Genomic DNA, 72,089 nt, shown 5'->3' with positions numbered 1-72,089 from the left:
CTGGAGAGAGGCACTCTCCCGATGTCTGGAGAGCTTCCTCCCATGGTACGCCAGGTCATCATCTGACCTCCACGCCCAGCTGGATTTTCACGTCCAGCCAGAGCTTCACGTCACCCACGTCAAGCCAGAGCTTCACGTCACCCACGTCCAGCCAGAGCCTCACGTCAGCCACGTCCAGCCAGAGCTTCACGTCAGCCACGTCCAGCCAGAGCTTCACGTCAGCCACGTCCGGCCAGAGCTTCACGTCAGCCACGTCCAGCCAGAGCTTCACGTCACCCACGTCCAGCCAGAGCTTCATGTCAGCCACGTCCGGCCAGAGCTTCACGTCAGCCACGTCCGGCCAGAGCTTCACGTCAGCCACGTCCGGCCAGAGCTTCACGTCAGCCAGGTTCGGCCAGAGCCTTCACCGCTGGTCCCGTCCAGCACAGAGCCTTCACCGCTGGTCTCGTCCAGCACAGAGCCTTCACCGCTGGTCCCGTCCAGCACAGAGCCTTCACCGCTGGTCCCGTCCAGCACAGAGCCTTCACCGCTGGTCCCGTCCAGGACAGCGCCCTCACCGCTGGTCCCGGCCAGCACAGCGCCCTCACCGCTGGTCCCGTCCAGCACAGCGCCCTCACCGCTGGTCCCGTCCAGCACAGCGCCTTCACCGCTGGTCCCGTCCAGCACAGCGCCCTCACCGCTGGTCCCGTCCAGCACAGCGCCCTCACCGCTGGTCCCGTCCAGCACAGCGCCCTCACCGCTGGTCCCGTCCAGCACAGCGCCCTCACCGCTGGTTCCGTCCAGCACAGCGCCCTCTCGCTCTCGGAGACGGAGGAGGAAGAGGACTTCCCGCGTCCCGCAATGCCTGGAAGTCCTCCCTGTACTTCCTGTCAGCCCAGAGTCCTCGCCGCTGGTCCCGTCCGATCCAGAGACTCTTCAAGTCAAGTCTGCCGATCCAGAGGCTGTTCAAGTCACGTCTGCCGATCCAGAGGCTGTTCAAGTCACGTCTGCCGATCCAGAGGCTGTTCAAGTCACGTCAAGCCCGAGGGGTCGTCTTCGCCCTGGCCGTCTGAAGGGTCGCTTCCGCCCAGGCCGCCTGAAGGGTTGTCTCTGCCGGGTCCCCTGCACGAACCTGGCCCTCCGTCCCTCCCCCAAGACCGCCTCCACTTCACCACCCTCCTGAACTTTAGTGTTTTTGTTTCAAGGGGCGTCGGGAGCCGCCCATAGGGGGGGGGCTATGTTACGTGTGGGTTTTGTTGTGTCTTGTATATCACGTGATTCCTTGTTTGTCATGTGACCCTGCCATGTGTCTTGTATTTTGTTGTTGTTGCTCAGTGTCCACAGGTGTTCCTCGTCCATGTTTATTAGTCTCCCCAGGTGTTTCTTATTAACCACGCCCCCTTGTTATCTTGTTTAGCTTGTTTGTTTGTGTATTTAAACCCCTGTGTTTCAGTTGTTGGCTGTCGGTTGTTGTTTGATGTGAGATGTTCCCAGTTCCTTGTTCCGTGTCTTGTGTGCCTTATTCTGAGTTTTCCCTGGATTTCTGTTTGTTGGATTATTAAAGTGCTTGCGATTGGATTCACTCTCTGCTTCATCCTTGCTGCATCGTAACACCAAATCGGTCGGGTTGCACTATTAGTGCCCTCCTAATTAAGGTTTACCAAAAACTGTTCTGGTTCCCCCTAATTAGCCTCAGTACCTAAAAACAATTTGCTCCGTGGCGGAACAACTCATTTTCAGGTTACCTATCTGTTTGAAATCTCTTGATCTGTTACAGACCTCAATTAATCTCAGATAATTTTCTCTCGTATTTGTTTGAAACCTCTTGATCTATATATAGATCTCAATTAATCTCAGATTACGTACCACAGAAACAGCCCTCAGCCAATATGGTTCACTCACATTTCATACCCGAAACAAAATACTTTTCCCCAAAAGAAAATATTTTAGACGTCTCTTACCAGAGATATGTTGGTTGCCACGGGTTCGCTTTCTTTTGATTCCAGTGGAGCCCCTCCCGGACCCGATAGCGGTCGGCCCCTCTCTCTCAAGCTTACGAGGTAGAGCTGGAACTGCTCAGTCCAGGTGGCCAAACACCGTCCGCTCTCATGCCAGAAGGCACTTCCAAGGAATCCCACTCTGACACCAAATTGTTGTGGCAAAAATTTTGTTAAACATCATCACTGCGTAAGAGACTCTCAGAGTCAAATTAATAAAAAGAAAAGTATTTATTCTTGCAAGAATAGGTTCAGTCTAGTACACAGAAGTTACGCTGTGCAAGAGAGTGACACACAACAGGAAGATATGAGACAGCCTTTATACTGTTTTCAAGGTTCCTCCTCACCCGCTGTACCTTTCACCCACTCAGATAAGGTCCTTACTGCTGTCCAGTTTCTACTTAAAGACACAAACTGGTACTGAAATAAACTGGCCAAAACTGACCGTCCTTAAGGTCAGAGGTCCTGTCCCATATGTTCCTGAAACGTCACGCACAAGCACGTACACACATATACTTTTATACATTGAATAGGTTCTTTCTCTTATGATACCTGTTTGGGATCAATGACTATTAAAATTTCCACAACAGGACCAACAACCCTGTTGGAATATTTTTCAGCAGTAAAGCCATGGGAAAGGGACTGGCATCCAGTGCAAGAAAAACTGGTAAAATTATTGTTGAAATTTAATGTGCATGCATTTGCAGTCGAGCACTATTGTATGACTATTTTTAAAAAAAATTATAGCTTGATTACGTGCTGGATGTCAAACGGCCTGGAGCTGAAATTATTGTCAAGGAGGGGAAATTGTGTCTCATTAGAGAGGAGTTTTGGAGCTTGGGTTTGCTGAGGGATATGGATTCCCACGTAAGCAGTCTGCATTTGGAAAGCTATATTTGTATATAAACATTCACTAATGAGTGACTAATTTAATTATTTATTGCAGATTGGAAACGCCTGCATGCAGCTTATTATTGAAATGGCTCGGAATATTGTATGTATATAAAATATTACAATGTAAACTGTCAAAGAGTATACATGTGTCCGAATCAACCTACATTTTTGCTTGCTTTCTTTTTCCATAGGGCAAAGATATATGCATAGAGAACTTTTATGTTGTTCCTACTTGGAAGGAAACCCCAAACATTGTTACAGCATTACCGGTGAGTGTATATAGAGAGTGGGAGTTAAAAACTATAAAAAGGCATAAATTCTTATTTCAAAAATTTCATAATTTCTGAAATCAATTTTAGGAGGATGCAGATATGAAAGACTTGATAGTCTTTCCAGCATGGACAAAAGTTAATGGCCCTGACCACTACATTGTCTGTGTAAGGAATTATTTCTTACTAGATATTGAATGTCTCATAGATATGCTGATTACAGCGTAATTGTTGTGTTTATAAAACTAAACTTAGATCATTGATGAAATGCTTCTTCCAAGAACTTTAGAATGAAATCGTTTTACACCTTAACACATTATAGATTATGAGGCCACTTCGAAGGGAGATAGTCTTTTTAGACTCTCAGTATGCAGCGCACGAATCCGGCTTTGGAGATGAGGACTACAGAGCAATTTTTAGGTCCAGCTATGAATTTAGACATGCAGTTTCAGGCTCTAATTTTGGCTATGTTCCTTTAGCCATTTCTAGCTTTTGTTCTACTATACAATTAGCTTTGTTCAAAGTTTAAAGGCCATGTTTTATTGCCTTAACTCTAATTTTTGGCTATGTTCTCCTAGCCATTTCTTGCATGTGTTGGCTACGTTCATTTAGCCTCTTTTGCATGGTGTGTCTGTTCTCAGGTTACAGATGAGCTGTCATTTAAATTTGATCAATCATATTCATGTTTTTTTTTCTACAGACAAATTGCCAACCAAATTGATCCAGGGATCTGGACAGAAATGACTGGAAAGGATTTTTCGGTGATAATTATACTGCAACATTTTTTATTTTGCATCCGTACCTTTTATCTATTAATTTCTAAACTGACTTTTTCCTATTTTCTCAATCATAGGCTTTGCCACGTCAGACAAGAGGGAATGACTGTCGTGTTTTTGTGCTGATGGTAGGGTCTTTAATGTGTTTATAAGTAAGGTCTAGTGAACAGTGTTAATAACAGCTTGTCTCCTGTATTTCAGTACACCCTCTCAATGGTCTGTGACATCGAGTTCGATTTCCAAGAGGTAAGTTAATAAAAGGAAATTTATGTTTATTTTATTTACTTTAAGTTTATTTTGGTAAAAGTACAAAACAGTATGACCTTTAACTGGGCATTTCTTTCAGTTTGACATGCCCATGATTAGAAAATGGTGGTGCCTTATGCTAATGGAACGATTTCAAATTGACGGGTATGTCAAAAAGTATTGTACATTATATGAGTTAAATTTGTCATATTACTTTTGAATATGTTTTCAATACAACAATTTTATTTAGCATGAGTAACAAAACACCCTTAATAACTCTCTTAAGCGACAATTTCTTTTTTCTTTCCTATAATTTTTTATTTATTATTGTTTGCAAGCTATGGGCGCAGGTTTGCCTTCTGGACGCAAAAACTCAACCTCTGTATAGGCTAAAAAGAAGCAGAAGCACCACACCAGATGTCCCACAGCACGTCCAAGCAGTCCAAGATTGGACAAGAACTGAAGAAGCACTGGTGGAATGCATTGTGTCTTCAAAGGGAACAGAGCAGCATTTAGTGGAACTGAAATGGTCATTTTTCACCATTTAAAGATTAGCATTCCTAAATGACTCACCCAGGGCTGTGATCATTGTCAACTTCAACATTGTCAATTAATTATCCAATGTGCTCTTTAGCTATATTTTTAATGGTTATGCCAATTATTCATTGATGGCTTGTGTATATAAAACAACACTTTTTGTTTGCCAACACGTTTTGTTCTCAATGGGAAACCATCAAAGTGGTTCCCCCTAAAGCCACGTGTGCCAGTTTACATGGACAGTGAGCAGCAGTGTGCCATTCTTTTTGAACACCTCAAAGCTCTGCTACACAATTGTAAAACTCAACTGAACTGAACTGAAGTGGAGTTCATATGTAGTTTACTTTTTCCTGAGGTAGGCCCGCACATGTTTGTCAATTTGATTGTTTCTATTATTGCCATATATGAAATGTTTTATACATTAATTAATTAATTAATGTATTTATTTATATGGACAGACCATCATTCATGGCCAATGTGAGCTGCAGGCATTGTCCTGGCAGGAGGCTGAGGAGGTGTTCCTTCGTGGCCCTACTTATCACCCTAGGTATGCTTGTAATTTGCATTTGCAAAAAAAAAAATATATATTACACTGTATTTTTGACAATGGCATTCATCTTTTATTTTAGTGAAGTTGAGGAATTTGACCGGGTGATTGCAAAAAGAATGAGAAAAGAAGCAACATTTGCCAACCAGAAAGTAATTATTTTACCTTATGCATTTACATTACATTTTACATTTATTCATTTAGCAGACGCTTTTATCCAAAGCGACTTATAAATGAGGAGGTTTTTTTAATGCAATTGAAGACGAAAATAAAGTCACTAGCACAATTCTTTCTTCCTTTTTTCTTTGCTTTGTCCTGTTTACAGCAAGATGACAGTGATTAAGGTGATCGTTAAATAAAGTACAGAATTGTTTATTATTGGTGTTTTGTCTATTATTTGAGTTTGGCTTACATTCAAAATATCAAAAAACAGGTTTTGTAATGTTTGCATGGTATAATGTTAATTAGACCATTATATGTTGAACTGAAAGAAAAAAATGGAATTTGAAACATTGTACAAAAACCATAGACTGTAAAGACAAAAACAAACTAAAACATTGTAGCAATATAATATCACATAATATTTTTCAGAAGATAGTTCAATCTGTATTTGTATCCATTACATCAGTAATTTCCTTTCAATTACACCCACGCTCAAAAAATAAATACTGGGTAATTAGTTAGTTTGAGAACACAATGATTTTTTTTTTGTTGCCACATGCATTAAGCAGGGAACGCAAATATTTATTTGGATAACTTTCAATAAAAAGAGACCTTCAATGGCATTTGGATAAGGGTGTTATACGATCTTCCGAACAGCAGGAGGCGCTGTCTCGAAAAATGAGGGGTCTGAGAATGCGGGACTCTGGGTGCGGGACTGTAGATGCAGCAGGCTCCGCCTCCGACTGCAAACCGCAATTCCCATCTCACGTGCAGAACACTCAAATGCGCGTGGCCAGTGCGGTTGAAACCTTCGTTCGTAAGAGTGCTTCTCAATCAAAATGAAAGTCCAAAACTTAACAAAAATGTGAAAAATCTCTTCAATCGTCGCCAGTCAAGCTAAACTTGTACTTTTAATGCACTCACAGTTCTCGTAGCCTTCACCAAACATTACTGCGTCACTCCAGCAGTCCAATGCAATGCAATTCACGGATCAAAATTCACACAAAAAAACTACGAAACGCGGGACACAGTTCGCAAAAATCACCTGATGTTGTCGTGTCGAATCAAGCCGTGATTTACTTGTTGGAAGTCTTGTCTAAGAGAAGTGTTTGTTCCTGTCTTAGTTGTTAGTTTATTGTCTGAGTCTTAGTCTAGTCTATCCTGTCTTGTTTTGCCCCATCGAGGGTTTGTTTTCTGTTTTTGTCATTAATAAACCCATGTTTGTATTATTTGCTGTCTGCGATTGGGTTCATCCTTCATCCACATAACAGTGATCTTCTCTTTTGACACTCAAACATATTAAATTACATAATAGCCTACTTTTCCCTCCATTTTCAAACCATTCACTGTCATGCAACCAGTAGGACCCTCTGCATTGACTTTTAGTAACTGTAAACGTACTATATTCGAAATGTTTGAGATAGCATTTAAACTTCAGAATTCATTTGAACATGGACATAAACATACAGCTTTAATAGTTTTAAAGTAGCGTCATGATGTAAAATGAAGAAATATTGAACATGCATTTCTAGGACACTGATAAAATGTGGGCAATTTTGTGTAATTGAGCATGTTAATGGCTGAAATTTTTTTTTCAAGATGTTATGGTCATGCAAGCTCAAGTGCTGGCATCAACATCAAGACCACGCAAGGCATGAACAGTGCAATAGCACAGTACAAAAAATGAATGCATTATCTGGCAATGCTGCTGTGTAGTGTGATGTCATTACTGCTCACTGGGCAGCCATGGGGTGAATCATGCAGTCAAACACGTGAGGAACAGAAAGCCGTTCTGTCTGATGGCACAAGGCAAGACAGATGAGATTGCTTTCTCAAATTATTCCTGAAGCCTCTAGGGAGGCTTTAGCAACGGTTTGAAAATCCATGTCTTGAGCAATTATTTAATTGTCCGGTGGAAGGAGCTTCAAAGTTGTTTATTATGTCAATTATGTATTACATTGTATCATACTGCACTATTTATTGCTTAACTTGCTTAAATCTATATTCAAATAAATCCATGAAGAAAAACAGGTCAGCTCACTTCATTTAGAGATCAAATCACTGTTGATTTCCTGGCAGCCAGCCTCTATCACATAAAACGTCTCGGTTACGTATGTAACCCTCGTTCCCTGAGTAGGGAACGGAGACGTTACGTCGGATGACGACGAATGGGGTTTCGCTTAGAAAGCCTATCAACTTCGAGTATTACAAAACGAGCCAATGGCAAAGAAATGCCATGGGTCTGCGGAATTTGCATGACGTAACTCCGCCCCACCTCTTGGGTATAAAAGGAGGACGCCAGCAACAGGCAGATATGTTTCTTCGCTGAGGAGCCAAGACTGAGCTCAGGCGATCCCCGCGGTACAGCGGAAAGTGGCAGGCAGACGTAACGTCTCCGTTCCCTACTCAGGGAACGAGGGTTACATACGTAACCGAGACGTTCCCTTTCGTTGTCACTCCGAGTTACGTCGGATGACGACGAATGGGGTTACCAGTCTAATCACGCCACCTTCTCAGCTGTCTTCCAGTGCCCTGCGTAAATCTGAGATCCCTGTCGTGAGACTGGCACGGACGAAGGACTCCTATTTAGCACAGGAATACCAAGGTACACTGGGGAGCATATCCCAAGCTCAGGGGAAATATGCAATTACTGCCAACCCAGAGGGGGGGACTTAGAGAATACACAAGTGACCCGAAGGAGACATGGAGAACACTGGGGTGTCCAGCCGCAGGTGGAATATTTCAACCCCAGGGGTGCCAAGGTGGCTTGCCAAGGGAAAGACACATGCTCAAGAGGCTTACAGTGGAAATACACATGTGGGGGTCGCTCAGGGGAGGGACCATGCACACGGGAGGCACCTAGCCGACGCACAGGCAATAGACACTGGCGCCAACGTCAGGAGTGCTGGAGGAGCTCAGGGCTTTCGGGGAAGCTCACCTGAGGAGAATATCGCACGTATCCAGTCCGTGGAGTGGGAATGTTACTTCTTTCTTTAACCACATTAGGGTGCTGCCCACCCGTGGGTGAGCAGCGGGGAGTGGAGAACAAAAGATTGGAGGGCCGGGGGAAGGAGTGGTCCTGCTACCATCTCCTGAGAAGTAATTTTCAGCATCCCTGAGCAGCCCGTCTCAGGAGCGCCGCTTGGCCCGGCGTTTAGCGGGGGGCGGGGCTGGACAGGACTGTTTTGGCGCCCGACGGCGGCCTCCAGAGCCGGCCCGGCTGAGCGGGCGGGGTGGGAGCCGCGGGGGGGCGCCCACGGCGGTGGGCAGACCGAGGGACCTGAGCGGACGGCGGGGCCGTCGGGACAGAGTCAACCTCAGTCTGCTCCATCCCCGAGGAGCCCGTCTCAGGAGCGCCGCTTAACCCGGCGTGTAGTGGGGGGCGGGGCTGGAGAGGGGCTGTGGCGGTGGGCAGACCGAGGGACCTGGGCGGACGGCGGGGCCGTCGGGACAGAATCAACGTCAGTCTGCTCATGAGCGGCCGAGAGCTGTTGGTCAGCCCTCAACCGCACCGCCGGAGAGGCCGACCTGGGATATGGGAATGTCGGACAGACGGGTCCGCGTGACATCCAGCACATCAGACAGGTTCAGCCACAGAATGGTGAGCATCACCTGACCCAGGGAGCGTACGGCCACTTTCGTCGCTCGGAGAGCAAGGTCAGTGACGGCGCGCAGCTCAGTGAAGAGCCCTGGGTCAGTCCCGCCCTCGTGCAGGTCCATGAGCATCTGGGTCAGGTGGACCAGCAGAATGACCATGGCATGCAGTGAGGCGGCTGCCAGTCCCGTGGCACTATAGGATCTCGCCACAAGCGTAGACGAAAAACTACAGGCCACGGGCGGGTGCTTAGGATTGCGCCGAGAAGAAGCACTCTGAGGACACATAGCATCGCAACAGAGCGTTCAGCCGGGGGAACCCCAGTGTACCCAAGGGCAGCGGCCCCATGGAGGGGAGGAAAGGCGGATGAGATCAGCGAGCGGTCCTGAGAAGACAAGGGGGTCTTCTAGGACTTCGAGATCTCATCATGCACGTCCGGGAAGAGAGGTATTGGGGTTTGCCACGGACGAGGGTCAGCGGCCTTACCCAAAACCAATCGTCCCAGGAAAGCATGGCCGTCATCTCCGGATCAGACTCAGGCACAGCCGTATGCACACCGGAAGGTGGCAGCTGTGACGAGCCCTCACTTCCAGAAGACTCAAGCCCACCTAGTGATGCTGCAACAGACATGGCATCTTCCTCTGTAGCGTCAACTGAAACACGCGGGCCACCAGAGGGTAGACTCGCGGGAATCAGCAGTTCACTAGCGGGCACCGTCATTGAAGAGGGGGGCTGGGGTCACGGACACATAGTCGGCGCCTTGTTCCAGACCGTAACCCTCAGGTCACCCTGGCCACCAGCCGAAGATCGGGGGGTGGATGAGGGGACTCTCACTCTTGCGAGTTCACCGAGTCTCGACCTATATATGACGCGATGATCACGTTCCCTTGCGAGAACATGAGTCACCCACGAGCGCTGTTCAAGCATGAGCAAACACACTAGACAGCGCTCGTGCCCATCAGAGTCCCATACCAGTCCGCTGCAACCAGAAATGCACGGGCGAGCCGTCTTTAAAAAGACGTGCCGCGTGCGAGCTCTTTTATGAGACGAGAGAAAAAACTCTGCGATGTTGAAGCGCACAGGGAGACACACACACACTGGCAGATTACTGCACAGATCAGCAGGCACTGTGAGCTCGCTGCAGATCGCCGTCACACCAACACCGGAGAGAGAAGCTCGTCTCGTAGAGCGAAGTCAGAGATAACTGTGGAGTGAAGAAATACTCTTGGCTCCGAAGCGAAAACATATCTGCCTGTTGCTGGCGTCCTCCTTTTATACCCACGAGGTGGGGCGGAGTTACGTCATGCAAATTCCGCAGACCCATGGCATTTCTTTGCCATTGGCTCGTTTTGTAATACTCGAAGTTGATAGGCTTTCTAAGCGAAACCCCATTCGTCGTCATCCGACGTAACTCGGAGTGACAACGAAAGGGAACAATGTATCTTTCACATCAAGGGCACAACCTGCTATTGGCTTACAGCCAGGATGTTTTTCTTTAAAAGCCTTTGTATTATATTTTCTGTGTAGCATGCAGTGGTGTTCAGAATTGCGGAAGCAAATTCCTCACTTTTTTTATTTTAAACCAATGTAAATTCATGTTCCAGTTTCGCTTATTGTTGCATAGTTGTAGTATATAATTTTAACTATGGACATGTTACATTTGAACATTTGGCAAATACAAAATACCAATACAAGTGTCACATTATCTTTTTGTTTTTGAACAGTAGCAGACATTTTTGTGCAATGTTGCTTGAAAAGTGTTTGAGCTTGAATTGTTATATACTGCAAAGACATACATTTTACTTCTGTCTTAAGTGTTCAAGTTAATTGTCTTTTTCTGTATGTCCTTGACTTCTATTCAGTGAGAATTTGACTTTGACCCATGATCTGGGCTGACACTGTATTACATAGACATATATAGACAATGTTCGAGGGTGGTAGACAAACAGACTTGCCACATCAGTCCGGAAATAACTTTGTCTAATATCTGGGGTCTCATTTATAAACGTGGCACGTTTCTTCCCACGCAAAGCTTGTGATCTATTAAAAACAAACTTGACGGGAGAATGTGCGTACCTGTAAATAAACTCTCAGCATGCGTACACACATTTTGGAGACAAAGCAGTTTGGCGACACCGACGTTGAGCTGAGGGACTGACGGCAGATGAAGGAAAACTTGAATTTTCAAGTTTGAAATCCTTATGATGAGTCCTAATCATAAATACAGTGCATGTTCACAATAACAGTTTAAATAAATGAAAGAATGATTTAAACTATACATTTGATATACACATTTAGATTAAATATGCCATTCTCATTAATGGAGTTAAGCACTTACAAAAATCATGAAATCAGCTGACTGGGTTTTATGAAGGGAATTTTGCGCAGGTTCTGGAGTACACAAGTGGTTTTCCTTCATCTGCCGTCAGTCCCTCAGCTCACCATCGGTGTAAACTGCTTTGTCTCCAAAATGAGCGTACACATGGCTCAGTTTACTTACATGTGCGCACATTCAAGTTTGATTTTAACAGATCACAACCTTTGCATGGGAAGTGGAATACGCACGTTTCCAGCCCCGTTTTGTGCCTATGCACATACATATAAATTGGTCCTTTGGTAAAACATTTCTATTGTGATGAAAGTTACTTTGACATGCTGTAAGCACCTCAGAGAAGGAACACTGAAGCATGGCAAAGGTCACACTTACATAAGCCACTGACTCAATCCAGTCTCCTTTTTTAGCATTTGCACAAAACAGTGCCTGGTGGCTCGAGAACGCAAACCATGCAATAGGTTACAAGGTACAAGCCTTGAAAAATTTATAACACAGAATTTTTTATTGCTTCCACATAGCCACATGAACCGGAACTATCCGGACAACGTTTTATCTGTATAGAGGTAAAGGGAAGGGAAGGAGGCCTTCACAGGGGAGAGACTAGTTGACACTTCAGGACTGCATTTTCGTTGTGTCCAGGCGCAGGTCCTTCATCAGATCCAGATACGGCGTGGATCCGGACTGCGGTAAACCTCGGGATAAACAGAGAGACTAATATTAGCGTATACGCAGAGCCGGATTATCCATAAGGGCACTTGGGCCAGTGCCCAGGGGCACCAACCATTCACAACCACTAGGGGGGCACCACATGACACAAGCTTTAAAAATATTTTTCGTAAATTGTTATATTATGAACTTGAAATTTTTGAAAGACCATACATAACTTGTTTATGAACACTAATTTAACAATAATAATAATAATAAATTATAAATAAATAAAGATTACATGATTATCACTCCCCCCTCCCCAATCTATCAGAGTTGAGTTGGTCCAATAAGTACGCGCAAATGTCAATTTTTTTAACGGCTACAGAAAATGAATCTAAATCCAAAATGGACAGACGTCAACAATTGAGTGGAAAAAGAAGATTAAAGAAAGAGAAAAACGCTAGACGTTTAGCTACTATAAACAATGTTCCAGGGATCGAACATTTTTTTGTTCGATCACTAGTTTTTTGTGAGAACACGGAATTTGCAATCACTAGCAGCAGCGCTGAGTCTGACACCGCCGGCGCTGCTAGCGGGGGAGATGCTGCAGCCCTTACTGCAAATGTTAGCCAGGTAGTCGGCGATGATGACCGCCAGGCGAATGAGGGTATTCTCCTTGGGGGAGACAGGAGCGAGGAAGACTCGGGTGAGGAAGAGGACATTAATCAAGGTAAATATTAGGGGTGGGACGGTACATGTAAGTTATTCGTATTGAACCGAAACGGTACAGGCGTCATCATGGTTCGGTGCACGAATTTACACAGAGAATACACGGTATAAAAATAACGTTAAATAAATCTCTAAATAGCAATACATTTCGCTCTATTTCGCATAATGAACAGTCTGATCAAGATTGCAATGCTGGAGTGTGTGCGTGCGCGCGCGCGAGAGAGAGAGGCGCGATCGAACTCTGTGTGTGTGAGAGAGAGAGAGAGGCGCGATCGAACTCTGTGTGTGTGTGTGTGTGTGTGTGTGTGTGAGAGAGAGAGAGAGAGGCGCGATCGAACTTCAACATACTCAAAAACATAAACATTCAAACTGCAAAGTGTTTACTTATCTGTTTATTTTTAAGTTACACATTCTACATTGATTAAAAAACAAATGTGTTTTTAATGGTAGTATTTTATACAGAAATCAATTATTTATAATACAGATGAAAATAAAGTTAAGGAAAACAAATATATTGATCTGAAATATAGCAAATTAATTTTAAATTCATTCAGGTACAATTACCAAACATATCGCAAGGTCTTTTTGTCTTTTTATTAATTTAATTAATAATCTAATTATATAAAACTATTGCCAGTGCACTACAAATAAACTGTTCTATGCCTTTATTAATAAAACATATTTAAAAAAAATACAAGGCTTAAGACATTTATAAAAATGCCTTCTGCAAATGTAAAGGACAGAGTCATTAAGAATAATAATAATAATAATAATAATAATTAAAAAAAAATGACTAACATAAAAAATAACTAAAAGCTTCTCATCTCATTTGACACTGGTGAGTACGCAGCATTAGTACGACTCTCGAGTTGCTTCGTTCGGTTATCAACACTTCCAGTGGACGCTTCTTCGTTGGTGTTCAGCGGTTTCTTCTTCCGGTCGGCGGACTTCGAAACTAGGGATCGAAATTTAAACTTTTGTACGATTCTGGGAAAATCGCAAAGCTAGTCCAGGTTCCAATCGATACTCAATACTCGATACCCAAGCCTATTTGACACAGCTTCTCAATCAGCCACTGGTATGTCATTTCCACCATGTTTAAGAAAGGATTCCAGATTTCCTCGAACCTCCTATATTTACCTTTCACAATATAAGTTACCTTTTCTGGGGTTTTTTTTCCGTTTTTTTGTTCTGAAAGTTCTCACATCGTATTCTACAAGCTCTCTCATTTTGCACCATATTTACCTTTATAGACATTGGAGATATGGTCGAAAGCACTTCTAGCCAGGTACATGAGAGTGCACTCCAAGGAGATGGCGACGAGGCAGACCTGGGGGAAGATGAGGACGTTAGGGATGTCGTCAATGAAGACACCTCCAGGCCAGATGTGCCGCCGAAGCCTGTGGATCATTTTACCCTCTCAACTGATCCTGCACTATGGGGAGATCTAACCGAGCTAATGATAGAACTGGCTATTTCTAAAGGTTCCGCCGCCTATCACAATCGGGCAGCTAAATACCCAGCCTCTGCAAAGGACACTGGTATGAAAAAGCGATTTCTTACAAATGATCTGTTGCAATGCCACCTCCCAAACAAACAGGTGGTGTCTAGAGATTGGTTAATTTACTCGCCTTCAACAGGCATGGTTTATTGCTTTGCATGCAAATTGCTGTCCTTGCAGCAAAATGCTTTTACATCTGGATATTCTGACTGGAAACATCCTGAGCGAGTTTCGGCTCATGAAAAGAGTGCAAGCCATCGTGAAAGTATGTTGGCCCTTTTAAGGAGATCAAGGAATGTGGGCACAGTGGATGCCTTACTCAGGCAACAGAGAGATGATGAGGCAAAGTATTGGAGAGAGGTTTTGCAGCGTGTTGTGGCTGTAATCAAATTCTTGAGTGTGAGAGGTTTAGCGTTCAGAGGGGAGGACGAACTTCTGGGCTCATCGAGGAATGGGAATTATCTCGGACTGTTGGAACTCATTGCAGAGTTTGATCCATTCTTAAAAGAGCACCTGGAATAATGCCCAAGAGGCACCACATCTTACCTGTCATCTACTGTGTGTGATGAGCTCATTTGTTTAATGGGTGAGAAAGTAAAGAGGAGGATCGCATCCGAACTACAGCATGCCAAATATTTTTCAATCATCACGGATTCAACGCCCGACATGTCACATACTGACCAGCTGACATTTATATTTAGATGTGTCAGTGATGAAGGTGAAGTAGTTGAGCGATTTGTTGGTTTCGAGCCTATTTATAGCCACATGGGAGAAAGCCTCGCTGCTTGTGTCGTGAAAATGATAAATGATCTTGAGTTAGACCTGTCAAATTGCAGAGGCCAAAGTTACGACAACGCCAGTAACATGTCCGGTAAATACAATGGCCTCCAGGCTCATCTTAAAAAAAGAAATCCCCTGATTCATTATGTGCCCTGTGCTGCACATTCACTCAATCTCGTGGGGGTGAACAGCATAGGACAGTTGTCCACATGCAAGAAATTTCTTCGACTTGCTCCAGTCTCTCTATGCGTCTTGTGCTAAGTCCACACACCGCTGGGATAAAATGTTCCACAACACAGATGTGATCAGGACTCTAAAACCCTTATCCAATACCAGGTGGACAAGCAGAGCGGACTCGACCAAGGCATTGAAGGAAAACTACAAGGCCATCAGAGAGGCTTTGGGCAGATTTTCCATCGATCCGGAGGAGAAGGGGGACGCCAGACGTGAGGCCAGATCACTCTGCACTCAACTTGATAAATTGGAGACCGCGATTATGACAAATGTTTGGGATAGCATACTAACCAGGTTCAAGGCCACTACTGAGACTTTGCAAAAGCATGACATAACTTTAAACAATGCAGAACGTCTTTTGGAGTCACTGCGTTCTTATGTGGCATTGCAGAGAGATCAGTTTGAGAAGTACGAAAACGCCGCTCTAGATATTGAGGGAGTTACTCACCTATATGAGGAGGAGACCAAAAGAGTCAAAAAACAAAAATATTTTCCAGATGAATCAGGATAAAGTGATGCTCTACTAGGCCTGCATGGAAGCCGACGATTCAAAGTGGAAACCTACAATGTCATCTTGGACAAGTTGCTGTCTTGTCTTGCCAAACGCATCGGCGCATACACAGAATTGAACAAACTATTTAGTGTTTTGTTTAAAACCGACACAGACTGTGATAGTGTGCATAAATGCGCTGCTGCACTCTCCTCCAAATATTCGGATGATCTGGACAAAGACTTTGGAGAAGAGCTCATCCAATTTAAGACGTTCGTCCAGGAAGAAAAAACACGATCTCCTAAATCAATGCTACAGCTTCTACACAGACATGGCCTCCAAACCACGTTTCCAAGCGTCTTTGTTGCGCTCAGGATATTCCTAACCCTGCCTGTAACAAATGCTGAAGGTGAAAGGTCGTTCTCCCGATTGAAACGAGTGAAGAATGGGCTCAGGACGACAATGACACAGAAGCGATTGACTGCACTCTCCCTGCTTACCATTGAATCGGACTTGGTCAAAGAAATGGACTTTGGGGAAGTAGTTGACACCTTTGCTTCCACAAAATCAAGGAAGAAGCAGTTCTGCTAAAGGTATCTGATAGATTTATTATTATTTTAGGGCAAACGTGAATTGAGGAATGAATTGATGTACATTTTGAATTGAGACATTTGAATATAGTGCACACTGCTCATATGCATGTAGTTGGACAAGTTAGGAAATTACATTTGAAAAATCACCTTGATTATGTCTTGTCTTTTTTTTGGGGTGGGGTGGGGGGGCCTTTTGAGGTATAGTGCCCAGGGGCACCACACTGTCTTAATACGACCCTGCGTATACGCCATCCTTCTTATGATCTAACAAATACATCAGGGTTTATGGGAAGTGTTCCTGGTTCCGGGTGACCTAATCTATGCAGCCTAACATTGAATTATTGAAGTCTATAATGTGCTATGTGTATGCTAGGTAAAAGAGATGCGTTTTTAGTCTAGATTTGAACTGACAGAGTGTGTCTGCTTCCTGGACAATGTTAGGAAGCCAATGTTACCAAAGTTTTGGTGCTAAATAGGAAAAGGATCTACCGCCAGCAGTCGATTTTGATATTCTAGGTAGTATTAACTGGCCGGAAGTTTGAGATCGCATTAGACGTGACGGACTATAATGCCTTAAGAGCTCGCTCAAGTACTGGGGAGCTAAACCTAGTGCTTTGTAAGTAATCAGCAATATTTTAAAATTTATACAATGTTTAATAGGGAGCCAATGCAGCGTTGACAGAACCGAGATAATATGGTCATACTTCCTGGTTCTGATAAGAACTCTAGCTGCTGCGTTTTATGACCAGCTTTAGTTTGTTTATTTAGTGCGCAGGGCAATCACCCATAATAGCATTACAATAATCTAGCCTTGATGTCATGAACGCATGAACTAACTGTTCCGTATTTGTCATTGAGAGCATATGACATAATTTAGACATATTTTTTAATGTAAAAATGCGGTTTTACAAATACTAGACACGTGACTTTCAAATGAAAGATTTGTATCAAAGAGCACACTCAGGTTCCTAACCGACGAAGACTTGACAGGGCAGCCATCAAGTGTTAGACAGTATTCTAGGTAGGTATGTGAGGAAGTTTTTTGTCCAATAATTAGAATCTCTGTTTTTTTTTTTTCAGAATTAAGTAGTAGGTAATTACTAGTCATCCAATTTTTTATATCAGCCATGCATGTCAGGGTTCTGTCACTTCTGTCTGGTTTTATCTTAGTGGGTGAAAGAGCTCTGACATTCCCGGTTTGTCATGTGCTTGTGTTCTAGTTCTGTTTATTGTGAGCACATGGCTTGTCATGTGTTTCCTTGTGCCATGTGCTCTCCTGTCTATTTTCTAGCCACTCCCATCTTGTTATCTGATTAGTGGTTAATTTTGTCCCACCTGTCTTTCTCATTACCCTCCTTTGTTTGTTCCCCTATTTAGTCTCCCTGTGTTTGCTTTTCTGTGCTGGTTCGTTGTCAATGTTTTCTGTTTCCTTGTGTTACCTGTTTTTGCCTGAAACCACTCTTGTTTTCCCCTTCGGGGTTGTTTTGTTTATAGCTTGTTTTATTTTGAGTTATTTAACAAACCTCATCTCATCCTGCTCTTGTATCCTCGACTCAGTAGGGATGGGGAAATGAAGCCTCATGAAGCAATGAGGCTTTCCCCTGACTGTTCCGGGAAAATATTCAAAGCTTTGAGAGTGTCGAGAACAGCGCCATCTAGTGCTTATTTAAAATAAAGCAGCCAGAAGCCTGTGTAAGAAGCTCTGACAGATGAAGCAACCACAACACACTCCATAGTTTCAATGTTATATGTACAAATAAAAGCCTTACATGTTTGTGTTTGATTTGTCCATTAAATAAATTCCTTTACCCATTAAAGTGTGACAAAATATAAAATGAGTTTATATTATTCAATAAGACCTAATGTAGGCTTCTCTCTCTCTATATATATACACACACACACACACACACACACACACACACACATAGTTAATAAGGAGATTGTGTGATAGGATCATATGTTATTAAATGTGCTTATGACACTTGGCAGTGATAGTGCTTATGTTACTGTAGGAATGACAGAAAGGTGATAAAGTTTTAAATTATTTTTATTAAGAAATAAAAGCTGTTTCACATTGTTGATTCTGTTTCTCCTCTTAGACAGTACTTCCCCGGGCTTAGAGAACACTCTTTCACTTGGTACAGAGGAGGCCGGGGTACAAAGAAACTTTAATGCCAATGTATATAGAAGGGGGTAGACATGTTTCTGCATTCTCCAGTATTCAGTGGATCTTCAGCTCTTTTTGCGCTGGTCTACAGCACTGTCCAACAGAAGACAAAGGTTTCCACCTCAGAAGTGTGATGAGAAAAAAAAATGATTGGGAGTGACTGTACATGTACATTGACTGAATATAAGACACATCAATGATCAACAATTATAAAATATGACAATAAAATAAGTACAATTTTAAATAATAAATAAATATTTATTTTTTCTTCTTCTTTTTTAAAAATGCATACATACTTTGGAAACTATAAGCTCAAAATATTCCCAGATAGGGGAAGTCTTCCTTTTTTTGGCTGTTGCCATTGCTCTAAATACAAACCCTTCACCAAACCCCCTATCCCCTCTCCTCTAAGCCCACCCTAACCCCAAATAACAATAACAATACCTAAAAAACACCAAAAGATTTTACAAAAACAAAAAGACACAACAACAATAAAAAAATAATTAGTTTTGGTTATTTAAATGTAACTTTCAAAGTACAGCACTCTCCTCACAAACCCATCAACCAGACTGAGCCAACAAGGACTCGTTAAGATAGATCTGTGGTTCGAGCCTTCTGACACCCAAAATGAAACGCGCACGTGATTGGACAGAAAGTGAGGCTTCATTATTCATCGATCACGTGACTCTGGGAAACCAATACACACCCCGATACGGGGCTTCAATAGAAATTGTGTCGCATGTGTGAAACGCACATCGAAGCTTCAGTGTCATACGTAACATAACTACGACTCAGCTCTGACCATTCCGTGACAGAACGAACCAGCCAAAGAATATGGATACAGCGTAATGAGATTTTTTTTGCGGGAGAGAAGGGATCTGCTATTTCCTTATTTGACTACTTCGCTATGTGCGCTCGTAGGACTGAGGATCCTACGACGATCCTACGACTTCGATGGTCCCTAACCGGAGGGTCCGGAAGGACCAGACGACGTCGGGGTTCTCAAGTCCGGTGGTCTGGGAGGACTCAATGTCGGTGATCTCAGATCGGTGGTCTCAAGCCTGGTGATCCAAGGGGATCCGACTTCAGGGGTCCCAAGCCCAGTGATCCAGGAGGACTCGACTTCAGTGGTCCCAAGCCCGGGGCTCCAGAAGAATCCGACTTCGGGGGTCCCAGGTCTGGTTGTCCCAGAGTGGTTCACTCTCCCTGCAGCGCCCCTAGTGGTGGCCGAGAAGCCTATAAAGCTTGCTCGCTCACGTAAGCGGAGGAGGAAGAGAGCTTCCGGTCAACCACGAGGCCCAGAGGTTGTGCCGAAGCCTGCAGCCGAGACCCCGAAGCATCCAGTTAGGCCTGCAGCCGGGCCACCCAAGCATCTCGGCCTGCCAGCGCCACCCAGGCGTCTCGGCCTGCCGGCACCACCCAGGCGTCTCAGCCTGCCGGCGCCACCCAAGCGTCTCGGCCTGCCGTCGCCACCCAAGCGTCTCGGCCTGCCGGCGCCACCCAAGCGTCTCGGCCTGCCGACGCCACCCAAGCGTCTCGCCCTGCCAGGAGCCACCCAAGCGTCCCGCCCTGCCGGCGCCACCCAAGCGTCTCGCCCTAACGGTGCCACCCAAGTATCTTGCCCTAACGGTGCCACCCAAGCGTCTCGCCCTGCCGGCGCCGCCCAAGCTCCTTGCCTTGCCTTCGCCGCCCAAGCGGCTGTTCACGTCACGTCTGCCGATCCAAAGACTATTCACGTCACGTCTGCCGATCCTGAGACTGTGTCTGTCCCTGAGCAGTCTGTCCCTGAGCAGGTGACTGCACCATGGCCTTCAAAAGGGTGGTCTCCACCATAGCCACCTGAATGGTCGTCTCCACCATGGCCGTCTGAAGTGTGGTACCCACCATGGTCGCTTGAATGGTCGTATCCACTGTGGCCACCCGAAGGGTCTGCACAGCCGGATCCACCCTGGCCACCTGAACTGCCTGCTCCACCTTGGTCACCTAGGTAAGGTTGCACCAGCCGTTCGTAAGTTCTTTCTTAAATTGGAAAGTAAAGTCCACACTAGAGGCTTAGTAACTACTAGCTAGTTTGTAACTAACACTGTACAATATTCCGTTGCACCATTTGTTCGTAAGGCAGAACGTAGCTAGTAAGTCGTAAGCCCTCCGTAAAGTAATGCGTAGTCGCATATTATGATGTTGAGCCTCGATGAACCAGTAGCAGCCTTCAAATACGAGAGCAAAAGTTGTGTTGAATTGCCGTGAATTTCAGTTTATCCTTCATTCTAACAACTTTTACCTCAGGTTACTAACGGTAAAAATAAGTTTCCATTAAATACGATACTTGATCATAACTTAAGTGTTTTTATATGTAAATAACATTCAGAAACTGTATTTGAAATGAAATAAGCATCAATAAATAAATATTGATACAAAAAAACATAAGATATTAGTACGTTTATGGATTATGACTGATATTTGACATGCACAACATGGACTGATGCACACAGCGGCGCTGTTTAGGACGGGTTGGTGTTAAAGAGCCGCTAACAAAGTTATCTTTTCACATAATGTTCTCTCTCTTAAAATGTAAGCTAGTGTAAATGTCAGCATTATCATATATGTCTAAAGAATTTAAGTCTGTCAGGTAAAAGAAGAGCTTATTGATGCAGTTTAGTCTGTCTGATATTTTATTCCAAACGTTACTCCTGATCGGAGGCTGCCGTAAATATTTAGTTGGAACGTAGAGTTAAGTTTAAACTAAGTTTAATGGTGCAACATAAAAATATTTAGTAGTTCGTAAGTTGTAACTTAGTTCCCATTTACGTCAAAACTAGGCTAAGTTGTAACTTACGCACAGCTGGTGCAACCGGCCCCTGCACAGCCTGATCCACCCTGGTCGTCTACACGTCCTGCTCCGCCCTGGACTCATGCTCCTCCCTGGATGCCTGCCAAGCCTGTTCCACCCTGGATGCTGGATCCGCCTGGGAGGCCTGTTAAGCCTGCACTTTCCTGGTCCTCAGCCAGGACTCCTGACAAGCCTGATGCTCTCTGGCTCAACCCTCCCGTCCCTCCCTGGTCAATGCTTTGGACTTTATTGACTCTCATTTTGGTTCTGTTTTGGCTCTGTTTTTGTTTTGTTTTTTGTTTATAGCTTGTTTTATTTTGTATTATTTAATAAACCTCATCTCATCCTGCTCTTGTATCCTCGACTCAGTTCTGACCATTCCGTGACAGTGCATTCCATTAATTTTGTCAATTGGTAAGTTTCGTCAGGGCGTGAAGAAACATAGAGCTGAGTATTATCAACATAACAGTGAAAACTAATTATATGCTTTCTAATGATATCACCTAAGGGTAGCATGTACATAGTTAACAGCAACGGTCCTAGTACTGAGCCTTGTGGTACGCAATACTGAACTTTTGATCGATAAGACATTTACTGCTACAAATTGATAACGGTCAGATAATTGATTTAAAACATGCTAATACAATTCCACTAATGCCAACATAATTTTCAAGTCCATTTAAAAGAATGTTGTGGTCAATGGGATTAAATGCATTACTAAGATCGAGTAACATTAATTGAGAGATACAACCACGATCGGATGTCAAGAGCAAATCATTTGTGCCTCTGATGAGAGCTGTCTCAGTACTATGGTACAGTCTAAATCCTGACTGGAAATCCTTGCAGATACCATTTCTTTCTAAAAAGGAACATAGTTGTGAGGATAGTGCCTTTTCTAGTATCTTTGACAGAAAAGGTAGAGTCGAGATCGGCCTGTAATTGACTAATTCTGTAGGATCAAGTTGCGGTTTAACAAGCAGTTTAATCATAGCCAGCTTAAAAGTTTTTGGTAGATGAATTAAGGATATTAAGAAAAGGATATATTTCCTCTGGAAGATCTTTTTCAATAGCTTAGTCGGTATAGGGTCTAACATACATGTTGTCGATTTAGATGATTTAACGAGTTTAGAAAATTCTTCCTCTCCTATAGCAATGAATAAATCAATTTTTTCAATTTGATTCATTCACTCAAGTTATTACTGCTGTGCTGATGTGCTGCTGTCATGGGTAAAGCTTTATTTTTTGTTAATTCAGCCAGTTTCAAATAAATACCTAGGGTTTTGTTTATTTTCTAAATAGAGTTGAAAGATAAGCAGATCTAGCAGCTTTTAAGGCCTCTCTGTACGCAATTGTGCTCTCTTTCCATGAAATGCGAAAAAAAACTCTAGTTCCCTTTCGTTGTCACTCCGAGTTACGTCGGATGACGACGAATGGGGTTTCGCTTAGAAAGCCTATCAACTTCGAGTATTACAAAACGAGCCAATGGCAAAGAAATGCCATGGGTCTGCGGAATTTGCATGGCGTAACTACGCCCCACCTCGTGGGTATAAAAGGAGGAAGCCGGCAGCAAGCAGATATGTTTTCGCTTCGGAGCCAAGTGTATTCTTCTCTCCACAAGCCATCTCTGAATTGTCAGCTTTACAAACGAGTACCTCGAGTGTTGGTGTGACGGCGATCTACGGCGAGAGCGTACTTCCTGCTGATCTGTTGCAGTGGTCTGCCAGTCGGTGCGTTTCTCCCCGGGTGCTTCAACACTTGAGTTTTCTCTCACTAAAAGAGCTTACACGTGGCACGTCTTTTTAAAGATGTCTCGCCCGTGTACTTCTGGTTGCGGCAGATTGGTATCGGACTCTGATGGGCACGAGCGTTGCATAGTATGTTTGGGCATTGATCATGCTAGAGCAGCGCTCGTGGATGACTCATGTTCTCTCTGTGGGAACATGACCATCGCGTCATTACGGTCGAGACTCCGTGAACTCGCAAGAGTGAGAGTCCCCTCATCCACCCCCCGTCCTGCGGCTGGTGGCCAGGGTGATCTGAGGGTTACGGTCTGGAACAAGGCGCCGACTATGTGTCCGCGACCCCAGCCCCCCTCTTCAATGACGGTGCCCGCTAGTGAACTGCTGATTCCCGCGGGTCTACCCTCTGGTGGCCCGCGTGCTTCAGTTGAAGCTACAGAGGAAGATGCCATGTCTGTTGCAGCATCACTAGGCGGGTTTGACTCTTCTGGAAGTGAGGGCTCGTCACAGCTGCCACCTTCCGGTGTGCATACGGCTGTGCTCGAGTCTGATCCGGAGATGACGGCCATGCTTTCCCGGGCAGCCGCGAGCATCGGACTTGAGTGGAGGCCTCCACCCTGTCCTGAGCGCTCGCGGCTGGACGATTGGTTTTTGGGTAAGGCCGCCGACCCTCGTTCTCGGCAAACCCCAATACCTTTCTTCCCGGATGTGCATGATGAGATCTCGAAGTCCTGGAAGACCCCCCTGTCTTCTCGGGACCGCTCACTGGTCTCATCCGCCTTTCCTCCCCTCGATGAGGCAGCTGCCCGTGGGTACACTGGGCTTCCCCCGGTTGAACGCTCTGTTGCCATGCAACTATGTCCTCAGAGTGCTTCTTCTCGGGGCGAGCCTAAGCACCCATCCAAAGCCTGTAGATTTTCGTCGACCCTGGTGACGAAGTCTTACAGAGCGGCGGGACAGGCGGCTGCTTCACTGCATGCTATGGCCACTCTGCAGGTCTACCAGGCCCAGATGCTCAGAGACATGCACGAGGGTAGGACAAACCCAGGGCTCTTTGATGAGCTGCGTGCCGCGACCGACCTTGCTCTCCGGGCGACGAAGGTTACCGCGCGCTCCCTGGGTTTGGTGATGTCTGCAGCTGTGGTCCAGGAGCGACATCTGTGGCTGAACCTGGCTGACATGCGGGACGCTGAGCGGACCCGTCTGCTTAACGCCCCCTTGTCCCAGGCCGGCCTTTTCGGCGGTGCAGTTGAAGACTTTGCCCAACAGTTTTCAACTGCCCAGAAACAGACCGAGGCCATCAGACACATTCTGCCCCGCCGGCCCGCTGCTGCCTCCACCTTGCCGGCCGGGCAGACGCCTCGACCTGTTTCCCGCCGAGGGTGCCCTCCTGCGGCTCCCGCCCCTCCCGCCCGGACCACTCAGCAGCCTCCACCCAGGGCCGGTCGCGGAGGAAGCCGTAAGAAGGCGCCACAGCCCTCTCCTGCCCCGCCCCCCGCTAAACGCCGGGCCAAGCGGCGCTCCTGAGACGGGCTGCTCAGGGATGATGATTGTTTCACAGGAGGTGGTAGCAGGACCACTCCTTCCCCCGGTGGAGGGCCGGGGGAGAATCTTTTGTTCTCCACTCCCCGCTGCTCACCCACGGGTGGGCAGCACCCTAATGTGGTTAAAGTCAGAAACAATCCCCTCTTCCCTGAGCTCACAGAGTTCTCGGGCGACACAGAGCGCCGCCCACAAGCCGTGCTCTCCTCGCCCCCCTCTGTCCCAGAGGCGGTTGACACGGCGTGCCGTCCACGGACCGCTTCGCCCCTGTCCCCCTTTGTCGCCAGACCCCTGGCAGAGCAGGCCCCCGCGGGACGACCAGCTTGGTCCTCCCCTGGCCCCCTCTGCCAGGGCGCGGTTGCTAACTGTGCCCCCTCTCCGGGCCGCTATGCCGTCCACATCTGGGCCAGTTACTCCGCTTCGCTGCCCCTCCGGGGGGACGCCTGTGGCTCGCATGATCCCGTTGGTTCAGTTCCTGGGAGCCTGGCTAGAGCTTCCCCGTCTGTCCCACTGGATCGCGCGTACCGTCAGGCTCGGCTATGCGATTCAGTTCGCACGGTCTCCTCCCCGCTTCAGGGGAGTCCGCTCCACTTTGGTCGGTGGCAATGCCCCTATCATGAGAGCAGAGATTGCCACCCTGCTGGCGATGGGTGCAATCGAGACTGTCCCTCCAGCCGAGATGAGGTCCGGCTTCTACAGCCCCTACTTCATTGTCCCCAAGAAAACCGGTGGGTTACGACCAATCCTGGACTTGCGCGTGCTGAACCGCTCCCTTCACCGGATGCCGTTCAAGATGCTCACCGCCAAACGCGTTTTCGAATGTATACGGCCCCAGGATTGGTTTGCAGCGATCGACCTGAAGGACGCCTACTTTCATGTCTCCATTCTTCCTCGACACAGACCGTTCCTCCGGTTTGCTTTCGAGGGGCAGGCATACCAGTACGCGGTTCTCCCTTTCGGGCTAGCCCTGTCTCCTCGCATCTTCACGAAGGTCGTCGAGGCGGCCCTTGTTCCCCTTCGAGAGCAAGGGGTTCGCATCCTGAGTTATATCGACGACTGGCTGATCCTAGCTCACTCTCGAGATCAGGTTTGCGAACACAGGGACCTAGTGCTTCGGCACCTAGCCCGTCTGGGCCTTCGGGTCAACTGGGAGAAGAGCAAACTTTGCCCCGTGCAGAGGATCTCTTTTCTCGGTATGGACATCGACTCGGTCGCCATGTCCGCGCAGCTTACGAGCGAGCGCGCGCAGTCACTGCTGACTTGCCTAAGACAATTCGAGGGCAAGAGTGCGGTTCCACTGAAACTTTTTCAGAGGCTCCTGGGGCATATGGCATCTGCAGCCACGGTCACGCCGCTCGGATTGCTTCATATGAGACCGCTTCAGCTTTGGCTTCGCGACCGAGTCCCGAGGTGGGCATGGCAACACGGCACGTTCCGAGTACCAGTTACTCCGACCTGCCGTCAGTTCTTCACCCCGTGGACGAACCTCGATTTTCTCAGGGCCGGTGTCCCCCTGGCTCGAGCTTCCCGGCATGTTGTTGTCTCAACAGATGCCTCCACCACGGGCTGGGGCGCCATGTGCAATGGACATGCTGCTGCGAGCTCCTGGACAGGACCCCAGCGGCTATGGCATGTCAATTGCCTCGAGTTGTTGGCAGTACGCCTTGCCCTGCATCGCTTCCGGGCGTTGCTCAGGGGTCAACACGTACTAGTCCGCTCAGACAATACCGCCACTGTAGCGTACATCAACCATCAAGGTGGTCTACGCTCCCGCCGTATGTCACAACTCGCTCGCCACCTCCTCCTATGGAGTCAGAAGCATCTGAGGTCGCTTCGAGCCATCTTCATTCCCGGAGCGCTGAACTGTGCAGCCGACGAGCTCTCACGGCTTCAGCCCCTCCCTGGAGAATGGCGACTCCATCCCCAGTCGGTTCAGCTGATTTGGGACCAGTTCGGGGACGCGCAGATAGATGTGTTTGCCTCTCACGACTCGACCCATTGCGCCCAGTTCTATTCCCTGACCGAGGGCACGCTCGGCACGGATGCTCTGGCGCACAGCTGGCCGCAGGGCCGCAAGTATGCGTTTCCCCCAGTGAGCCTTCTTGCGCACACTTTGCGCAAGGTCAGGGAGGACGAGGAGCAGGTCATTCTGGTTGCCCCTTACTGGCCCAACCGGACCTGGTTCCCCGAACTAGTACTCCTCGCGACAGCACCTCCCTGGCCGATCCCTCTGAGGAAGAACCTTCTTTCTCAGGGACGGGGCACCCTATGGCACCCTCGTCCCGATCTTTGGAACCTCCACGTGTGGCTCCTGGATGGGACGAGGCAGGTTTGAGTACCCTACCACCAGCAGTGGTGGCTACCATCACTTCCGCTAGAGCGTCGTCCACGAGACACGTCTATGCGTTGAAGTGGAACCTCTTCGTCAACTGGTGCTCTTCTCACCGAGAAGACCCCCGGAGATGCTCGATCAGTGTTTTGCTTTCCTTCCTTCAACAGGGGCTGGAGCGAAGGCTGTCTCCCTCCACCCTGAAGGTCTATGTTGCCGCCATTGCCGCACATCATGACCTCATCGAAGGTAAGTCGGTGGGGAAGCACGACCTGATCATCAGGTTCCTGAGAGGAGCGAGGAGACTAAATCCTCCTCGTCCTCCTCTCGTTCCCTCTTGGGACCTCTCAGTGGTTCTAACTGCCCTGAAGAGTGCTCCCTTTGAGCCCCTGCAATCAGTCGAGCTTAAGTTCCTGTCTATGAAGACAGCGCTCCTGGTTGCACTGGCCTCCATCAAGAGGGTTGGGGACCTGCACGCATTCTCCGTTGACGAAGCGTGCCTGGAATTTGGGCCGGCTTCCTCTCACGTGATCCTGAGACCCCGGCCTGGATATGTGCCCAAGGTTCCTACCACTCCCTTTCGGGACCAGGTGGTGAACCTGCAAGCGCTGCCCTCGGAGGAGGCAGACCCAGCCTTGGCACTGCTCTGTCCAGTACGCGCTCTCCGCGCCTATGTAGACAGAACGCAGTGTTTCAGGACCTCAGACCAGCTCTTTGTCTGTTATGGTTGGAAGCTGAAGGGAAAGGCTCTCTCCAGGCAAAGGTTGTCTCACTGGATAGTGGACACCATTGCTTTGGCTTACCAGCAGCAAGGTCGACCGTGCCCCCTTGGTGTGACTGCCCACTCCAACCGGAGTGTGGCGTCCTCTTGGGCTCTAGCGCATGGCGCCTCGCTAACAGACATCTGCAGAGCTGCAGGCTGGGCGACACCTAACACATTCGCCAGATTCTATAATATCCGAGTGGAGCCTGTGTCCTCTCGTGTACTCGCTTCAACCAGCTAGTACCGGACCCGCTCAGGTGTCTTCGCTTGCTCGCCATTCCACTCCACGGACTGGATACGTGCGATATTTTCCTCAGGTGAGCTTCTCCGAAAGCCCTGAGCTCCTCCAGCACTCCTGACGTCTCCGCCAGTGTCTATTGCCTGTGCGTCGGCTAGGTGCCTCCCGTGTGCATGGTCCCTCCTCTGAGCGACCCCCACATGTGTATTTCCACTGTAAGCCTCTCTGAGCGTGTGTCTTTCCCTTGGCAAGCCACCTTGCCACCCCTGGGGTTGAAATATTCCACCTGCGGCTGGACACCCCAGTGTTTTCCATATGCTTCCTTCGGGTCATATGTGTATTCTCTAAGTCCCCCCCCCTCCGGGCTGGCATTAATTGCATACTTCCCCTAAGCTTGGGATATGCTTCCCAGTGTACCTTGGTATTCCTGTGTTATATGGAGTCCTTTGTCCAGGCTGACAGGGATCTCGATTTACGCAGGGCACTGGAAGACAGCTGAGAAGGTGGCGTGATTAGACTGGTAACCCCATTCGTCGTCATCCGACGTAACTCGGAGTGACAACGAAAGGGAACGTCTACGGTTACGTATGTAACCCTCGTTCCCTGAGTAGGGAACGGAGACGTTACGTCTGCCTGCCACTTTCCGCTGTACCGCGGGGATCGCCTGAGCTCAGTCTTGGCTCCTCAGCGAAGAAACATATCTGCTTGCTGCCGGCTTCCTCCTTTTATACCCACGAGGTGGGGCGGAGTTACGCCATGCAAATTCCGCAGACCCATGGCATTTCTTTGCCATTGGCTCGTTTTGTAATACTCGAAGTTGATAGGCTTTCTAAGCGAAACCCCATTCGTCGTCATCCGACGTAACGTCTCCGTTCCCTACTCAGGGAACGAGGGTTACATACGTAACCGTAGACGTTTTGTTTTCTTCTAGTTGCCCTCCATTTTTCTGGCTGTTCTCTTAAGGGCCTGAGTGTGCTCATTGTACCACAGCGTTGGACTATTTTCTTTAATCTTCTTTAAGCGCAAAGGAGCAACTGTCTAAAGTGCTGGAAAAGAGAAAGTCAAAAGTTTATGTCGCAATATCGAGTTCTTCTAAGCTATCTGGGATGCTGAGGAGATGAAACTGATCAACAATATTATTAATAAAGCAATCTTTAGTGGCAGAAGTGACAGGTCTAACAAAGAGTCGACTTTGCAGCCTTGTTTAAATTAGGTATACACGAGACTAGATAATGATCTGAGATGTCATAGCTCTGCTGTAAAATTTTAACGGCATCAACATTGATTTCATGCGATAATATTAGATCTAGAGTTTGATTACGACAATGAGTAGGTCGTGACACATGTTGTCTAACTCCAATAGAGTTCAGAATGTCTTTAAATGCCAATCCCAATGCATCTTTTTTGTTATCTACATGTATATTAAAATCACCAACAATTAGGACCTTGTCGTAATCATACTCTAGATCTAATATTATTGCATGAAATAAATGTTGATGCCATTAAAATTCTGCAGCAGAGCGATGACATCTCAGATGTCTCTAGTTCTGAAATCTTCTCCGTTAGCCTGACTGTCTCCCTGCATCACATGTAAATCCTTCAGTGCTGACAGAGAATGCTATATTATACATGTGACACAAAGTGCAAGAGACAATAACTGGAGAAGACATTACTCACCGTGTTTGTTGACTGATTCTACTTACCTAGTTGCTTGATAGAACCCGTAAAAGGTGCGAGCGCAAAAATATTTCAGTCCTGATGTTCTCTTACACTTTCCTTTTCTTCTAGTGTTCTTCTAGGTCGCTAGCACCTTTATTTAACACTGACACGTACGCGGCAACTTTGCAGGTCATGCATTCTGCGTCACAAGGATCCCGACCGAGATGAAAACCAGTGGTGGTAAGTAACGAAGTAGAAATACTTTGTTACTTTACTTAAGTATTTTTTTCGGGGATCTGTACTTTACTTGAGTATGTTATATTTGCATCTACTTTTACTCTTACTCCACTACAATATTAAAGACAAAGTTTACTTTTTACTCCGTTACATTTCCCCATGCCTATTCCAAGTATTTGTTACACTGGCTTTCCAAACCAATGAAAAACTTGGTTTTATTTTGAAAAAAAGAATGCGCAAGCTCTTTGCCAGCATACGCTCACATAGCATTCAGTTTGCCATTGTGGAAGATGACCGCAGAAACAGGTGAAGGTGCAGCTCTGCCCTGCAATGATCCCGAGATTCCCGCTTACCTTGTATCTTGCACATCTTTTGTTTGATGCAGCTAATGATATGGAACATGTCTATTGCAGAGCTGCCAACTCTCACTCATTCAGTGTGAGACTCACGCAATTGACACTTTCCACACGCTCTCACGACACACATCCATTTTCTCACGCAGAGAAAAAACGCGAAGCAAAGAGGATATTGACACCGATAGACAAGACAGATTAGGTTACTTTTGATATTAAACAAATTCTCAGCTCTCAGATTCTGTCAATTTTATTATGAAATTTAAACAATAAATACTGTTTTGGAGCTTTTAAATGTGACGTGACAGATAGCTAGCGCCTGCTATGGGGTGCTGTTAATCTCTTTACTACTAGTTAATTGTAAATAAACACAAATGAACAATAATAGGTATTTGTTTGAGAATGAGAATTTGTTTAATATCAAAAGTAACCTAATACAGTACAGCTTACCGAAATGTATATACCTTATACATAATATCAATAAATCAGTGTTTTTCAACCGCGGAAAGAGGTCAATAAAACAGCTGGAGAACAATGTCACATTACGTTACATTTACCTCAGGAAAAAAAAAAAAACATTTAATGACCATAGCATGTTAGTTGGGTAGAAAAATTATTATTTTATAATATATTTAATATTAGTATAAATTTGTATTTTGTTAAATGTGCACTATATATTTATTATATTTTTACTTATATCATTAAAATATTATAAAGTTGTTATTATAATAAAAATCACATGTATTTTTAACATGTAATAATACCAGCTGACAGGGCTCTCTGTAGCCTATGTTTACAGAATTAGGTGAGATTTTCTTAATTTAATAATTAACATGCATCTACTGTACCAAATATTTATCAAAATGAATCTATATTGAATCAAGATCGGAATCAAACCACAATAATTTAATTGAAATTGTAAAATTTGTATCAAAGAATGGCCTACCAGTCATTGCACCATAATATGCTGTCACTAAACTTAATGAAATTGTTTAGAATTGATGCAAGGTGCTTCATTGTCTCTTATGATTGCAAATCTAACAAATTCTTAATTGCAGTATCTAATAATTTGTTAAACTAAAACATTGCATATCACTCCCAAAACAATTGATCTGTTTAATTATTGATATTTACAGTTTGAATATTTACTTTTGTACTTTTACTCAAGTGATGTTTGAATGGAGGACTTTCTACTTTTACTGGAGTCATTTTTTATTTAGGTATATATACTTTTACTCGAGTATAATTTCGAGTACTTTTACCACCCCTGATGAAAACACAGGAATTGCATCTGTAAATCGTCTGTGAATTTACATTTGGGCTTTTTTTTTTTACCCTGTTCAGGAGCAATGTGCCACTGTTGACAAGCAAGCCGTGGTGCTGAGGGTAATGATTGAGATGCAGTTTGCTACATGACTGACCGACCAATGGTGGCGTGCGAGAAGTCGGGACCTAAAGCAATGCTAAAACACACATCAACCCGATCACTTGTTTAACGTTCATGTAAACACTACATTCAGATTCATCAATCGGAATGAATTCAGTCCGATTGAAACAAAAGGTGTGCATGTAAACATAATGAATGGTAACTGTAGAAAGCAAAAGCCGAATCCCGGACATTTTTGGCCATCTAGAAATCCCACTTCCTGTAGTAACACCCCCAAACGCTCCTCCATCTGCTCTAGGTGAACCAGTAACAACTGATACCAGCTCTCAGTAATATGTGTCGTGTCCCCGCTATAATAACAATAACTTTCTGAAATGTTTACAGAACAAGCGGGAACCCGGTGTTCCTCTATCTTTCTCTATTTATGTTATATTACATGATAGAAAGTCTAAGGTCTTCTCAAGCCGTACTGCAAACCTATTTAATATGCTGCCTGTTACATCCCAGATAGCATGGTGACATTGATACAATGTTGATTTCTGATCCAAACCATCATTTTGGTTGAGATTGACATTTCAATGTTTAAAGTGCGTTGGATCAGCATTGAAATTTTGATGAAAGCCAACAGCACACATGGGTGGAGACAGTGACATTGAACTAACAGTGATTTGTAGTTGATGAGCAAGATCATTCAGGCATGTATCTCTGCAGAACACTAGTGGGTGTTTCTCAATCAGTGGGGCGTTTTCAAACCACAGTGGGCATTTTCAACCGCTTTACCCGATTTGCTCTAATCCACTGGGGGCTTGGTTTAAGGGTGGGCCTTCATGATTTTAGCAAGTCTATTGAAAAATGGTTGAAAAACATTTATTGTAGTTTGAAATTGGCCACTGATTGGTAAATACCCATTTAGGTTTTGCATGTGCACTTCTCAGTAGTCTAATGCTTCCTCATTAGAGAGAAAACATAGGTGTATCCTATACAGACCTCTTGTTTGTTGAAGCACCTGACATACTTACATGACTTATCTAGCACAGTTTCAAACAATGGTGCATCTATCTTATTTCTCTGTTCCTTTGTTTTGTGTACTTATTTGCTCACTGTAATTAGATACATTAAAAAGTTATTAAACTGTTTGAATAAAGCATCTATTTTTCTACATTCTTAAAAGATGCATCTTGCTTTAGTAAAGTATATTAGGAATTTCCTGAATAAAGTTCTAACATCATTTTACAGATTTCTTGAAGTGCAGGAGACATGAACATGAGCAAGAATGTTACACTGCAAACATAGCCCATGTCTTGCATCCGTCAGTGCTTGCATGCAGAGCTCCTTTAGTAGGAGTGAAGGCAGATAAATGAAAAATGAGAAGCACCCTCCTGATAATGCTGACATTGATTATAGACTGAGTTGTTGTCGACAGCATAATCACCTGACCTGGGACTTGATGATATCCTGAGCCTTATCACTGCTCAATCAGGTAACCATCCATATTCCTAAATCTGTATTCAATTTGAGAAATGTAACTGATTTCCATTCAGTTTAGCTTGTTTCCACTGAAACACAATAACAAAAAACATCTTGTGTTTGTTAAGAAAGTGACTGACAAGGCTATTTTGTGATATTTAAAGACATTAAGGTCTATATACGGTGAATCTGCAGCTTTAAAGGGATAGTTCAGCCTGAAATGAAAATTATGTCATCATTTATTTACCCTCAAGCTGTTCCAAACCTGTATAAATGTCTTTCTTTTGCTGCACACAAAAGATAGAGTGAAGGATGCTGGTAACCAGACGTGATGGTTGATGGTAGCCATTGACTTCCATGGTATTTTTGTCCTACTATGGAAATCAATGGCCACCGTCAGCTTTCTGGTGACCAACATTCTTTAAAATATCTTATTTTTGTTCAACAGAAGAAAGAAACTCATACAGGGTTGGAACAACTTGAGGGTGAGTAAATGATGACAGAATTTTCATTACGGGCTGAAATATCCCTTTAAAGAAATTTTCATTGAAAAAAACTAAGCTCTTTTATTCTACAAGATAAACTTGTTACTTGAATGCCAAGTATTTTCACGGAAAATTAACTGAGATGTAGTCAATGGCTATAACTCAGAGGTGTTTGTTCCTCTTCATGAAGAGTTTAGCTCCAGCACCTGCCTGGAAGTTTTCATTGATCCTAATGACCTTGATTAGCTGCCTCAGGTGTGTTTAATTAGGGCTGGAGATAAAATCGGACACCCTTCCCATAGTACTTTCTTTTGATATTGAAGCATTAATAGATTTTAGAAAAATAAATTAAATGAACTGAATTTAACGATACTATAATCGTAGTTCCCCTTCAGGGACTACCGCTGCGTGAAATAGCAGTGGGAACGCCCTCAGCGTGACGCGTCTGAAGCATGAATGAAATCAGTCAATGGAGAGAATGAGCGTACTGCGAGTGACATCATCGACCAGGAAGCTATAAATATCCCCTGAGTACACAACACGCCAGCTTTTAGTTACTTCAGCAGCTCTGTGTGTGTCTGAATCTGTCGATTGTGTTTGTCTGTTTTGTCAGGAGTTTTCACTATATATTTTTTATATAAAAAAACCAATATGAGCGAGCAGTATAAGAAGTGTGTTCCCCCCTGTACTCGAAAAAAAGAAAACACATCACGGGTGGGGATTCACACGAGCTAAGTGTGGCTTGTTTGGGAGTGCAGCAATGCCCAGTCGGCTCTCGAGGGAGTCGATTGTCAGCATTGCGAGCGTTTTCCCTTGAGAACTCTGCGCTCGCGGCGATCGCTCTTCGAGGAGAGTGATTTGCTGCGAGCTCCCCGAGGCTCGGGTCCCGCTTCTGTTGAGGCAGAGCGGCGGCGCTTGTCTTGGGGCTCGCAGATGGATCTCGCTGGCGACGTTGAGACGGGCTCCGCCCTATCTCAGCTATCTCCGACGAGATCTAGTGCCTCTCACCCGGCTCTGGAAGCACGCGCTGCGGCGGTTACTTCTGCCCGGGTGGAGGCACATGATGATGTTGAATTGAGATTTTCCAGTTCTGAGGAGCTGGATGTCGAAAGTTTATTATCAGAGAAAACTAGTTTATCACATTATACTGCAAATGAAGAAGGTTTGATGGATGTATTATCTCGGGCTGTTGAAAAGCTAAAAAATAAAATAAAAAAAATAACAGTATCGAGTGGCCAGCTGATAGACAGGTTTCTAGAATTAAAAGCAATCTAGATGATAGATTTCTGTCTGCACGACCTCAACCTTCTAGCCGGTGCTTACCGTTCTTCCCAGATCTTCATGCTGAGGTTTCAAAGACCTGGGTTAGACCGGTTTCAAGCAGAATTTACACAAATCAGTCCAATGCTTATGGTAACATTGTTGGTGCTAAATCTGCTGGTTATGTGACGATACTGTAGGCGGAGGAGACGCTTGCGAGCTATCTCTCTCCTGCTTCATCGTCTTCACTTAAAGCACCGGCTCTTCCACCAAAAAATAAATAAATAAATAAATATATATACCTCTGTGCTGGTGGGGAAGGCTTACTCGGTGGCTCGGCAGGCGGCTGCATGTTTGCATACGATGACTTTTATGCAGGCTTTTCAGGCCGACCTGCTCAAAGGAAATCTGAGGGGGGTCCCCGCCGAGAGAGACTTGCGTTCACCTCCCTTAAGGGTGCTCTGTCTCTCCCGGCGCCCTCAGGGGCCCGTCCTACTAACCCTGCCGAAACAGGGCGTAGAAGGGTCTGGCGAGTGCTTTCCCGAGGGACGCTCGCCGCCTCTAAGGAGGGTTCTAGTGTGTTCAGACCAGTCGTTCCCTGCCGGTGCGCCGTTACAGGGCACTGTGTCTGTCACGCAGAATGTTCAACCAGAGCAAAGTCTTTCGTCGAGTTCGTCTTCAAAAAGAGCACAGCAGAAGCGGAGTGTCACGTCTCGTGCCCCCCTGCAGAGAAACTGGAGGGACGAGGCGGGGTGCTCTCCGGCGCGGCCTTCTCGGGGCAGGACTGATCTGAGGACAGTCATTGTCGCCAGAAAGGCCGCGTCGAAAAAGTCCTGACGGGCTGAACGTCAGGACTCTGAGGGTGGTCCCCATCGGGAAAAACTTGAGTTCACCGCACAAAAACACGGTGCCCTGTCTTTCTCGATGCCCTCAGGGGTCTGTTCTACTAACCCTGCCTATACAGGGCGTAGAGAGACTCGGCGAGCGATTTCCCGAGGGACGCTCGCCCCCTCCAAGGAGGGTTGTGGAGTGCTCAGACCAGCTGTTTCCTGCCAGTATGTTACAGGGCGCTGTGTCTGTCACTCGGGATGTTCATCCGGAGGCCAGCCTCGAGAGGCTGGTTCCCTTAGTAGAGTTCCTGGCGGAATGGGTCCCCCACCCAGCAGGGAGTTAGGATACTACTTCATCGAAAAAAAAAAAAAAAAAATCCTGACGTGCTGAACGTCAGGGTTCTGAGGGTGGTCCCTATCGTGAAAGACCTGAGTTCACTGCACAAGAACACGGTGCCCTGTCTTTTCCGATGCCCTCAGTGGTCTGCTCTACTAACCCTGCCTTCACAGGGCGTAGAGAGACTCGGCGAGCGATTTCCCGAGGGACGCTCGCCCCCTCCGAGGAGGGTTGTGGAGTGCCCAGACCAGCTGTTCCCTGCCAGTACGTTACAGGGCGCTGTGTCTGTCACTGGGGATGTTCAAATCAGATCCGAGGACTGGTTTGTCATGATAGATCTAAAGGACGTTTACTTCCATGTATCTATCCTCCCTCAACACAGGAAGTTCCTGAGGTTCGCTTTCGGGGGCGAAGCGTACCAATATCGGGTTCTTCCGTTCGGCCTAGCACTGTCACCCCGAACATTCACGAAGTGTACGGATGCTGCTATAGCCCCGCTGAGGTTACAGGGCATCCGCTTTCTGTACTATATAGACAATTGCTTGATTCTAGCTCAATCGGAACAACAGGCGGTTTGGCACCGAGATGTCGTTCTTGCTAATATCAAGTGACTGGGGCTGAGGCTCAACGCCAAAAAGAGTGTTCTTTCTCCATTACAGAGAACCACTTTTCTAGGTGTAGTGTGGGATTCAACGACGATGCAGGCACGATTGTCACCTGCTCGTATTGCTTTGATTCTCGCTGCAGTAGATCAGGTCAAGCTAGGCCAGTCATCCACTGTAAAACAGTTCCAGAGACTGCTAGGTCTCATGGCAGCTGCGTCCAACGTGATACCTCTTGGCCTCTTGCACATGAGACTGTTACAGTGGTGGCTCAGGACCAAGGGATTCTCCCCGAGGGGAAATCCGCTTCGCATGATCGTGAGTTTGCGACGGTGTCATCACGCCCTGATCATGTGGAAAGATCCTTGGTTTCTGTCCCAAGGCCCTGTGTTAGGAGCTCCTTGTCGTCGCGTTATGCTAATGACAGATGCCTCTCTCACGTGTGGGCTCAGGGTCTGTGGGAGGACCATCATCGTCTGTGGCACTTAACCTGCCTAGAGATGTTGGCGGTGTTTCAGGCTCTGAAACACTTCCCCCCAGACCTAAGGGGCCACCATGTTCTTGTCCAGACAGACAACACATCGGTGGTTTCTTATATCAACCATCAGGGGGGTTTGCGTTCTTGCCCGCTTTACAAACTGGCACGTCAGATCCTTCTATGGTCCCAGGGGAAAATTCTTTCTCTGAGAGCTTTTATCTCCCGGGGTATTTAAATCAGGGGGCAGACATCCTGTTAAGACAGGGGCCGAGGCCCGGGGAATGGAGTCTTCACCCCGAGGTGGTGGAACTCCTATGGAAACATTTCGGTCTTGCCGAGGTAGACCTATTTGCTTCTCGAGAAACATCACACTGCCCGCTGTGGTTCTCTCTCAGCCATCCAGCCCCGCTGGGGTTGGATGCGATGGTACATCCGTGGCCGAGGTCACGCTTGTACGCTTTTCCCCCGATCGCTCTGCTCCCAGGAGTTCTGGAGAGGGTTCGCCGGGACGGGCTCAGTCTCCTGCTAATAGCCCCGTTCTGGTCGGCCCGGGTATGGTTTGCGGACCTAGTGTCTCTCCTCAACGGCTCTCCCCTAGAGATACCGATCAGGAGAGATAAGCTCTCTCAGGCGAGTGGGTCGATCCTTCACCCCCGTCTAGAGCTATGGAGGCTGTGGGCTTGGCCTCTGAGGGGGCCCAGCTCATAGATTCTGGTCTCTCGGCTGAGGTCGTTGAGACCATCCTCCGATCCAGAGCTCCCTCCACGAGGAAGTTATATGCCGCGAGGTGGAAACTTTTCACCTCTTGGTGTGGAGAGCGCCAGCAGGACCCAGTTAACTGCCCGGTTGGTACAGTCCTGGATTTCCTGCAGGACCGTCTCTCCACAGGGTTATCCCACTCCACACTGAAGGTGTATGTGGCGGCCTTAGCTGCTTACCACACCCCTTCAAGTGGAGGTTCCCTCGGGAAACACCCGCTTATGTCTCGCTTCCTTCGTGTCACCTTGAGGCTGAGGCCTGCAGTTCGCACAAGGGTACCAGCTTGGGATCTGGCCGTCATCTTAGAAGGTCTCTCCCTTGCTCCTTTCGAGCCCATCGAAGAAGTTTCGGAAAAGTTTCTTACTCTAAAGACTATACTTCTTCTCGCTATCTCATCTCTAAAAAGAATTGGAGATATTCAAGCACTTTCGGTGGCTCCCTCGTGCCTGGAATTTGCTCCTGGTTGGTTAAGGCCTTTCTCTTTCCGAGACCAGGTTATGTTCCTAAGGTTCCAACTGTTTCAGTTAGACCTATAGTTCTGCAGGTTTTCTGTCCTCCGCCTTTTCTGACGTCAGACCAGGAGAAAATTAATTTGCTGTGCCCAGTTTGGGTTTTGATGCTTACGTCCACAGAGCTGCCCTGTGGAGGAGATCGGAACAAATGTTCGTCTGTTTGGGTCACCTAAGAAAGGGTGTCCTGCATCTAGAAAAAGGATGAGCAAGTGGGTGGTCGAGGCCATCCCACTTGCTTATGGTTCGGCCCATCAGCCTTCACTTTGGCTGTTAGGGCTCATTCCACCCGGAGTATGGCTGCTTCTACAGCTCTTCTTTCAGGAGCTTCTCTTCAGGACGTTTGTGATGCGGCAGGCTGGTCCTCACCGCACACTTTCGTTAGATTTTATTCCCTCGATCTTAGCTCCACTCCCGGGGCTCAGGTTCTCTCGTCGGTTTGTGTCTCCTAATGACACACGACGGGGATTTGGTCGTATGGGGATGTGGGTATTGCGTTCCCACTGCGATTTCACGCAGCGGTAGTCCCTGAAGGGGAACGTCCCGGGTTACGTATGTAACCCTAGTTCCCCGAAGGGACGGACGCTGCGTGTCCTGCCATACTCTCGGCATCCCCTTGGGTCGCTGCTTCAGTAACTTTTAAGCTGGCGTGTTGTGTACTCAGGGGATATTTATAGCTTCCTGGTCGATGACGTCACTCGCCGTACGCTCATTCTCTCCATTGACTGATTTCATTCATGCTTCAGACGCGTCACGCTGAGGGCGTTCCCACTGCGATTTCACGCAGCGTCCGTCCCTTCGGGGAACTAGGGTTACATACGTAACCCGGGACGTTATAATATTTTGTGTTCAGCAACTTAAAAAAAAAAGTGGATCGTATTGTGTTTAGTATACTGTATTAACATTCTTGAATGTGACTGTATGTATGACAACTGAATTGACTCGTTCTTGAGTAACATCATGCTTTCTTTTTCAGATTTCAGAGAACCCAAAGGAAAAGAGGCAGTAGTCTGATGCAAGACAGATTTTTTAAAACCTGAACCGTTGACCACCTGTAGTTATGACATCAGACTTCTGATGCCAATTTTATTTTTAAAGGTTGAAATGCTTTTGTCCTATTTCTCCCCCTTTCTTTTGTAACGAATAATATTTTAATATATTTTTGTCATTGATTGAATAAAATAAATTGACTCAACTGCTGGAAAGGTGTAATTTATATTTTAAAAGGTTTTCGCCATATTTTGAAATGATCAGGAATTTGTTGACACACCATTGAAGTGTAGTTGAAATGTTGATGTTGTTTCAACATTAACTTGGTACATCGGATGGCAACATTGTTTGACATTCCTTTTCAGTTGTATTTTCTGTGTTTCAACTAAATGTATTTATAATCAACATCACATTGTAACATTGATCAAACCATATTACCAAAGATTATTTTTGTTAATTTCAGTGTTAATTCAACAGCAGTGATTTGGATTCAACATCATAGTGTAACGTTGATTCAACAATATTACCATCGATTATTTTTGTTAATTTCAAAGCTGATTCAACAGCAGTGATGTAGATTCAACATAATAGTATAACGTTGATTCAACAATATTACTATTGATTATGTTTGTTAATTTCAATATTGATTCAGCATCAGTGATGTAGAATCAATCATAGTGTAATGTTGATTCAATAGCATTACCATTGATTTTTTGTTCAACATAGTTTCTACATTAACTGACCGTGCAAAAGGGATGTTGAAACAACATCACTTTGTAATGTTGAAGCAATATTAACACCATTGATTTGTAATTGAAATCTGAACATTATTTCAATATTATACCATGGTCTGGGTGAATACTCGATTCTGATTGGCTGCAGGGTGTCCGTTAAAAAGTGATAGAGGACACCTAGTAAAGTAGTTCTGGTGAAACTGCCTGTTTACCATTCGAAATTAATAAATAAATGCGCTGCCTACAACAGCTGTGAGTAACCATAGCAACATGCAGTCAAAGTATCCGTTAACAATTTGCTCTATCAAAACAAACGTCTAACGTTAGTTAGATATTACATAGCCAGCCTACTAATACAACAATGAGCGACTTCGTTATTTCTTTTAACATTTATGGAGAATATGACAACTTTGACGACTGGGATGCTGCTGAAGAAAGAAAAAATGTAAATAAAACGGAGAAACGACACAAAGAGATAACACCGGGAGAATTGAATCAAATAGAAGACGAAAAAGATGAGATCAACACGAAAAAAAATACGAAATGTGCAGTAAATACACTCAGAAACTTTATTGTTCAAAAAGAAATGGACTCCAGCTTTGAAAATTACACCGCTGCTGCTCTGAATGAGACCCTGCGGGAGTTTTACGCAGCTGTCCAGACAACCAAGGCAGGAGTAGAGTACAGCGTTTCAAGCCTAAGGAGCCTGAGAGCCGGTATCAACCGCCATATAAGGGAATTCAATATTATAACTGACATCAGATTCATGACCTGTAATGCTGTGTTTAAAGCAATAATTAAGCGTTACAGAAAAAGCGGTAAAGATACCAGCGTTCACCATCCACGTATTTCTGAGTCTGATCTTGAAATCATAAAGAATTCACCTGTACTGTCTCCCGATACGGCCCTTGGCCTGGTCAGAAAAGTCTGGTTTGACATCCAGCTGTTTTTGGCTCGGCGTGGCAGGGAGGGAAACCGGGAGCTCTCCATGCAGTCTTTTAAAGTCCAGAGAGACGAGGATGGGGTTGAGTTTGTCACCCTGGCTTACAATCCGCACACCAAAAACCACAACGATCCGAATGACCCAGATAAGGAAAACTTCCGAGGTTTTATGTTTGCCAGACCCGGGGATCTGCTGTGTCCGGTAAAAAGTTTCACGTCCCATGTGTCCAAATGTCCATCTGACGCAAAAGCTTTCTACCACCATCCGAAGCGCACCGTGACATCCGCTTCCGAAGTGTGGTACAGCCGGGAGCCGATGGGTATCCACTACCTCGGGAACATAATGAAAAAGATCAGCGAAGATGTATTTACAATTTATGTCAATATAAATGTATTATTAGGCCTAGTAGACCTACTTTTATTATAATTATAACTATTATCATCATCGTATTATCATAGGTGGTGGGTCTTTCGAAGGTCTACACTAACCACAGCCTCCGAAGCACCGCTGTAGGTCGACTCTCCGATGCTGGACTGGAGAGCCGTCAAATAATGTCGGTGACAGGCCATCGATGCGAGAGCAGTCTGCGGGCTTACTGGGCTCCGTCAGTCCGTGAGAGACGAAGCTGGAGCAACGTACTGTCTGCATCAAGTGCCCATCATGGGCAGAACCCAGCTTTTGTGGATCCTCCTTCAAAGGCCCCTATGTCTGACTGGCCGACTTTTTCAAATTGCACTATAAATGGAAACGTTGAAATTAATTGTAAATAAAAAAGCTAGCATTTAGGCAAATGACCCTCTCTTTGATCTGATTAACTTATTGCCCTCTATAAGCGCAAATCGCTGGAGCGCAGAACTAATTGTTTTTTTTTGTTTGATTGTTGTTTGATTAATGGTTTTATGTGTAATAAAAAAATAACTATGCCTACCTTTGTGTTTCATGAGTTAAAAAATGCATTTTTGAACCTGAAGGGTTCTACAAGCTGAACGGACTATAAATATCTCCGGTTGCTAAATAAACCGTCAGGCAAGTTATTATTTGTAAAAATTAGATTTAGCCTAATTAAAATATAAACTAATGTTTTAAAAATGTTTTATTTGGCAAGTGACCATGGTATAAGCGGGTTAATGCCCTCCGAGGTGTCCATTGTCAGGTTTTAATGGACTTCGGCGGAGGCAACAGTCCTCCGCTGCGCGTCGGCCGGTTCACGCCTCGCCGTCGTCCATTAAAACCTGACAATGGACACCTCGGAGGGCATTAACCCTTACTTAACCGAGGGTGCAAAAGTGACGTTGAAACAACATCACTTTGTAATGTTGAATCAATACTATTACCGTTGATTTTTGGTTGAAAACTAAACATTATTTCAATATTAACTGAGGGTGCAAAAGTGATGTTGATAAAATATCACTTTGTAATGTTGAATCAATACTATTACCATTGATTTTTGGTTGAATTCTCAAAATTATTTCAATATTAACTGAGGGTGCAAGAGTGATGCTAAAGCAACATCACTTTCTAACGTCATTTCAATGTAATCAGCATTGACGCATCAACACTGACTCAACATTGTTTTAATGGTTACATGCTGTCTGGGATGTCAAACTAAGATTGCTCTAAGGGAAAAAAATTATACTGTCAAGTTAGCACTTTTAAACATCCGATCACTTAAAAATAAATCATTCCTAGTAAATGACTTAATAACCACAAACAACCTAGATTTTATGCTTCTAAATGAAACTTGTCTAGAAGACAGCTGCAGTGCAACAGTCCTCAATGAAACAGCCCCTCCTAACTTTACTTATATGAGTGTCTGCAGAGGGGGTAAGAGATGCTCTATTTAAAGATGTCTATCAATGTAAGCAAATATAATTTGGGAATTACCCGTCTTTCAAATATATATCTTCAAATATCTGTGCATTGTGTTAAAAGGTGCTCCACACATTTTACTTATTATTTACAGGCCTCCAAAATACTCTCCAGCCTTTGCTGAGGACTTTACAGAACTGTTATCAACAATGTCCTCAGAGTCAACCCGGTATCACGCTAAAGCGTATAATACACACGCTGGTCCACTAGCGGATGCGTGTCAGGGTCACGCTTTGCCTCCTCAAGGCGTGAACATGACACGCATGAATGAAGGTTGAGTACCAGCAGGGGGCAATAATTTCCTCTATGCCAACAACTCTCCACGGACCAAATAGAAGCGATATAATGCATTCTCCAAAATTCCCGCGTCGTTCAGGTCGGTCAAAGCCATATTTGTATTACGGTGCTGTCATTTAAGAAATCTACGTTGCTATAGCCTAACGTTATATTTGTGTGTATGAAGACTGTGGAGCTTTTTAATCTATGGTGCTGTTAACGTTACTGTGGTCAATAACGTCAATGGAAATTGATATTAATTGGCTAATTAATTAATCACAGAAAGCTGCGGTCGATCCTGACATATCGATACTGATGTTGTATCTATTCTAAAGGATAGATCCTCACATAAAACCAGTTATTTTATTCATTTAGAACGAATTAATTTTATTCAGAAATGATGCAATAAACCGATTATACGTGACCGTAAAGGCCTTTACATTGTTACACACACACACACACACACACATATATATAAGTTGTTCTAATAATTATAATGCTGAAAATTCAGCTTTAATCTCAGGAATAAATTACATTTTAACATATTCAAATAGAAAACAGATCGCCTATTTTAAATAATATTTCACAGTTTTAGTTTTTACAAAGATTTACTGTATTTTTGATCAAATAAATTAAGCATTTGTAAGCATATTAGACTTCTTTTAACATTAAACATCTTACCGACCCCACATGTAAAACTTACAATAATTATTCTAGTTTGTGCAATTACATTTAGTTTTTATTGAAAAAAAAGTTCATATACATAGTGTTATGTTCTGCAATTGATGTTAATAAATCTGTCAGAAGAAAATGTGCAAAATTGGGGGTACAACACTGTAACCCTTTAAAAACAATAACCATACACATAACTAATTACAGGCGCATCGAGAGGACAAATCACAAAATCTTTTAGTGGTCATGAAAATGTATTCAGATTAAGCATATTAATGATGCATTCACCTCATTTATCACGACACACTGCTTCTGTTCATGAATGCAGTTTACATGCTGAATATGCAATAACAGCAGCATCACAGTTATCTTCTTTATTTTGTTACAGTTATATGTATAATATGACAAATCTAGGAATCTTTGCTGCAAAATAATTAACTATGTTTTTGTTTTCCTTTGTCCAACAGCTCCTGTTTTTACCCACCATCCTTCCCTGTTACCTCACCTGTCTATCTTTATAATAAACCAACGGCTCTTTTAAGAGCCACTCTTCTATCCCTCTCTCTCTCTCACTCTCTCTCACTCTGTCTCTCACTCTTAGTCTCACTCTCACTCTCACTGTCAGTCTCAGTCTGTCTCTCTCTCTCTCTCTCTCTCTCTCTCTCTCTCTCTCTCACACACACACACACACACACACACTATCTCTCTTTATTCCTCTCTTCCAGAAGCCTGGTGTTTTCAAGTAGCCTAAGTATTGCATTTTTTAATTTAAATCTTGTTCTGTTTTGGTTGTGTGAAAGAAGTTCTTCACAAAATCTGTCACTCTCTTACTTTATCTATAATAGAAATGCCAGACCAGGGGTCAACCAGGTGAAACTGTATGGTCTGCCATACAGATCTAAATGTGGCCTGCAAAACTTGCAACACATGCAAGAAAGAACAGCCACATAAGCTGAGGCTAGAAAAGAAACTAAAAAAATTTGATCAGAAGAGGGAGGGCTGGGTTCAAATGCAAAAAAAAAAATCGGACTACCTCTCATATACAGGATGAAGCTGTGTTGTTGGTATGCAATTTCTTGTATTGTTTTTATGCAGGTTATTTTCCAAATGTTGCTAGATATATTTTTAAATAATATATGTTATTTTGTATGTGTGTTTTTGGTTTTTTAGCTAGAAAAATTGCAGGCCCTTGGGTTAAGGGGGGTTTTACTTCTCTCCAAGCCTGGAAAAAAGCCGAACGATTGTGTGTCTGAGGTTTTGGCACCCCGCTGCCAGCTGAGTGAGACATCACACACATGCCTTGAAAGAATTAAGGGCATGTATGATATTGTTATTCAAAATATTCTGTTATTTATTTAAAAAAATGTCCTGTATTTGATGCTGTCACAGCCTCACAGGTAAGCCTGTGGTTTCCTTCTCTTGACTAATAGATCATTCAAATTATCATTGATGGTTTTTGCTTACAACTAAAACTAAACTAATTGGGAGAGGTTAAAAGCTAAGCAGCTAGCTATTTAGCTGCTCACGTTTAAGTACCAATAAAATAACATTCATTTTATCTGCTTGGTTTTCATTTTAATCTTACATAAAATAGAATGCACACACCAGGCGATCCACTATATTTGGCTTTTATACTAAACCAAGCTTGAACTGTGATGGTGGATTAAAGCAGTGTTTCCCAAACTTTTTTCAGTCGAGGCACCCTTTGAAAATTTAAAAAAAATTGTGGCACCCTACACTAGTGTTGTCACGATACTACTTTGATACTATACCTTGAAATGTATTGATTTTCAATACCACAGGGAATAACTGCCGTATATAGGCCTACTGTCATATAGATATTTTTTAATATTATCAATTTTTTTGTCCATCCATTTAAAGTCTAGGAAATCATTAATTTCTTCTGCAGAGATGACTTTACATGATGACATATTTAATTAAGGCTTTTATTCATAATTCAGCAAAACATTGCTCAATTACCATTGCAAATCTCACCTAAATGTTTGCTCACTCAGTGTAGGCCTATTTGTGTTTTTATATTGGGATAATTTAGTTATAATTGCACAAGATAGCTTGTTTTTAATATATTTTATAATGTAATAATTTCACAGTTAATCTCCAAATTAATGTGTAAACAACATAAAGACAGTATATTTTAAATAATTGTTTAATGGCATCTTTTTTATGAATGAAGCCCAGTTTCACTGATACCAATACTGCTACTGATGTCAGGAAATACACAGAAATTGAATAAAGTTATCAAACACTTTACAGTCTTCACTGCATAAATAATAAATTAAATATAGATGAATCCTTATTAAAGCTACAAGCGTTCTTTAGTCAAGAGCAGTGAGTAATTTTCTCTGTTACTTGTTCTTTGATTCTGTTGTCACTGCTGCACTTGTTTATCTCACACGCGTCCCATCTTCTCACAACTCTAATTTAAGATTTTAACTAATTTAAGACTGCTCTCATGAGGATACTCAACAAAACGGACATTTTGTCATAACTGTGTGTTATTATTCGTTCAAGCACGAAAGAGAAGTCGATTCTGGCACGCGATGCGCGTCGTCCTGTGTCAGCAGGACATTCACAGACAGCGCGTTCCCTTTCAGTCGATAACGTCGGACGTAGTCGACGCGACTGAAATGGGATCACGCTAGGGAGCCTATCATCTTCGAGTACTATTGAACGAGCCAATGTAATTGGCGTGCGTGATTCGCATCACACACTCCGCCCCCGCGGCGCGGGTATAAATACGGAAGTGGATGCACGCACTAGTTGCCTTTCGCTTCGGAGCCGATCGTTTGATGTCTCTGAGAGTGCTGTTGTCTACAACGAGCGAGTGTGTCGGTGTTCTTCAGGAAGACTCTCCCAGTGCTGGTGTTCTACAGCGCGAGTGCAGCGGTGATCGCGAGCTTTGAGCTCTCAACTGCTGTTTTAACAGCAACAAATTTCTAAATGTTTGTGTGTGTTGATGGCTGGTTAGAGGGCGGAAAAGTGAGTGCTTCACTGTTTCAGTTCTCTGTTCAGTGTTGCCGCGGTCATTTCCCTGTGTGCTCCGGCACTGGTGACGGTCCTATTTTCTGAAAGAGCAACACGGGTGCGTTTGCGTCTTTTTCAAGATGTCATTCCGCCCGTGCGTTTCTGGGTGCGGTCGTTCCCTGTCTCTCTCTGATGGTCACAACTGTTGTGTCACGTGTTTGGCTTACAGCACGCTGAGACAGCTTTTGTGGACAGCTCATGTTTTCACTGTGGGAACATGACTGTCGCAGTGTTGAGTGCGAGACTCGCCTTCGTTCGCGGAGAGCGAGTCCCCATTACCATGCCCCACCCTCGGGTGCTGTGTGGGATGGGTGACCGGAGGATAGTGTTGGATGTCCCGCCCGGTAACCATTCCCTGTGGGCTCCTCACTCCTCCCTTCCACTGCAACCACTGGAGCCTCCTGTGTTGTCTGCTGGTCCATCTGTAATGGGTGGGCCAGCGGTTTCACTCGGGGCTCCCCTGGAGGACAGGACGCCGATTGCAGCATCAGAGGGTGAGCTGACTTCTGGAGATGATGACTCGGCTGCATTGTCTCCCTCCGGGAGTTCAATGTTGCCCGAGCCGGATCCAGAATTATCAGCTATGCTGAAACGGGCCGCCGAGGCTGCCGGGCTCGAGTGGAACCTCCACCGTGTCCCGTTCAGTCTCGGTTGGAATCTGGAGTTTGGTATCTTGGGGCGGGCCGCGCTGGTTCTCAGCTCGCCGCCCCAGTGCCTTTCTTTCCCGAAATGCATGGAGAGCTTATCAGGTGGTGAACAGCATCTTTCTCTGCCAGAAACTGCCTGAATAGCTTTTCCCCCTCATTACCCTTGATGGAGGAACGGTGAAGGGTTGCGAGGTGTCCCTCCATTGGAGCGGTCTGTCGACACAGGTGCACCTGTGTCCGGCGGCCGCTGCCTTTTGGGGGGATCCTCGTCTCCCCCCTAGGGCCTGTGAGTTTCGTCCGTTCCGACGGGCAGAGCTTACAAAGCCTGTGGGCAAGCCCCTTCCTCTTGCGTGCCATGGCGTTGCTGCAGGCTAGGGCACCCATGGCATGCACGAGGGTAATCCAGACCGTGCGCTCATAGGTGAGCACCGCACTGCATCCGACCTCACCCTCCGGGGTACGGGTGTCGTAGCGTGCGTGATCGGTCTGGCGATGTCCACCTTGGTGGTCCAGTAGCGCCTTCGTTGGCTCAGCCTGGTTGGTATGGCGGATGCGGACAAGGTTCGGTTCCTGGTCTCCCCAATTTCCCAGGTTGGGCTGGTCGGCGACGCGGTGGAGAACTGCATCAAACAGTTCTCTGCCGCTCAAGCGCAGACGGAGGTCATCCGGCACATCCTGCCCCGGTGGCCAGCTGCTGCCTCCACCCGCCGCCGGTGGCAGCTCCTCCGCCTGCTCGTCGCCGTGGGCGTTCTCCGGCCGCCGCTCCTGCTGGCCCTCCGCAGCAGCCTCCACCCAGGCCTCAGCAGGGAGCCGGCCGCAGTAGAGACGCCAAGCCCGCTCCAGGCGCTGCCAAGCCAGGTGGCAAGCGACAGCGAAAGCATTCCGGAGTGGGCCGCCCAGGAATGGATAAGATGCTCTTGGAGTGGCACGATCACTCCCTCTCCCCGGGTGAGGGCCGGGTGGAGCCTTTGTTTGTGTGTGTGTCTGTTCCGCCGCTGGCTCCCTAAAAAAAAAAAAAAAAAAAAAGCGGAGCAAGCGGTACCCACACTTCAAAGAGAGAGCAATTTCATCTGTTCCTGGGTCCCAAGAGGGCCAGTCTGGCGGGTGTGACCCTGTATAGCCTTACACCCCTCAGCTCCCCCTTGGTCGCCAGCAGGCAGCTTGGTGCGTTCGAGGACCCGGTCATCCGCCTTCTCACGCGCCCCCTGCCGCTTGTGGAGACAGGTAAGTGTTGCACAGCACACTAACACCACTCTCTCTACTTTGCTGCCCCACCTCAGGCTCGGCTACCCCGCTCAAGTCAGTGATAGTCATCACATTAGGTGTTGAGCAGACGTGCTCCTGAAAATTCAGTGATATTCATCACACCGAGTGTTGAGCAGTGCTCCTGACTTGTGCGTGCTTATCTTATCCTGCTGGCGAAGGATTTGATATAGCCGCTCCTCCAGCCGGTACGAAGGCCAGTTGTAAACTCGTTCTTCGTGCTACTAGGTGGTGGGTCGTGACCATCTTGGCCCAAGATTGGTCTGCAGCTTTGACCTGAAAGACATGTGCTTCAGATCTCTACCTCCCGCACCGCAGGCCATCCTGTGTGTTGCGTCTAAGGGTGGAGTGTCAGTACAGTGCCCTTCCCCTCGACTGCTCCAGAGCCCGTTGGGTCTTCAGGTCAACTGGAAGAGAGTAATCTCGCCCACGGGCTGAGTATCTCTTTTCTAGTTTTGGAGAGGTACTCGGTCCAACATGTCTCTCCAATGAGAATGTGTTCAGCTGGTGTTGAAGTGAGAAAGGGTCCCACTGAAAGAACTTTCAGAGGCTCCTGGGGTATATGGTAGTCGCAGCCTTTGGCTCCCTCCATATGTGACCGCTTCAGCGCTAGCTTCACGATCGAGTCCCGAGGTGACCGTGGCAGAGCAGCTCCCCCTTTGTGACTATAGTTCATCCCGGTCTGCTGCCAAACCCTCTTCAACAGAGCGGCCATGTACAAAGGGCGTGTTTTAACGGGGGCCTGGGCGACCCCCGACTACACGGGCATTCGTGCCTCGAGTTGTTAGACATTGCGACCGTTGCGCAAGCTTCCCCTGCATGTCACAAACTCACCCGTCACCTCCTCCTTGGAGTCAGACGCTCTGAGGGCGCCTTATTCCACTCCTCCCGCTTACTCAATCGTGCCGCCATCGAGCCTCACGACAGTTATAGCCAGGGCAAGTGGAGACTCCATCCCCTGGGTCCGGCTGGGTCATGACCATTCCGGGGCCGCTCAGTTGCCCCCCCGGTTTTATTTTTCCGCCAGTGTTTGGGTAAACCGAGCGGACTACCCTTGGACAAACACTGGGACTCAGCGGCCCCAGGGGCCCGCAGAAATGCGTTTAACCCCAGTGAGCCTTCTAAAAGTGACTGCGACTCATGGTCGCCTTGCGCCTGCAAGTCAGTGAAATCATCACTCTTCATGTTGAGCAGATTTGCTCCTGAAACTCAGTGAAGTTCATCGCACTCTGTGTTGAGCAGCAATGCTCCTGTAGCTCAGTGAGTCCATCACAGGTAGCTCAGTGAATTCATCACACGCAGTGCTGAGCAGAAATGCTCCTGGTGCTCAGTGAAGTTCCTCGCACTCAAGTGTTGAGCAGAAATGCTCCTGAAGCTCAGTGAGTTTATCACACTCAGGTGTTGAGCAGTAATGCTCCTGAAGCTCAGTGAACTTGTCACACTCAAGTGCTGAGCAGAAATGCTCCTGTCGCTCAGTGAGGTTCTTCGTACTCAAGTGTTGAGCAGAAATGCTCCTGAAGCTCGGTGAGTTTATCACACTCAGGTGTTGAGCAGGAATGCTCCTGAAGCTCAGTGAACTTGTCACACCCAAGTGCTGAGCAGAAAATGCTCCTGAAGCCCAGTGATCTTCACATGTTGTGTTGAGCAATGCTCCTGTCTTTTGCGCCCGTCACTTGCACCTACGTGCCATGTCAGGAGAGGAACAGGTCTTCATAGTTGCCCCTCATTGGCCCAACTAGACCTGGTTCCCTTCAACAGCCTTCCTGACTTCCCCTGGAAACTCTTTCGGGGACGGGGCACGATGGCACACGCGTTCTTCCCCCGGAGATTCCGGGCGGTCTTACATCTGAACGCGGAGGTTCAGGTGGCTATCACAAGAACATGTGTTAGTTACCATCACTTCTGCGAGCACCCCCTAGAATTGGGTAGCGTGCTTACGCCTTTAGAAGTGGAACCTAGTCGTTGAGTGCGTCTTCTCCCCTGAGGAGATCCTGAAAGCTTTCGATCACTTCAGTGCTCTCTTTCCTGCAAAATGGGTTGCAGTAGGCTGTTTTCCTAAATCACCCTCAAAATGATGTTGCCTCGGTGTTTAAACGACGCTCATCGTGTTGCAGAAGTATGCAGAAGCATGTTCTGATCGTCAGGTTCCTGAGGAGCAAGGTCTTGTAAATCCTTGTGTCCCTCTTTATCCTCTTGGGCCTTGTCCCTGGTGCGACTGCACTGCAGAGACCGCCCCTGAGCCACTGCAGGTAGTGAGTTAAAAATTCTGTTATATCAGTTCTCCTGCTCGCGTGGTCTCTACTAGAGGGTAGGGACTTGCTCGCTTTCGGTCAACGTATTGTGCCTGGAGTCTGGGCCGGCTAACTCTCACAAGCTGAGACCCCGGCTCGGATTGTGCCCAAGGTTCCTACCTCTCCCGTAATAGGAGCAGGTGGTGAGCCTGCAAGCGCTGCCCTGGAGGAGGCAGATCCAGCCCTGGCGTCTCTGTCCGATTCGCTTGGACGTGTACAGAATGCAAGTCATAGACCTCAGACCAGCTCTTCAAATATCTGTTGGAATTCAGCAGAGAGGGAAGGCTGTTTCCATGCAAAGTTGCACTTAGTGCTTGCCTTCATTTCGGCAAAGATCCGAGATGCAACATGTCCACTTAGGTGTTGAGCTCCTCTATGATGAGTGTAAAGTGCTCCGCCTGGGCGTTGACGATATACTTTGCTAAACAGATTCTAGAGTTGGGGGCTGGACGACACCTAGTTGAACCGCTGCTTCCCGTGGGCTCCCTTCTCATGAAGCCAGTTTCACCGTGAGCCCGGTTCAAGTGTCGGCTTGCGGCGCCATTCCCCTCCTATGGACTGGATACGTGCGCCTTTCTACTCCAGTTGAGTTCCCTTAAAATTGAACCCTGTTGAGTTCCTCCACACCCCTCCGACGTCGGACGTGCGGAACGTCTGGTGTTAGGCCTACCACTCGTAAGCAGTGTGGAACCTGTGTTAGGCTGGGTCCATATGTTGCGGTCCCTTCGGTGACCCCATATGTGTATTCTTCCACGATACGGCTCCCTGCGGTGAGCCCGTGTCTTCCCTCGGCAGAGTCTCTCTGCCGTCACTGTCCGGTGTGTCTCCCCCCGTCTTAGGCTGGAGCCACCCCAGTGACATTCCATATGTTAGACTGCCCGGTTTCCGCCCAGTTCATATGTGTATTCTCCACATTTCCTCCCTCGGGTTGGATGTGGCTTCCGCAGCGTCCCTTCCTTCCAACGTACGGGGAACGCTTTCCCAGTGGTCCTGTAGGAACAGCAGTGACTTCCCTGGCCTAAGCCCTGTCCTTCCCCGCCTTAAGTTTGCGGGGGCATCAGGAGGCTTTGGTTTAGGCACTGGAAGGTGGCAGCGTTAGTGGCGTGTTCAATGGTTGATCCCATTTCAGTCGCGTCGACTACGTCCGACGTTATCGACTGAAAGGGAACGTCCTGGTTGCGTATGCAACCCACCGTTCCCTGAAGGAGGGAACGGAGGACGTAGTCCCCTTGCCACTACCGCTGGACCACCGCTGACCCCGGGTTACTCTCGGCTCCTCAGCGAAAAGCAACTAGTGCGTGCATCCACTTCCGTATTTATACCCGCGCCGCGGGGGCGGAGTGTGTGATGCGAATCACGCACGCCAATTACATTGGCTCGTTCAATAGTACTCGAAGATGATAGGCTCCCTAGCGTGATCCCATTTCAGTCGCGTCGACTACGTCCTCCGTTCCCTCCTTCAGGGAACGGTGGGTTGCATACGCAACCAGGACGTTCTCTTTTGTCTTTTCGCGGTTGCATGGTTTAAAAGCATTTGCATGAATGAGAACGTGATTATATAATGTAAGGGTAGCCAAAGGATGACAGAAAAAAACGGATGCTGCGTTAATTGTGTTTAAATCTTTTTTAACGCGTAAAACTGAAAAACATTAATCGCACGCGTTACCGTTGACAGCAGCACGGACATAACCGATGTGTTTGTGAATATGCGGCAAGACGGACGTTGTGACAATGTTTCGTGTGTATTTGACCGTAAGCGCAACAAGCCATGAAAAAGAGGCAGCTTTATGTGTGGACGCTGGGAATGAAGCACGAGAATGAAATCATGAGGAACCCCCGCAATTCAACGAACGCGGAAAACTTATGAGTTGCATTTTTTATTATAAATTTGTGTGCATTATTTGTTGTTATTAGACGCTTCCGACGATGCGAGATTTATGATACATCTATATTTTTTTTTTTTACACATTTTAGCAATTTAAAAATGTTTAATGGAGTTTTTACACGGCACCCCTGCTCTCGCCAGAAGGCACCCCAGGGTGCCGCGGCACCCCGTTTGGGAAACGCTGGATTAAAGAAATGAAATTTCTTTTATAAACGCATGCAGATATGCTGCCTTTTTCACTAAAACAGTGTCTGGCCCTAAACTTAGTGATCCATGCTCATTATATATGTTGCAGATCAGGCCTCTAAACTTTTTAGGTGGTAACACTAGTCCTAGCAGAGTAGCTGGTGTGATGAGCGCACTGGCGCCGTTTTAAGGTGGCTTCCGTCACATCACCAAAGTGGATGCTGCACACTGGTGGTGGTTGAGGAGAACCCCTGATATGATTGTAAAGCGCTTTGGGTCTACAGTAGTACATATGAAAGTTCTAAATAAATGTGTCATTCTATTCTATTCTATTGAATTGAATTGGAAGACAATGTAATTAGCCATGCTATAATTTTAATTATAAAATTCCAGTAGAAAAAAATGGCACAATTGGTCATCCACCAGACTATCTCAAACATCCATCACATGTCTTGAGAACATTCACCTATTAAATCAATACAGCTTAGGACGAAGTAGTTTGGTAGAACAGCACTTGTTAGGTCCATACACATCTCTTTTTGCTACTACGGCTGCAACTAACGATTATTTTTACTGTCGTTTTTTTTTTTTCTTGATTAATCGATTAGATGTTTGTTCTATAAAATGACTTAAAATTGTGAAAAAGGTTGATCGATGTTTTTCTAAATAATTATGTACTTCTACAATGTAGGCTGGACCCCACATGTAATTGAAAGTTCATCAGCCCCAGTTGAACCCCCAACAGGACCACCAATGGTCATATCAAATCAGCAGGAAGCAGTGGCCCTGCTTAATCCCCCAACAGCTTCAACGGGACCTCCAGCAGCCCTTACTGGACCACCGACGTCCCCAATTGGACAGTCAGTGTCCTCTTTAGCACCCTCGGTAAAGCAATCCCAGAACCTGGGGAAAAGACCCCACTCCCCAGAAGGACCTTCAGCAGCCTCCCCAGTTTCTTTTGAAAAAGGTAAGCATGAAAGGAGCTACAGTATAAGAAGAGTATTGAAAATAAGTTATAAGCCCCACAAAACCATACTCTTACTTTGTGTAATGTGAAACTGTAAACGAATTCAGAGTCCCGAAACCTTTATTATTATTTAAAAAAAAACAGTTTTCAACATTGATAATAATAATAATAAATTACACAGTGTGTCTGTGAGCAAGGCACTTTACTCCGGGGGGATTGTCCTCTCTAAGTGCACTGTAAGTCGCTTTGGATAAAAGCGTCTGCCAAATACATATATATATATATACTATATATATATATATATATATATATATATATATATATATATATATAAATGTTTCTTGAGCATCAAATCAGCATATTAGAATGATTTCTAAAGGATCATGTGAAACTGAAGACTGGAGTAATGATGCTGAAAATTCAGCTTTGTGATAGCTGAAATAAATTACATTTTAAAATATAACCAAATAGCAAACAGATATTTTAAATTGTAAAAATATTTCACAATATTACTGTTTTTGCTGTATTTTGGATCAAATAAATGAAGCCTTGGAGATAGGAAGTCTTCTTTTAAAACATCAAAAAATTTTACCGTTTTAATAATGTTGGCCACCACTGTATATATATTTTGCCATTATTTATGTAGTCTTCACTGCATAAATAATAAATTAAATATAGATGAATCCTTATTAAAGCTACAAGCGTTCTTTAGTCAAGAGCAGTGAGTAATTTTCTCTGTTACTTGTTCTTTGATTCTGTTGTCACTGCTGCACTTGTTTATCTCACACGCGTCCCATCTTCTCACAACTCTAATTTAAGATTTTAACTAATTTAAGACTGCTCTCATGAGGATACTCAACAAAACGGACAATTTGTCATAACTGTGTGTTATTATTCGTTCAAGCACGAAAGAGAAGTCGATTCTGGCACGCGATGCGCGTCGTCCTGTGTCAGCAGGACATTCACAGACAGCGCGTTCTCTTTTGTCTTTTCGCGGTTGCATGGTTTAAAAGCATTTGCATGAATAAGAACGTGATTATATAATGTAGCATATACATTATATAAGAGCAGGGGTGCCGTGTAAAAACTCCATTAAACATTTTTAAATTGCTAAAATGTGTAAAAAAAATAATAATAAATGTATCATCAATCTCGCATCGTCGGAAGCGTCTAATAACAACAAATAATGCACACAAATTTATAATAAAAAATGCAACTCATAAGTTTTCCGCGTTCGTTGAATTGCGGGGGTTCCTCATGATTTCATTCTCGTGCTTCATTCCCAGCGTCCACACATAAAGCTGCCTCTTTTTCATGGCTTGTTGCGCTTACGGTCAAATACACACGAAACATTGTCAGAACGTCCGTCTTGCCGCATATTCACAAACACATCGGTTATGTCCGTGCTGCTGTCAACGGTAACGCGTGCGATTAACATGACATGTACAAACTATTGACATATGTTAGGTAAGATTAAGGTAAGATTTGTCTATATAGTTCATAAATATATTTTATAACCCACATGTTAAAACTAATTGGCTATGTGTTACCCATGAGAAGTTGTACATACCAGAGTTTGCATGGCTCCCACTCCACTTGCTTCCATTTTTGACCCTAAAAATAGTGAGACTTTTTCAGTTTCAAATATTTGCTTTGTTTAGCAGTTATACTAATCACCTATACTTTTTTAAGACCATTACACCAATAAAATAAAAATTTGTAACCTTTGTAGTGTTTTAATGGTATTTAACCTTAATGACTTTGTATTTGGCAACGCTCTTCACAGGGTAATAACCCTGGCTCCCTGTCACTGTATGTGGGCATTCTGAAAGAAAACGTCTCGGTTACGTATGTAACCCTCGTTCCCTGAGTAGGGAACGGAGACGTTACGTCGGATGACGACGAATGGGGTTTCGCTTAGAAAGCCTATCAACTTCGAGTATTACAAAACGAGCCAATGGCAAAGAAATGCCATGGGTCTGCGGAATTTGCATGACGTAACTCCGCCCCACCTCGTGGGTATAAAAGGAGGACGCCAGCAACAGGCAGATATGTTTCTTCGCTGAGGAGCCAAGACTGAGCTCAGGCGATCCCCGCGGTACAGCGGAAAGTGGCAGGCAGACGTAACGTCTCCGTTCCCTACTCAGGGAACGAGGGTTACATACGTAACCGAGACGTTCCCTTTCGTTGTCACTCCGAGTTACGTCGGATGACGATGAATGGGGTTACCAGTCTAATCACGCCACCTTCTCAGCTGTCTTCCAGTGCCCTGCGTAAATCTGAGATCCCTGTCGTGAGACTGGCACGGACGAAGGACTCCTATTTAGCACAGGAATACCAAGGTACACTGGGGAGCATATCCCAAAGTTTAGGAGAAATATGCAATTACTGCCAACCCAGAGGGGGGGGACTTAGAGAATACACATATGACCCGAAGGAGACATATGGAGAACACTGGGGTGTCCAGCCGCAGGTGGAATATTTCAACCCCAGGGGTGGCAAGGTGGCTTGCCAAGGGAAAGACACACGCTCAGAGAGGCTTACAGTGGAATTACACATGTGGGGGTCGCTCAGAGGAGGGACCATGCACACGGGAGGCACCTAGCCGACGCACAGGCAATAGACACTGGCGCCAACGTCAGGAGTGCTGGAGGAACTCAGGGCTTTTCGGGGAAGCTCACCTGAGGAGAATATCGCACGTATCCAGTCCGTGGAGTGGAATGGCGAGCAAGCGAAGACACCTGAGCGGGTCCAGTACTAGCTGGTTGAAGCGAGTACATGAGAGGACACTGGCTCCACTCGGAGATTGTAGAATCTGGCGAATGTGTTAGGTGTCGCCCAGCCTGCAGCTCTGCAGATGTCTGTTAGCGAGGCGCCATGCGCTAGAGCCCAAGAGGATGCCACACTCCGGGTGGAGTGGGCGGTCACACCAAGGGGGCACGGTCGACCTTGCTGCTGGTATGCCAAGGCAATGGCGTCCACTATCCAGTGAGACAGCCTTTGCTTGGAGAGAGCCTTTCCCTTCAGCTTCCCACCATAACAGACAAAGAGCTGGTCTGAGGTCCTGAAACACTGCGTCCTGTCTACATAGGCGCGGAGGGCGCGTACTGGACAGAGTAGTGCCAAGGCTGGGTCTGCCTCCTCCGGGGGCAGCGCTTGCAGGTTCACCACCTGGTCCCGGAAGGGAGTGGTAGGAACCTTGGGCACATATCCAGGCCGGGGTCTCAGGATCACGTGAGAGTAAGCCGGCCCAAATTCCAGGCACGCTTCGTCAACGGAGAATGCATGCAAGTCCCCCACCCTCTTGATGGAGGCCAATGCAACCAGGAGCGCTGTCTTCATAGACAGGAACTTAAGCTCCACTGATTGCAAAGGCTCAAAGGGAGCACTCCGCAGGGCAGTTAGAACCACTGAGAGGTCCCAAGAGGGAACGAGAGGAGGACGAGGAGGATTCAGTCTCCTCGCTCCTCTCAGGAACCTGATGATCAGGTCGTGCCTTCCAACAGACTTACCTTCGACTGGGTCATGGTGTGCGGCAATTGCGGCAACATAGACTTTCAGGGTGGAGGGAGACAGCCTTCGCTCCAGCCTATCTTGAAGGAAGGAAAGCACGACACTAATCGAACATCTCCGGGGGTCTTCTTAAGGAGAAGAGCACCAGTTGACGAAGAGGTTCCACTTCAACGCGTAGACGTGTCTCGTGGACGACGCTCTAGCGGAAGTGATGGTAGCCGCCACCGTAGGGGGAAGGGTACTCAAACCTGCTTCGTCCCGTCCAGGAGCCACACGTGGAGGTTCCAAAGATCGGGACGAGGGTGCCATAGGGTGCCCCGTCCCTGAGAAAGGAGGTCCTTCCTCAGGGGAATCGGCCAGGGAGGTGCTGTCGCGAGGAGTACTAGTTCGGAGAACCAGGTCCGGGCGGGCCAGTATGGCGCGACCAGAATGACCTGCTCCTCGTCCTCCCTGACCTTGCGCAGGGTCTGCGCAAGAAGGCTCACTGGGGGAAACGCATATTTGCGGCCCCGCGGCCAGCTGTGCGCCAGTGCATCCGTGCCGAGCGTGCCCTCGGTCAGGGAATAGTACAGGGCGCAATGGGTCGAGTCGTGAGAGGCAAACAGATCTATCTGTGCGTCCCCGAACTGGTCCCAAATCAGCTGAACCGACTGGGGATGGAGTCGCCAATCTCCCGGGAGGGGCTGAAGCCGTGAGAGCTCGTCGGCTGCACAGTTCAGGGCTCCGGGGATGTAAATGGCATGAAGCGACCTCAGATGCTTCTGACTCCACATGAGGAGGTGGCGGGCGAGTTGCGACATACGGCGGGAGCGTAGACCACCTTGATGGTTGATGTACGCTACAGTGGCGGTATTGTCTGAGCGGACTAGTACGTGTTGGTTCTTGAGCACGGCCCGGAAGCGGCGTAGAGCAAGACGTACGGCCAGCAACTCGAGGCAATTGATGTGCCAGAGGCGGCGGGGTCCTGTCCAGGAGCCCGCGGCAGCACGTCCATTGCACATGGCACCCCAGCCCGTGGAGGAGGCATCTGTCGTTACAACAACATGCCGCGAAGCTCGTTCCAGGGGCACTCCGGCCCGTAGAAAACTGAGGTCCGACCACGGGGTGAAGGTCTGACGGCAGGACGGAGTAACAGTTACTCGGAAGGTGCCGTGTTGCCATGCCCACCTCGGGACTCGGTCGCGAAGCCAAAGCTGAAGCGGTCTCATATGAAGCAATCCGAGCGGTGTTGCCACGGCTGCAGATGCCATATGCCCCAGGAGCCTCTGAAAGAGTTTCAGTGGAACCGCACTCTTGCCCTTGAACTGTCTCAGGCAAGTCAGCAGTGACTGCGCGCGCTCGCTCGTAAGCTGCGCGGACATGGCGACCGAGTCGATGTCCATACCGAGAAAAGAGATCCTCTGCACGGGGCAAAGTTTGCTCTTTTCCCAGTTGACCCGAAGGCCCAGACGAGCTAGGTGCCGGAGCACTAGGTCCCTGTGTTCGCATACCTGGTCTCGAGAGTGAGCTAGGATCAGCCAGTCGTCGATGTAGTTCAGGATACGAACCCCGTGTTCCCGAAGGGGAACAAGGGCTGCCTCGACGACCTTCGTGAAGACGCGAGGAGACAGGGCTAGCCCGAAAGGGAGAACCGCGTACTGGTATGCCTGCCCCTCGAAGGCAAACCGAAGGAACGGTCTGTGTCGAGGGAGAATGGAGACATGAAAGTAGGTGTCCTTCAGGTCGATTGCTGCAAACCAATCCTGGGGCCGCACACATCCGAGAATGTGTTTGGCAGTGAGCATCTTGAACGGCAGCCTGTGAAGGGAACGGTTCAGCACACGCAGGTCCAGGATTGGTCGTAACCCACCGGTTTTCTTGGGGACAATGAAGTACGGGCTGTAGAAGCCGGTCCTCATCTCGGCCGGAGGGACAGTCTCGATCGCACCCTTCGCCAGCAGGGTGGCGATCTCTGCTCTCATGATAGGGGCGTTGCCACCGACCAAAGTGGAGCGGACTCCCCTGAAGCGGGGAGGAGACCGCGCGAACTGAATCGCGTAGCCGAGCCTGATCGTCCGTGCGACCCAGCGGGACAGGAGGGGGAGCTCTAGCCAGGCTCCCAAAAACTGTACCAGCGGGGTCATACGGACCACAGACTTCCCACCGATGGTGCAGCAGGGCGGAATGACTGGCCCGGACGTGGACGGCATAGCGGCCCGGTGTGGGGGCACAGTCATTAACCGCGCCCTGACAGAGGAGACCAGGGAAGGAAGAACGTTCCACGGGGGTCTGCTCTGCCAGGGGGCTGGCGACAGAGGCGGAAGGGAGCGGCACGGTCCGGGGACGGCGCGCACTGCCAGCCGGCTCTGGGACAGAGGGGGACGAGGGGTGCACGGCTCGGAGGCGGCGCACCGTGTCGTCCGAGAACTCTGTGTGCTCAGGGATGGGAATGTTACTTCTTTCTTTAACCACATTAGGGTGCTGCCCACCCGTGGGTGAGCAGCGGGGAGTGGAGAACAAAAGATTCTCCCCCGGCCCTCCACCGGGGGAAGGAGTGGTCCTGCTACCATCTCCTGAGAAGTCATTTTCAGCATCCCTGAGCAGCCCGTCTCAGGAGCGCCGCTTGGCCCGGCGTTTAGCGGGGGGCGGGGCTGGAGAGGGCTGGGGCGCCTTCTTACGGCTTCCTCCGCGACCGGGCCTGGGTGGAGGCTGCTGCTTGGGCCGGGCGGGAGGGGCGGGAGCCGCAGGAGGGCGCCCTCGGCGGTGAACAGACTGAGGGATCTGCCCGGTCGGCTGGGTGGAGGCAGCAGCGGGCCGTCGGGGCAGAATGTGCCTAATGGCCTCAGTCTGTTTCTGGGCGGTGGAGAACTGTTGGGCGAAATCCTCCACCGCACCGCCGAATAGGCCGGCCTGGGACATGGGGGAGTCGAGCAGGCGAGAGCGCTCAGCGTCCCGCATGTCAGCCAGATTCAGCCACAAGTGTCTCTCCTGGACCACAGCTGTGGACATCACCAGACCCAGGGAGCGTGCGGTCACCTTCGTCGCCCGGAGGGCGAGGTCGGTGGCGGCGCGCAGCTCATCGAAGAGCCCTGGGTCCGTCCTACCCTCGTGCATGTCCCTTAGCATCTGCGCCTGATAGACCTGCAGAGTGGCCATGGCATGCAAAGAGGCAGCCGCCTGTCCCGCCGCTCTGTAGGACTTCGCCACTAGGGTAGACGAGAACCTACAGGCCTTGGATGGGTGCTTAGGCTCGCCGCGAGAAGAGGCACTCTGAGGACACAACTGCATCGCAACAGAGCGCTCAACCGGGGGGAGCCCAGTGTACCCACGGGCAGCTGCCCCATCGAGGGGAGGAAAGGCGGATGAAATCAACGAGCGGTCGCGGGAAGACATGGGAGTCTTCCAGGACTTCGAGATTTCATCATGCACGTCCGGGAAGAAAGGTATTGGGGCAGGCTGAGGACGGGAAGCCGCAGCTGCACCCAAAAACCAATCGTCCAGCCCCAGGGTGGAGGGTTCCACTCCAAACCAATGCTCGCGGCCACCCGGGAAAGCATGGCCGTCATCTTTGGATCAGACTGAGCCACAGCCGTATTCACACCCGAGGGTGGCAGCTGTGACTAGTCGTCACTTCCAGACGAATCAGACCTGCCTAGTGATGCTGCGATCGACATCGCATCTTCCTCTGGAGCGCCAAAGGACACCCGCGGGACCTCAAAGGACGGTCCCGCGATGATCCCCTGAACGCTCGCGGGTTGCAACACTGGAGAAGGTGCTGCGGGGCACGGACACATAGTCGGCGCTTTGTTCCACACAGTCACCCTCAGATCACCCTGGCCACCAGCCGAAGTAGAGCCTCTCGAGGAGGCGCTAGATCGGGGTGTGGATGAGGGGACTCTCAGTCTTGCGAGATCCTTGAGTCTCGATCTAAGTGTTGCGATGGTCATGTTCCCACAGAAAGAACATGACTCATCCACGAGCGCTGCTTTAGCGTGATCAAAGCCCAAACACACCAAGCAGCGCTCGTGCCCATCAGAGTCAGACACCAGTCGACCGCAACCAGAAGTGCACGGGCGAGGCATCTTTAAAAAGACGTGCCGCGTGCAAGCTCTTTTTGTGAGAGAAACTCAGTGCTGAAGCGCCCGCGGAGAACACACTCGCTGGCAAACCACGCTCAGATAAGCAGGAAGTGTGCACTCGCCGGGAGATCGCCGTCACACCAACACTGGAGAGTTGCTCGTCTCGTAAGAAGCTGACAATCAGAGATAGCTTAAGGAGTGAAGAATTACACTTGGCTCCGAAGCGAAAACATATCTGCCTGTTGCTGGCGTCCTCCTTTTATACCCACGAGGTGGGGCGTGTTACGTCATGCAAATTCCGCAGACCCATGGCATTTCTTTGCCATTGGCTCGTTTTGTAATACTCGAAGTTGATAGGCTTTCTAAGCGAAACCCCATTCGTCGTCATCCGACGTAACTCGGAGTGACAACGAAAGGGAACAAATATTACATTCACAAAGCTAAACACTACTATAAACAAGCCATTATAGAATGATAAGTGATTATTTAGCTAGAATGGGTTGTACTTAGTTACAGTTTTGATATTGTAGTTATTATGGTACAGAAGTTGTATGGAAACACTGGTAATTTACTGTAAATGTAATCAACACAAACTTTAGGGTTGGGCAGTTGTAATAAATATATTGGCAAACAAAGACAAGTTAAATCCATGAATTCAAATGATAGCAAAGACTAACATGCTTTTGACTGTGAAAACCAAAACCAAATGCAAAAACATGTATGTTACTTTCTGACTATGCTATTATGTTGCCAAATAATTGCCAGAAGACTGTAACAAGGTACTACAGCTCATACTAATCAATTTTGTGGCATTCAGTCCACACTCCTATACAGAAAGCTGGACAAGCAGTACATCAACATACCTTTCCTTTTTTTCGGCCGCACTGTAGCGGGAGCAGGACAGCCTCCATCCACAACTTCCACTGTCAAACAAGGTAATAACAACATATTTAAATGTTTATGTTGTGATTTCTGCAAGGATTTGTATCTAACAAAGAGCTGTAGAATATGATGTGTAGGCCCAGGACATCTCTGCAGCGCCACAATATTTCATTTAAAATGGTATTTTAACACAAATTTTGCCTTTAACAAATATTGCACCTCCTGTGATTTGAAAATTGCAGTAGGTTCGTCGTGAAAATTGCATATTGCGGGTTCGATAAGATTTTGATTAGTTGTTCAGCCCTACTGTTAAATAAACAATTGAACATATTAATTTGGACATCGCCCAAACCGAATAGACCACAGCCCCTTACAAATGCAAATACAGCCTTCATGAAGACTCACAACAATTAATATAAATCCCAATGTATGGATTACACACATTACATCAACACACCTTTCCTTTTATTCGGCCGCACAATAGTGGGAGCATGACAGCCTCCTTCCACAACTTCATCTGTTAAATATAGAGAAACATTTAAAATATGTAAAAAAAATATTTTAAAACATTTGCTAAATGTTGCATCCATGTCACCCACATGAGGGATACAATTAGGCACAGTTTATAATGAAGACTGGGCTTTATTTGTCAAAATGTTTTTCCAAGGTGAGACAGAGACCTTTAAAGAATGCTCTTTAGACACAGGCCAATTTCGAATAATACAACCAGGTGTCCTACACATTTCAAAATTGACGGATGCAACTCTCCACAAAATAAAAGGAATATTGCATACATTCTGCAACATTTTCATATGATATTGCACAACGTGATATTGCAATTACGATAGTGAGTCAATATATTGTGCACTACGAATGGGAAGACACCAAAACACCCAGAAACAATGTCCTAAATATGGGCAAACAAAGGCATGATTGAAGTAATGACAACAGCAGCAGTTCATGGAATTTGATGAGAGGTTCTAATCCAATAATCATTTTAAAATATATATACAGTGGTGGCCAACATTATTAAAACGGTTCAATTTTTTGATGTTTTAAAAGAAGACTTCCTATCTCCAAGGCTTCATTTATTTGATCCAAAATACAGCAAAAACAGTAATATTGTGAAATATTTTTACAATTTAAAATATCTGTTTGCTATTTGGTTATATTTTAAAATGTAATTTATTTCAGCTATCACAAAGCTGAATTTTCAGCATCATTACTCCAGTCTTCAGTTTCACATGATCCTTTAGAAATCATTCTAATATGCTGATTTGATGCTCAAGAAACATATATATATATATATATATATATATATATATATATATATATATATATATATATATATATATATATATATATATATACTGTATGTATTTGGCAGACGCTTTTATCCAAAGCGACTTACAGTGCACTTACAGAGGACAATCCCCCCGGAGTAAAGTGCCTTGCTCACAGACACACTGTGTAATTTATTATTATTATTATTATCAATGTTGAAAACTGTTTTTTTTAAAAAATAATAATAAAGGTTTCGGGACTCTGAATTCGTTTACAGTTTCACATTACACAAAGTAAGAGTATGGTTTTGTGGGGCTTATAACTTATTTTCAATACTCTTCTTATACTGTAGCTCCTTTCATGCTTACCTTTTTCAAAAGAAACTGGGGAGGCTGCTGAAGGTCCTTCTGGGGAGTGGGGTCTTTTCCCCAGGTTCTGGGATTGCTTTACCGAGGGTGCTAAAGAGGACACTGACTGTCCAATTGGGGACTTCGGTGGTCCAGTAAGGGCTGCTGGAGGTCCCGTTGAAGCTGTTGGGGGATTAAGCAGGGCCACTGCTTCCTGCTGATTTGATATGACCATTGGTGGTCCTGTTGGGGGTTCAACTGGGGCTGATGAACTTTCAATTACATGTGGGGTCCAGCCTACATTGTAGAAGTACATAATTATTTAGAAAAACATTGATCAACCTTTTTCACAATTTTAAGTCATTTTATAGAACAAACATCTAATCGATTAATCAAGAAAAAAAAAAAACGACAGTAAAAATAATCGTTAGTTGCAGCCGTAGTAGCAAAAAGAGATGTGTATGGACCTAACAAGTGCTGTTCTACCAAACTACTTCGTCCTAAGCTGTATTGATTTAATAGGTGAATGTTCTCAAGACATGTGATGGATGTTTGAGATAGTCTGGTGGATGACCAATTGTGCCATTTTTTCTACTGGAATTTTATAATTAAAATTATAGCATGGCTAATTACATTGTCTTCCAATTCAATTCAATAGAATAGAATAGAATGACACATTTATTTAGAACTTTCATATGTACTACTGTAGACCCAAAGCGCTTTACAATCATATCAGGGGTTCTCCTCAACCACCACCAGTGTGCAGCATCCACTTTGGTGATGTGACGGAAGCCACCTTAAAACGGCGCCAGTGCGCTCATCACACCAGCTACTCTAGGACTAGTGTTACCACCTAAAAAGTTTAGAGGCCTGATCTGCAACATATATAATGAGCATGGATCACTAAGTTTATGGCCAGACACTGTTTTAGTGAAAAAAGGCAGCATATCTGCATGCGTTTATAAAAGAAATTTCATTTCTTTAATCCACCATCACAGTTCAAGCTTGGTTTAGTATAAAAGCCAAATATAGTGGATCGCCTGGTGTGTGCATTCTATTTTATGTAAGATTAAAATGAAAACCAAGCAGATAAAATGAATGTTATTTTATTGGTACTTAAACGTGAGCAGCTAAATAGCTAGCTGCTTAGCTTTTAACCTCTCCCAATTAGTTTAGTTTTAGTTGTAAGCAAAAACCATCAATGATAATTTGAATGATCTATTAGTCAAGAGAAGGAAACCACAGGCTTACCTGTGAGGCTGTGACAGCATCAAATACAGGACATTTTTTTAAATAAATAACAGAATATTTTGAATAACAATATCATACATGCCCTTAATTCTTTCAAGGCATGTGTGTGATGTCTCACTCAGCTGGCAGCGGGGTGCCAAAACCTCAGACACACAATCGTTCGGCTTTTTTCCAGGCTTGGAGAAAAGTAAAACCCCCCTTAACCCAAGGGCCTGCAATTTTTCTAGCTAAAAATACAAGGACACACATACAAAATAACATATATTATTTAAAAATATATCTAGCAATATTTGGAAAATAACCTGCATAAAAACAATACAAGAAATTGCATACCAACAACACAGCTTCATCCTGTATATGAGAGGTAGTCCGATTTTTTTTTTTTGCATTTGAACCCAGCTCTCCCTCTTCTGATCAAATTTTTTTAGTTTCTTTTCTAGCCTCAGCTTATGTGGCTGCTCTTTCTTGCATGTGTTGCAAGTTTTGCAGGCCACATTTAGATCTGTATGGCAGACCATACAGTTTCACCTGGTTGACCCCTGGTCTGGCATTTCTATTATAGATAAAGTAAGAGAGTGACAGATTTTGTGAAGAACTTCTTTCACACAACCAAAACAGAACAAGATTTAAATAAAAAAATGCAATACTTAGGCTACTTGAAAACACCAGGCTTCTGGAAGAGAGGAATAAAGAGAGATAGTGTGTGTGTGTGTGAGAGAGAGAGAGAGAGAGAGAGAGAGAGAGAGAGAGAGAGAGAGAGAGAGAGAGAGAGAGACTGAGACTGACAGTGAGAGTGAGAGTGAGACTAAGAGTGAGAGAGAGTGTGAGAGAGAGAGAGAGGGATAGAAGAGTGGCTCTTAAAAGAGCCGTTGGTTTATTATAAAGATAGACAGGTGAGGTAACAGGGAAGGATGGTGGGTAAAAACAGGAGCTGTTGGACAAAGGAAAACAAAAACATAGTTAATTATAGTAGTTATATGATTCACCTTATGTCAAAATGATTTATGACCCTATGATTGACAGGTGGGCGGGGCTAACCTTTGACCTTCCGGAGGGTGTTCCGGAGGTCCTTTGATGTAGGGATTAACCTTTGACCTTCCGGAGGGGTTGTTCCGGAGGTCCGTTAATGTAGGGATTAACCTTTGACCTATCGATCGATCAAGTTGACAGTTGTCTTTACCCTATTGACCTTTGTATGATATATGAAGTTGCCAGTTGTCTTTGCCAGTTGTCTTTGCCCCATTGATTTTGACCTATTGACCCCGGGGGGAAATAACTTCTTGGTGTGGGAAATCCCCTCCGTGTCGGGGTGAGAAAATAATTTTTCTAATGTCGCATATAGATTAAAATAGATTAGAATTACAAAAGTAAAATCATCTTACCGTTTCACTATGGTGAAGAATTGGATTAAAGTTGACAGTCTCCGCACTGTGTGTGTGCGTCTGTCTGTGAGTGTGTGCGTGTCATCCGATATCCTGGCATTCCTGAGCACGCTATATAAATGGGGATAGTGAGAAAATATCTCCCAGTAACTAAAGTTGAAACACATTCTGTTCTTTAAAAAGTATATAAATGAAATGGTTAATACAATATCTTTTCAAAACAAAAATAAATATCTTACTAAAAATCTACTGAAGCAGTCATTTCAGATTAAATAAGTTTAAAGTTTTTAAACACTCTGTGTTTTGACACTCTGTGATTCAGAGTGGTGGAGGAATGTGTGTGTGTGTGTGTGTGTGTGTGTGTGTGTGTGTGTGTGTGTGTGTGTGTGTGTGTGTGTGTGTGTGTGTATGTGTGTGTGTGTGTGTGTGTGTGTGTGTGTGTGTGTGTGCGTGTGCGTGTGTGCGCGCACGCGCCTGTGCGTGTGTGTGTGTGTGTGTGTGTGTGCGTGTGTGTGTGTGTGTGTGTGTGTGTGTGTGTGTGTGTTCAGCCAGCGTTATGAGACGTTGAGGATGTTTTGTTAGTGTTAATCTTAAAAGTTAATGTTAAAAATAAAAGATAATTTAAAGTCTTAATAAAAACGTTGTAATACAGTCGTATCTTCTATTTATCTTTTGAAGATTACTGTAATGATTTTATTTAACGGTGACCTAAAGTATAATTTTTATTAATATAGCCATAATGATTTTTGTACTGTAACAGCATATTTAATCCCGTACACAAACACGAGCATCACAGAAAACAACATCTTTACATTGTTTTTACATACATTGCACTCACACTATAAATTCCATAAATTAACTAATCTCCATATTTAAATTAAATGATTATAAATATAGAATAATAACAAGTATGTTACTAAAATGAATTCAAACAATTTAAACATAGTTTTAGCTAAATGAATTTATATAAAAAAGTATATATATATATATATATATATATATATATATATATATATATATATATAAATATAAATATAAAAATACCTTACATTTTCATAGTGCCGAAGATGTAGTTCTTTGTGCAATGATAAAAACAATCCAAAGTCATAAACAAAGCCCTCCTGGTTCCTTCAGTGATAAACTACAGGGTGAAATGAATGCATGACCCCCGAGATACAGGACAGATGAGCCTCTGGGACACAATTTCATAGCATATGTAAAGTTAGTCTGCTTTCCAAAGTTTTATTCATACTAAATTCATTTCAAAATCTTAAAAGCTTAAATTAGATCTTTTAAAATTAAAAGACTGTTTAAATCAAAGCTTTAACGTTTTATTAAAATTGTATCTTCTATTTATTTTCTTAGAAGACTTATGTATGATATAAATGATTTTACATAAATTTAACCTAAGCTATTATTTTTACTAAAGCGTCTGTTCAAAAAATAAAGCAAAAACCGTACTTTGGTATCTTAGACAAAAATATTTCAAACAGTATTTTTTGTCCATGCCGCATGAAACATGTTGTCAAAGTTTGTCACAATGTTTTTTTTGTAGTTGTTGTTTTTGTTTTTAAGAAATCCCAGGACTCTACATTGCTCTTATTTAGATTAAGTTGTATCATTTAGAAAACCACCGTACATTTTCAGAGACGCGATGTACCTTTTTTGGTCCGTCACGCAGCATATTTAATTTTACTCCTCTTAATTCAAAGCATGATCTTACTTTTTCTATGGTAGCTATATGATCTATTGCACGTATAAGGTGTATATCATTTTTTACTTTTCTTGTATCTCCCAAACTATCCTTAATCAGTGTGGAAACACACAGGGTGAAACCCTTTACTGAGAATATACTATCGGTTATCTACTCAAAATATATATGTATAACTTTAAAATGTTAGCATTTGTTGATGCGACAGTTTGTCTGTAGGCTGCATGAACAGACTTTGGGAGAGCAGCTGATGATACTATATAGCAGGAAAACATGCCCTTTGACCTCCTCCATTTTGGAGGCTTTTTTGTTAAAGACCCAACAATTTAGTCCTTAAGCGGCTATAGTAATTTATTGCCATGTGTAACCTGAAAAAAAAAAAAACTGAAAGAACATTGTGGACACGCAGCTCTGACGTTTTCCAAGAGTATTTTGCCCAGCCTCTTCTTTATAAAAAGTCAAGACAAATCATTTCTGGACCAAAAACTTTTGCACCCTCACTCCTCTTACCACCTCATCAAAAGACATGTCTAAAAGTGAGTATTGTCTCTATAATTCATTTATGCTACATTGTGTTTTATTTAAAAAGATTGTTTATACATAAGGAAAAGACGGTATAATTCATTAGTGTTTTAAACGTGCTATTGCTGTTTAGCTTACCCTCTAGCATGCTTTGTTGCTCTTACACATTGTTATATGTTCTATATCAAATGTTTTTGGCATCATATATGTTTCAGAAATATATATATATATATATATATATATATATATATATCCATCCAAGCACATTTTACTGTAGTTGGCCGCTGCGGGGTTTCCATAAAGGACTTTTAAAATAAATGTTTTGGTTTTTATTCAGTTTTAAATCTTATTTAGATTATTTGAGTCAAACATGGTTATATGTGCATAGGCCTATTTAATTATTTAATCTGTATTTTATTCCTCTTCAGTTACTTACTTTTTAAATTTCGGTAGGCTACTTTTTAATTCTTCCTTTACTTTGTCTTTGATTTTAACTTTTAGCACTCTGCATGATAAAATTGTTTAAAATGTAAGCTGTAAATATGAATGGCACAATGTGATAACCAAAATATATAAAAGTTAAGTCAAAGCTATTTATATAGCCTAGCGTTTTTCACATTCTCATAATTTAGTTATACATTCTGACGCTGGGACACTGTCAAGCGTCTTCTTTCAGATGGTTCAATATTTATGATATTATGCGCCCCTGAATGGAAAAGAACTGTAAACTTCATCATTGTACTGTAATGAACTGCGTTACTGCCTATAGGATGATTGCATGATTTTTTCCATTTAAAATAACATGGTCTTTCCTTTTCTCTCTCTCTCTAGAGACAGCAAACACTGCAGGACGACCGGACATCCAAGTAACATGTTAGTGTGGTTTATATTTATTTTTAATGAGAAACATTATAGAGTGCAACAGGCGTTTTCTGGAAGTAAAAACACTTCCGGTAACCAGCGACTGTGAAAAAGGGGGCAGGTACTCTATTGGCTGTATAATGAACAATTGACAGATGAAATGACAGATATTTTATGTAAACAGGCAAAATCTCTTCATCTGATGGTGGCCATGTGTTTTCGCCTATCATAACTGGTTTAACTCATGGCTCCTCCTTTGAGATCAACATGACTTCTGCCGAATCAAATGTATCGGCAAATTGAAAGTGTAATAAATCAGTTTTAACTATGTGATGTATTAAATTATTCTTAATTAAGCAGTCCGAGTTAACTATTTGGGACCAATTGGAAATGTACATTCTGACCTAACAGCGTCATGTACAAATTTGTCATGCTCCTGGATTATTTTACTATACTACATTACTATAGCCTTTTATTTACTGCTGATTTTATCAAAGCCACGAATTAACTCAATTCATGGTTGCAATAATAAAATAAATGCACAAGTGACAGATGAACTGACAGATATTTTATGTAAACAGGCAAAATCTCTGCATCTGATGGTGACCATGTGTTTTCACCTATCATAACTGGTTTAACTCATGGCTCCCCCTTTGATATCAACATGACTTCTGCCAAGTCAAATGTACCGGCAAATTGTAAGTGTGATGCATGAGAAACTATTAAAACAGTTTTTTGTATAAAATTAATGTATAAATGTATAAACAATGTATAAAATTAATCTTAATTAAGCAGTCGGAGTTAACTATTTGGGACCAATTTTAAGGAAAGTTACATTCTGATCTAACAGTATCATGTACAAATTTGAAATATTTTTGGTACTATTGAATCAGGTTTTGTAGAATAAGTCATGATGAATTTATCTTATCTGGTGTCATGCTCCTGGATTATTCAGAAATGTAACTATAGCCTTTTATTTTACGGCACTTATTTATTTTACTACAGATTTTATCAAAGCCAAATACTGTCCAAAAGGGGCGACTGGGAAAGAAGAGAAACGGGTCAATACAAGGTTAGATTCAATCTTTATATTCTTTCCCCATTTTGCCTTCATTTTCCTTTTCCTGTTTTAATTTTTCTATTTTTCTATTCTCAGATCATCAAGGGTTTCTGAAAGCAAACACCAGTCAGTTGGTTGAAAATATGAAGAACATTGATCCAATCATTGACGATCTTGACTTGCACAATGAATCAGTTGCAAATGTGCGAGCGAATCCAACACGCCGGATGAAGATGAGGGAACTGCTGGACTGTGTGATGAAGATGAGGGAACTGCTGGACTGTGTGAATTGTGAAAGCATTGCCAAGGAGCTGATCAATGCTTTGTGCAAGCCCATCATCAAAATGTTTTAACATATCGTAAATTTCAATTGTTTGATAAATTATCTAACGATTATACCTAACTATCAACAGTTATATGTGAAACGAGCTCAGTCGCATTAGAGATGGATTCTCGTATCCGGCGATACGATAAGTGTTACGATAGTGTTGTTCAAAATGAAGCCGCGGTAAACAATTTAAAACACTAGCGCTGTTAAACATGCGGTTCAATATAAACAAGAATCCATCTCTAATGCGACTGAGCTCGTTTCACATATAACTGTTGATAGTTAGGTATAATCGTTAGATAATTTATCAAACAATTGAAATTTACGATATGTTAAAACATTTTGATGATGGGCTTGCACAAAGCATTGATCAGCTCCTTGGCAATGCTTTCACAATTCACACAGTCCAGCAGTTCCCTCATCTTCATCACACAGTCCAGCAGTTCCCTCATCTTCATCCGGCGTGTTGGATTCGCTCGCACATTTGCAACTGATTCATTGTGCAAGTCAAGATCGTCAATGATTGGATCAATGTTCTTCATATTTTCAACCAACTGACTGGTGTTTGCTTTCAGAAACCCTTGATGATCTGAGAATAGAAAAATAGAAAAATTAAAACAGGAAAAGGAAAATGAAGGCAAAATGGGGAAAGAATATAAAGATTGAATCTAACCTTGTATTGACCCGTTTCTCTTCTTTCCCAGTCGCCCCTTTTGGACAGTATTTGGCTTTGATAAAATCTGTAGTAAAATAAATAAGTGCCGTAAAATAAAAGGCTATAGTTACATTTCTGAATAATCCAGGAGCATGACACCAGATAAGATAAATTCATCATGACT

At 45.2% G+C, this 72,089-nt stretch overlaps 1 protein-coding gene and 2 long non-coding RNA genes across 4 annotated transcripts; 1 reads left to right on the top strand and 2 right to left on the bottom strand.

The window, feature by feature from the left end:
• Window positions 1-40,555: 40,555 nt before the first annotated feature.
• On the bottom strand, window positions 40,556-64,556 carry LOC143732836 (uncharacterized). 2 transcript variants are annotated; one of them, XM_077224265.1, is made up of 6 exons: window positions 64,157-64,556; window positions 62,962-63,021; window positions 62,486-62,545; window positions 55,622-55,665; window positions 41,439-41,685; window positions 40,556-41,280 (listed from the first exon to the last, which is right to left on the bottom strand). In XM_077224265.1, the coding sequence occupies exons 1-5, from the start codon at window positions 64,449-64,451 to the stop codon at window positions 41,653-41,655; spliced, it is 492 nt and encodes a 163-aa protein (XP_077080380.1). In that variant the 5' UTR covers window positions 64,452-64,556; the 3' UTR covers window positions 40,556-41,280; window positions 41,439-41,652. The 2 variants fall into 2 exon arrangements, 1 of the variants encoding a protein (XP_077080380.1); XR_013201186.1 differs by lacking the exons at window positions 40,556-41,280; window positions 41,439-41,685; window positions 62,486-62,545 and adding an exon at window positions 55,803-55,876 and having other exon boundaries at window positions 55,616-55,665.
• On the top strand, window positions 44,335-45,099 carry LOC143732192 (uncharacterized). Its single transcript, XR_013201065.1, has 3 exons — window positions 44,335-44,518; window positions 44,613-44,831; window positions 44,938-45,099. It is a non-coding gene; the product is annotated as an uncharacterized LOC143732192 (long non-coding RNA).
• Window positions 64,557-65,451: 895 nt separating the features above from the next.
• Window positions 65,452-66,119, bottom strand: LOC143732835 (uncharacterized). The gene is made up of 3 exons (XR_013201185.1): window positions 66,034-66,119; window positions 65,720-65,939; window positions 65,452-65,613 (listed from the first exon to the last, which is right to left on the bottom strand). It is a non-coding gene; the product is annotated as an uncharacterized LOC143732835 (long non-coding RNA).
• Window positions 66,120-72,089: the final 5,970 nt, after the last annotated feature.

The sequence above is a fragment of the Siphateles boraxobius genome, unplaced genomic scaffold (genome assembly GCF_051911475.1).
Source record: "Siphateles boraxobius isolate OS27281-9 unplaced genomic scaffold, OSU_SipBor_1 9, whole genome shotgun sequence".
NCBI classification, from domain to species: domain Eukaryota; kingdom Metazoa; phylum Chordata; class Actinopteri; order Cypriniformes; family Leuciscidae; genus Siphateles; species Siphateles boraxobius.
This window is presented reverse-complemented; position numbering and strand designations above follow the sequence as displayed.

What these genes read in the sequence shown, in the direction of transcription:
- LOC143732836 (XM_077224265.1), bottom strand. Translation starts at nt 64,451, where the DNA reads ATGTACTTCTACAATGTAGGCTGGACCCCACATGTAATTGAAAGTTCA. An exon ending in CCCAGTTTCTTTTGAAAAAG is followed by an intron (nt 63,022 to 64,156) that starts GTAAGCATGAAA and finishes TATATTTAACAG; the next exon opens with ATGAAGTTGTGGAAGGAGGC. An exon ending in GCGGCCGAAAAAAAGGAAAG is followed by an intron (nt 55,666 to 62,485) that starts GTATGTTGATGT and finishes CACTATTTTTAG; the next exon opens with GGTCAAAAATGGAAGCAAGT.